Source organism: Lycium ferocissimum, chromosome 10 (genome assembly GCF_029784015.1).
Source record: "Lycium ferocissimum isolate CSIRO_LF1 chromosome 10, AGI_CSIRO_Lferr_CH_V1, whole genome shotgun sequence".
In the NCBI taxonomy this organism is placed as follows: Eukaryota; Viridiplantae; Streptophyta; class Magnoliopsida; order Solanales; family Solanaceae; genus Lycium; species Lycium ferocissimum.
In genome coordinates, this window is record NC_081351.1 from 62,200,773 (window position 1) to 62,257,609 (window position 56,837).

At 39.1% G+C, this 56,837-nt stretch overlaps 2 long non-coding RNA genes across 4 annotated transcripts; one reads left to right on the forward strand and one right to left on the reverse strand.

Annotated features, from left to right (window-relative positions):
- The first annotated feature begins 31,500 nt into the window (after nt 1–31,500).
- On the forward strand, nt 31,501–35,442 carry LOC132034472 (uncharacterized). 3 transcript variants are annotated; one of them, XR_009409108.1, is made up of 3 exons: nt 31,518–31,881; nt 31,979–34,126; nt 34,732–35,442. It is a non-coding gene; the product is annotated as an uncharacterized LOC132034472 (long non-coding RNA). The 3 variants fall into 3 exon arrangements; XR_009409109.1 differs by having other exon boundaries at nt 31,546–32,171; nt 33,977–34,126; XR_009409107.1 differs by having other exon boundaries at nt 31,501–34,126.
- A 1,965-nt stretch (nt 35,443–37,407) lies between these two features.
- LOC132032501 (uncharacterized) lies at nt 37,408–38,833 on the reverse strand. Its single transcript, XR_009408462.1, has 2 exons — nt 38,679–38,833; nt 37,408–37,896 (listed from the first exon to the last, which is right to left on the reverse strand). It is a non-coding gene; the product is annotated as an uncharacterized LOC132032501 (long non-coding RNA).
- Between the last annotated feature and the right edge of the window lie 18,004 nt (nt 38,834–56,837).

Below are 56,837 nucleotides of genomic sequence, written 5' to 3' on the forward strand. Positions count from 1 at the left end.
CGCTCCTTTCATCTAAATTTGTGAATCATATAAGCAAATACACGACAACAACATCAATTATTCATACACAAGAAAACTACCTTAATATCACAACAAGTTCTTAAAACAACCCATAAAACAAATACAACTCCAACTTTAAATATCAAACTCCTTCACTTTCATCATATAACCCATGACAACAATAGCGACTACACTAATCAAAATTAATCCACCATTATTAAGTTAGAACAGCCCCTACACGGCCCAAACAGAACCTTAGCATCAACACACACAATTTCCTTACATCCAATTCCACATCCACCAAATTATACAAAGACCAAATCACCTCTAAAACATGTAGGAGAGAATTAAACCTTACCTTAACAAGCTTGGCCTCTTAACGTTGCTGGAATTTGTGGATTAAAATTGCAAGTGTTCTTGCTGCCCCAAGGATTAAATTCACGTTGCTAATCACTTTGAATGTTTAGAACACCTTAGAATCTTAATTTTTGCTATCAAAATCATGCACTTGATCAAGAATTTCCATGGCGAGGGTGCCATGGTCGAACTCTCTCTCTAATTCACTTTGTTTGAAGATGAATTATGAATTAAGCTTGGTCATCAACTAACTAATATATGCTGCCCATATTGATGACACGTGCCCCACTATGGCATGGACCAATCAGATTTGGCCATGTTGTAGTGGGGTCCATTTAGCACCACTTAATCTTAATTAGGCTAATTAATCCTTAATTAATCACTAATCCCCACTTAATAATCTAATCATGGTTAATTAATCCCTAATCTCCACTAATATTTCTATGCCAATTAAAATTTATAAGCAAATCGTGGACTAATTAAAATCGGGGATTAAAAGTCCTTGTTTCATATCCCAAAATAATCTTATCCTTGAACTTATATCGATTAGCTTACAAATAATTCAATGTACAAAAATACGGGATATAACAAAACCATTGGCTTGCCTTCTGATGGTCTTTCTCATATTTGCTAAACTTTCTGGGGTATTCTCCCTTCTCTAAGTATGCCTTGATGTCAGCGTACCATGGTTGGCCATCTGGCTTGGCCTTGACGTGGGCGCAGTGAGCCTATTCTTCTCTTAACGTGATCTCCAGAGGGTCAATGTGAGCACTCTTGGGGTGTTGGATCATGGAGGCTATCGTAGCCAATGCGTCCGCGAACTCATTTTGGGCTCTCGGAGTATGCCTGAAATCGATGTTCTTGAATATGCCACATAGTTTTTGCACCAGATTCACATATGGAAGTATCTTATCATTTTTGGTCGCCTAACTTCCTTTTACCTGATATATAAGTAAATCGGAGTCCCCGATAAACAACTCTGGTATGTTCATGTCCAAGCCACCCTGAGGCCGAGGACGCATACTTCGTACTATACCATGTTGTTGGTGCACCTGAAGTTGAGCTTCGCGGTGATCGGATAGTGTTGTCCTGTCTCTGATATCAACACTGCCCTGATGCCTGACCCTTTGTAATTGACTGCCCCATCAACGAATAGTCTCCAACCTGAGTATGGTTCTGTCAACTCTTCTTCCATAGCCAACACCTCCTCATCTGGGAAGAAAGTCCGCAGAGGCTCAAGCTCGTTGTCAGCAGGGATTTCCGCCAGTAAGTCGGCCATGGATTGTCCCTTGACCGCCTTTTGTGCTACGTATATGATGTCTAATTCACTTAGAAACATCTGCCATTTGTCCAATTTTACCACGGGCATCGGGTGCCTAAAAATATATCTCAATAGATCCATTCGGGATATGAGGTGAGTGGTGAACACTGATAGGTAGTGCCTTAGATTTTGAGCGATTCAAGTCAGAGTGCAACAGGTCTTCTCTATGAGCATGTACCGCACCTTGAAGGATGTAAACTTATTCCTTAAATAGTAAATAGCGTGTTCCTTTTTGCCTTCTTCATCATGCTGGGCTAGAATGCAACTGAAAGCATTTTCTAATACCGACAGGTACAGTAAGAGAGGACTCTCTTGCCTGAGTGGTACCAGAATGGGGGGATTGGAGAGACATCTTTTGATTTTGTTGAATTCCCCTTGGCATTCCTCTATCCAATTCATGGGAGCGTCTTTCTTGAGCAATTTAAGGATTGGCTCCATGATCACAGTGGACTGGGCTATGAACCGCCCAATGTAGTTCAACCTTCCCAAGAAACTCATGACCTCCTTCTTGATTTTGGGTGGTAGGAATTCCTGAATCACTTTGATTTTGGTAGGATCCAGTTCAATGCCCCTTCGGCTGACTATAAATCCCAACCGCTTTTCGGCAAGCACTTCGAATGCGCACTTAGTAGGGTTCAGCTTCAGATTGAATTTACGAAGCCTGTCAAAGAGCTTGCGCAAGTGTACGGTGTGTTCCAAGCATTCTTTTTGACTTTATGATGACATCGTTCACATAGACTTCAATCTCTTGATGCATCATATCATGGAATAGGGTAGTCATGGCTCTCATGTATGTGGCACTGGCATTTTTTAGGTCGAGAACGGCATTACCCTGTAATGATAGACTCCTCAAGGGGTGATAAAGGCTGTCTTCTCGGTGTCTTCTTTACTCATGAGTATTTGGTGGTACCCGGTGAAATAGTCCACAAACGACTGCAGCTCGTGCTTGGTGCAGTTATCTATCAGGATGTGGATATTCGGGAGAGGGAAGTTATCCTTCGGACTAGCCCAGTTGAGATCTCTGTAGTCTATGCAGATTCGGATCTTTCCGTCCTTCTTGGGTACTGGCACTATATTGGCCACCTAAGTGGGGTAGGATGTTAATTTCACTATTCCTGACTCGATCTGTTTTTCTACTTTGTCCTTTATCCTGATACTCATATCTGGTTTGAATGTTCACGTCTTTTGTTTGACCAGGGAAAACCCTCTTTGATGGGTAATATGTGGGCCACTATTTCTGTGCTTAACCCTAGCATATCTGCGTATGACCAAGCGAAGAGGTCCACATATTCCTTTAACAAAGCTACGAGCTCTTCCTTTTGTGGGGCTCCTAAGTGAGCGCTGATTCGTGTCTCCTTGACATCCTCTTTGTCACCAAGGTTGATCACCTCAGTTTCATCCATATTTGGCTTCTTCTTCTCTTCCAACTCTTCTACCAACCCTTCTGGCATCATTGTCGATTCATCGTACTCTTCGTACTCCTGCTGGTTGCTTTCCTCGTTCGTTTCGTGACATGTCATGACATTTTTTATTATTTTATTATGATTATTACTGAAAATGCGAGGCAAAGTAACATTAGGCTTATTATCGGTTGTTATTACCTAGTTAGTAAGAAAAAACAGTTATTATTAGCCAGTAAAAGTAGCGATTTGCGTGGATCGATGTTTTCATTGATTCAAAAGGTAACTGATTACAACTGTGGTCCTGGTCTGGAACAACGTTGGGCCGTTTTCGTTTTAAAACACTGCAAAATACTTTTTATAAAAAGGGTGATCATTTGAGCCTCAGCCGATGTCACCGTTTCTAGCAAAAGATTTTTTCAAAAAAAGTCCATTTGTCTACCAAGGAGCCAAGAGGGGGTGGATATCCAATTATTCAGGCGCTCTCTCGGCCTCAGATTACGTAATTTGGGCGTCTTTTGACTTTCTTCAATGACCATGTAGTATCCCTTTTCTTGGAACAATGACCCGGGATTTCCATCTGCTTCCTCTTTATTCAGCATCGGCATCTTTTTAGGGACTGACTGGTACAGACCCAAGATTGGATGAGGTAGATTCCATATTCTGTGCTCTCTCCTGATTGCCTTCGTGAGCTCATCTTCGTTAGGGGTATACCCTAGGCCGAAGTGGTAGTTCTCCTTCGGGATTGGCACAGCCTCTGTTATCCCCTCGAGGGTTCTTCCTAGACCTTTTCCCATTTCAAAGACACTTGTCAGCATAGTAGAGGCGATCATTTTATAGGTTGCCTGCATAGGTCTGCCGACCTCTTCTTCAGCATGTGTGGCCCTCACGTATTCTACTATATGAAAGTTGGAGAAATAAGGACTCCCTTCAATCACGGGAACGGTGTTGTAAGGATGCTTCTGAATATCCCGCTCAGCTGCCGCTACAATTTCCTACCCTTACCAGTCGAATTTTATAGCCTGGTGTAGACTTGATGGTACCGCACCAGTGGAGTGGATCCAGGGCCTTCCCAAGAGTATGTTGTAATTGGCAGTGATTGCCATGACCCGAAACTCTGCTGTGAAGGAGGCAAGTCTAACCCGGATCTGTAGATCGACCTCTCCTAAAGAATCACATAAGGATCCATCGAACCCCCTGACGTTCGTCCCGCTCTGGCGAATCTTTCCTATGTCGTAGTCAAGCTGTGTCAAGGTGGTCATAGGGCAAATGGTGAGTCCTGATCTGTTATCCACAAGTACCTTTCCTACGGCCTTGTAGCGGCATTCCAGGGTGATATGGAGGGCTTTGTTATGGGATGTCGTTTCGACGGACAGTTCTTCCTTGGAGAAGCAGATCTTATTTCCCTAATGATATGGGCTACTAGCCCAGCCAAATCATCACTACTCGTACCCGCTAGTGTGTGTGCATTGTCTAGAACCTTCATGAGGGCATGCCTATGCGACGGGGAGCTAGCCAGCAATGATAGCACTGTGATTTGCGCCGGCATTTTCTTTAAGTGCTCAACGATAGAATAATCTTTGGGCTGCATGCGCCGTTAGAAATCTTCGGCCTCTTCTTCGGTTATTGCCCTTTTCTAAGCATTATCTTTCCTTGTGGCATTCTGGGCTAATTCTTCAGGAATATAACATTTTCCTAAACGAGTCATGCTTTGGGTCATTGATGCCTGTGCAGTGATCGGCTTTTTGAGGTCAGGCGCAATCTGTTATGCTACCTGGGCTACTACAGGTGTAGGGACCAAAATCATGAACATGGGTATAGCCTTGGGAACTCCCAGACTGGGATCAAGACCTTGAATTTAGGCTATTTTTGAAGGGTGAGGGAAGCAACCCTCTGTTCCAGAGGCTCGGTGATTTTAGGAGACAATGTTCCACAAGCTTCCCAGTCTTCATCCCTTTCTATCATGTGGACCCCGCCATTTCCATGATTCGGCAACGGGTTCGTGTTTACTTTAGGAGCGGCAGTTTCCAAGATGATTTCCCTTTTGTCGGTCAGATTTTGGATTTTTTGTTTTAGGTTTATGCAATCCTCCGTGCTGTGTCCGATCCCTTCTGAGTGGTAGGCACAAGTTTGATCAGCTCTGTAGAACCGGCTTCTAGGCTGTGCTAGCTTTGGTGGGGCTTTCTGAATTAACCCTGTAGTCAGTAGCCTCTCCAGTAGTCTAGCATTTGGTTCGAGGAGTGTCGAGAATTCCCTCACGGATCTTTTCTCAAAAGCCGTACATAGCGCATTATATGTTGGGGGTGGTGGCTGATTTTGGTAATTCTGGGGTTGATAGGCTTGTAGGGGGTTATTTTGTGGTAGGCGATAGTTTTGTTGAGGTGCTGGCTGGTACGCTTGTTGTGGTGGTGGTTGGTAAGCAGGGGCGGATACACGGACACTGGGCGGAGCCGTGTAGGCTGGCATAGTGGTGGCAAAGGCTGGTTGTGTGTAATACACGGGTGCTGAGTTGTACGGAGGGGTAGAGTAATTCAAAAGGGGTGGAGCTTGGTGGGAAGGTGACGGTCCTTTTGGATTTTGGTTTGAAATGTGGGATATACTTGCCATGTCCTCTTTCTTTTTGCGGAAGATCCCGCAGCAGCCTGTTCAGACGCTTTATTGAAGATACTGATGATTTCTCCAGATTTGAGGCCATCTTCTATGGCCTCTCCCATTTTTACTAATTCAAAGAACGGCCTCCCGGCCATGGACAACATCCTATTATAGAAATCCAGCTCCTGTGACTTGATGAATACGGAAACGAGTTCTCACTCGCTCATTGGTGGCTGCACACGGGCCATTTCGGCCCTCTATCTGCTGATGAATTCTCTATAGTTTTCCGTTTAATTTTGCTTGACCTTCTCGAGGTAGTAACGGTCTGGTACGGTCTCGATATTGAACCGAAACCTTTCCATGAAGGATTTCGCCCTGTCTTCCCAGCGGAGCCATTGGCGCATGTCCTGTGTGGCGAACCATTCTGCGACCTCATCGGTCAGGCTACGACTGAATAATCGCATGATCAAGGGTTCATTCCTTTTTACTCCAACTAACTGGTCGCAGTGCGAATGGAGGTGGGCTTTATAGTTTCCTGTCCCATTGAACATTTTTAATTTCAGGATTTTAAACCCTTCTGGTAGGTCTAGATCCGGATGAATACATAAGTCGTCGTATCTCAAGCCCGTTGCCTTCCTCGTGGACCTGTTGGATTTTTCCAATAACTCCTTCATATCTTTCTCACTTGTCTTGTTCAGCCCTCCAAATCCTCTCCATCTCCTCGTAATGAGCCAACTCCTTGTGTCCTGGGGAGGATTCATTTGGGATGTTGGGAGTAAAGAAAGATACTTGGGGGGCGGTATGGTTAAACGGGGTAGTGATGTTTTGGCCAACAGGCAGGGCTAGTGCGCGTGCTTGGCTTTTCTGATTGAAGAATACTAGCTGAGGGATTTGGTATGAGGGGTGAGTAGGTGGTCCCTGGGACTTGAGCATTTTTAACCAGTGGTGGTGTACAGTAAGAGGGGCCAGCATGGTTTGGGTTGGCGATGTTCAGTGGAGGGGGCATGGCTCCTGGCGGATAAACGGGAAAATGATCGGGCACTATAGAGCTTAACGAGGGAAAAAGAGGAGGGGGATTTCTTCCTTTGGCGGAGGCATTCTTTTCTGCGTCGGCTGCCTCCCTTTTGGCTACCTTTTCCTGGAGAGTAGCGATGGTAGTTAACAATGTTGCAATCACGTGCTCCTAAGATGCTGCCTCTTGCGAGTCCTGGGTGTCTCTGTTACGGAGAGCAAGCTCATTCCTTGTTTCTTCGGGGGTGCCAGTCATTTTTTCCTTTCCTTTATCGAAAAAGGATGATAACGCGGCCTTGGATCTTATGAAATATGCCAGCTTTCAATGCCACACTAATTGGCCCTTTTCTATAAGATAAGAATAACTCAACGGTAAAGAAAGTTAGTTTCCGAACACCAAATATAAAGCAGAATATCACATATAGGTATTTAAAGCAGAAATGGCACATAAGATCTCATATTGAAGCATGAGTACTCTCGATCCGATGTTTTAAAGTCTTGGATATCACGGGATTTTATGTTCGGGTGGATCTTGGTTTGGTGTTTCGCGGTTGACTTACCACGGCGAACCTTTCGGGCTTGTCATCTAGGTGAACGGGGAATTTATAATTCAAAGCAGGAAGGGACAGAGTCTTATGTAGACTGCCTACATATCCTGCTGTGGGAAATCAGGCCCTACATAGTTTGATTACAAAGAAGGACATACATTTCTTCTTAATTATCCTTTGACTTATCCTAGCTATAGACATCTCTAGACCAGGCCCGACTAGGGCTTCCCGCGTATCCCTCCATTGAGACATCAGGTCGGCGCAATTTCTTTACATTTTTGCGAGGATGGGGGTAACATTTGTGCAAAAGACGGGACACCTAATATCTATCCAAAAGTATAGCTTTCGCAAGCCGCTGTCCTTACAAGCTTGCTTTCTCATGTCGAATATTTCTTTGCTCAGAACCATGGTGGGATCAGGACCAAGATCTGTCCAGTCCTGATCAAATTTTTTAGCTCAAGCTTGAAAGCATGTCATCCTTCAATATCATGCCCCTGGCTCTAGTATGGTACGTTAACTTGTTTTTGTTGGGCCCTAATGGTGCGGGCTTGTAGACAGGTTCCACAAGCCTTATTTTGTTCAGTGAAGCCAAAGTCGAGAAAAGGCGAGTGTACGACTCCTCGAAAGCTATGAAATCATACCGCCACACTTGGGTCTCGAGGGTAACTCCCTCTTCTGGGGTGATGGGGGTGATGGGGTCATGGACCAGCAAAGTATGCGGCCCCCATAAAGTTCCGATGATCTTATCGTCTATGAGACTAAAAATCCTCCATGTTAACGCTAGATACTCATTCAAGGTGTGCCTTGCCTGATTGAGATGAAACGGGCATCTTTTGTAGGCATGCACTAAGTCAGGGACCGGTAATCTAGCCCTAGTGGTGCAATCCGTCCCAGTGGCCACCATTTTCTTGAATACCTCTTTACAGGTAATGGGCAACGGAGCTATTCTGAATGGGGAAGATTGAGCTTTGAAGGCTATGCTCCATAGAGCCGGCGTAGGGAGATTTACCCTCCCAAAGTTCTCCGAAGCCACAGTAGAGGCGGTAGGCATTAGCATGAGTGAAGGTGTGTAGAAATCTGTTCCTTCCTCAGTAGGGGCATAATAACCAGATTCTTCGTCCACGTTATTCCTTTGAAATTCGGGGAACATCTCGAATGGGTTCTCCCCTCCTTCGGCCTTTATGTCGACAGGCTCCGTTTCTTTCATGTCTTGAAGCTCTTCCTCTTCCTCCTTCGGTTCCTCTTCTTCTTCTGCCGGCTCTTCTTTTTCAACAGGTTCGGGGTCCCTTTCTCAGGGCTCTGTTCCCTCCTGTGGGTTCGATGCAAACACCTATGGGTCTGAACCGGCCCCTTGTTCCTCGTTGGTCCCCTATGAGGTTCCTTCTCTAGTCGTCACGGGTCTTCTTTCTAGTGGTAGGTAGTTCAGCACCAATTCCCTCACCTCTTCAGGCACATTTTTGTAATATTGTTCTTGGGGTATGCCTTCCGGCGGATTCCCAACCATGTCCAGTAATCTGTCTACCTCCTCAATCTTTTTCCCTATTTCTTAGAGGTGTTTCTCCATTTGCAGCACTTTACCTCGCAGCATCTCAGTTGTCTCTCCTGGAGTCCAGGCTTCCTGCCCTCCTTGGTTTGTCATCATAAGTTAACCTTTTTGTGGAGATAAGTTCGGGTAAGTTTCAAGCCTTACAGTTTTTCTTTTAGGTATGTAGTTTAGATTATTGGATCAATTGTACTCAAGTTCTGTTACACCCCATAGTTTTGTACGTTGAAATTCGTAGGTGTTGGCTATTTTAAGTATGGACATTGGAGTCATTTCCAAGGAGACATGAGATTAGATGTGTTTATTTTATGTTTATGAGGGTTTAAGTTCATATAATAAGTTACGGAAGGATCAGAGGGCAAGTGAATCAAGGAAATTAAGTTTGTTGGAGTTTAGAGAAAGTTTGAGGGGTAATTTTGGACCTACTTGAGGAAAGGATGTATTTTAGTATATGAGGAGTTTTGGAGTGAAACAAAAGCTTAAATTGAAGTTCGGGAAGTCTAGTTTCCAACGCAACATACCACGTGTCGATCCGACATCGGAATAGAGAATTATGAACATTTTAAAATGGATTGCCGGTACAGGGCTTAACCCTGCGCGAACACTCCAACAGGTGGCGTGAACGCGCAGAGTAGCACTGGCCAACTCTGCGCGAACTCACCCCAGGGTAGCGCGAACGCGCAGAAGGATTTTAGAGTCTGTGCCAACCGACTCTAATCCACTATATAAGGGTCAAAACCCCCATTTTCCTCCATAATAATTTCCTAAAATATTCTAGAAAGCTCAGCAAACATATAAGAGCTTATATACAACACAAAAGTGAGAATTTTGAATAATTTCAAGTGACAGAATACTAATCGAGGTACGGATAACGTATAGCCGTGATTATAGTTTTGTCTTGCGTTGGAGTTGGCTTGGTTTCAAAGTAAATATTGAAGATATTCCTATTCTAGTAAAGGTAAGGTATGAATCTCTTTATTAACATTGATTTAAGAATATTTACCAGAATAAGAGTTATAGTTTGTTGTGTTGGTATGGTTCGATTGTGGATTGAGGTTCGAAGAAAGATTTGGGTGGAATTGTACATATTTATCTTGTAGAATCTTGATGATATTGTTGTTGATGTTGTTGGTATTATTTGGGAGTTGCTTTGGTATTTGGAAGAAGTAGATAATATAGGGGAGATGCTGCCCAAATTTTTGTAACCCAAATTAGTCTTCGATAACTAGTACGAATAAGTTGATGGGAAAATATGATTAAAGATGTATTTCTCATTATATAGGGTCGGGTGAAGGGCGAGCATCGGGATAAAGGATTCCTTGAGTGGTAGCTTGGCGAATAAGGTATGTAAGGTGTTCGTTCTCTCTTTCTTTGGCACGAATCCACTAGAATATGAACATGAGCGTTCATGACAAAAAAAACACTCCACTCCTATGCTTTATATTCCCAATATTAATGTCTTAATTATTTGATTGATTCGGGAAATGTTATCATGTCTATTGTCATTTAGTTGTTTCGTTGATTTGATACGGATTCCATAAATTGTTTGGAGGTTACCGACCTTATGTCACTCCGAAAGGCCGTTGTTACTTCATTGGCTTATTATGCATTGTGTGTGTGTGTGTGTATATATATATATATATATATATATATATGTATGCACTATTTTACTACACCAAGCCGCGCTATAGTTGGTCGGGTACGGCACCTATTGTGCAACTACTAATCAGTTAGTATTACACACCCGAGTCCCGAAAGGGCCCGGCACGTTACACACCGAGTCCCGAAAGTGGTCGGGTCTACGTTACACACCGAGTCCCGAAAGGGTCGGGTACGTTACACACCGAGTCCCGAAAGGGCTGAGTACGTTACACACCGAGTCCTGAAAAAGGCCGGGTACGTTATGATGATAATACTACTTATATATATATACATATTCCCCCATATGATTTTTAAACTCATGCAATATGTATATTATACGTTCTCAGATGGCAGGTTACCTCTATTCTCATTATATATCTGTCCTACTTATGTTATTGATTCCAGCCTTACACACTTAGGAATTTACCTGTACTGACGTCCCACTGCATGGGACGTTGCATGGGACGCTGCATTTCGTGCTGTAGGCTCTGACAGAGTTATTAGAGAGCAACCGCGCACCAGGACTTCCGCCTTCAGCGTTGTATTAGCAAGTGCCACTACTCCGGACTTGCTATCTTTGGTACTTTTCTGCTAGGGTAATATATGTTCATATGTACGCTCTTAAGGGCTCATAGACATGGTGGGGTATGTAAATACTGTGTATGGTCATGTTGGCATTGTTTTGGTCTGTAATACTTTTCTGTCAGCCTTGCCGACTTCATGATACTCTGGATGTTGTAGCGACCTTGTCGATTCGCATATGTTTATATGTATTGGATTATCGAATATTTTTATGTTGGGCCTTTTCTACGTGCAGGTATTCTTTGAGTTACGATATAAAATGTTCAAAGTAGCTGTTAAGTCAAGTGGTTCCCGGTCTACGGATCAGAGCCCGTCATACTCCCTGTCGGGGTGTGACAAGTTCAATATACAATCACACATAGCAGGTAAGGATGCGAAGCACGTAATTTACAAGTATTTATACTACTCGCATCCCTAAGGCCTCTATAGTTAAGGCTTTCCTAGTCGTTTGAAACATGTAGGTGCCATTTGTGAAGGTCAACCATTTTCCCGAAAAAGCCACCATAATTAATAATAAAGAGTAATATCTTCCCCAAAGGGATTACAAAAGTGATGAAAAAAAGCCGACATGGGGCTTATATAAAAAAACAGAAAAATCAGCAATCAAGTAGGTCCTTCGGTGACCAACGTCGAGGCTTAGCTCGTTCTGGCCTTCTTGACCCTTCGAAGGGTGGTCTGGATACGGAGGTATACTTGATATAGCTCTATTTTGACAATCACGGGGTCTGTCTCTTCCAAGCCAAATGCTCGTCTGTACCTTCCAAGCATTCTTTCATACGCTCCTCTTCTTGGGCTTCCTGGGGAGGTGCGGGCTCTGGTGCAGGTGTGAGAGCCAAGAGTCCTGGTAGCCATACACGATACCCGGGGTCGCCTATCTAGAGCTAGAGTATCCGATCCCCAGCTCACACAGCCATTCCATTCTCTGAGGATCACCCCAGCGCACCCGATTTTTTGTTCGGTCTGCTCGATGATGAACTGCTTAGAGTTTCCTACCTGAGGTATCACTTGTCTCCTGCCGAATTGTCTTCAAACCCCGGATGGAGAGTAAGGAAGGATTCCTCGAACACCAACTAGTGGCACGAATGGGAATTCTTGCCTTGGACTACCACAGTCTCGGATATAAAATCAGGGAACATCCAACGGATCCGATCTTCAGTCAAGTCGGTGAAGAATTCAACCCAGGAATTTTTGGACATAAACCCAAGATTTGGACAGTAATTCACGAGGCGATCTACCCAATTCTGTCGACTCCAGCCCTGAACTTCTTTGGCTATGTTAAGGTGTTTGATGATATACCATTGCAGCAACATATTGCACCGTTGGAAGTATCAAAAATGATTCTGACACTTGTCTAGAGCTCGGAAGATGTCGGCCAATATGACAAGTGCAAGGTCGAAATACCTCATCTCTTGATCTTTGGTTATGCCGTGGAAGATCGCATGATCCAGATATATCACCTTGGTCTCTATGGCCAATGACCCGTCCTGGGAAAACCATAGTGCCTAAAAACGCTATGGCGAAGGCTAGAGGTCCAGTGGTTTCCCACTCTTCTCGGCTCCTAAATTCTCTTTGATATAGTGTACCCGGTGACATCTCCGAACCTTCGGTATAGATCCCTGAAGGCCACAATGGGCCCTTGCGCCCAGGGCGCTTCGGTCAAGGAAAGAAATCTCATGATCTGGCTGACGGTGGGCTTATGCGGAAATAACAAATTGTGGTTCGGCTTATGTTGCCTCCTCAGACAGGTTCCATTGTTGTCTATGGCGTCTCTAATCTCTTCTAGGGTAGGAGTCATTTCAATATCACCGAAATAGAACATCATCTCTTTATCATCCCAATACCACGCCAATACCTCTATCAGCTCCGGGCGACCTTTCATTGTCATAATGGAGGGCAAGTGTTCTAAAGTGCAGTTGATCGTTCTCCGGTGAGTATCCCCCAACCATTCATACCAATCCCTCAATAATTCTAGAGCTTCAGTGACGATGTCAAAATAGATTCTTCGTTCCATCTACAAAACAAAACACGGTTAAGATTCTGCCGTCCTTATAGGATCAATGGTTCATCACATAGGCACGAATATGTTTTCACATAGCACATAAATGAGATGCGGTGTTTTCGGGTCATAGAGCGCCCGAACACAGGGTAGTCACTCTTAATAGGCCTTAGGTAGGTCTGAGATACCCAAAGCCCATCTAGGTATAAATGCTCTAGTTCAGTAGGGATTTGGCGTACCTCTATCCTAGTTTTACTAGAGTGGTTTTTCACGAATGACCGGGAACCCGAGCGGACAACTAGGGTTGAACCGTTAGGGCTGTTAGACGACCACGTACCAACCCCGCCTCATAATAGTTCTAAAAGAAATTTTTGGTTTTATAGTGAAGGAACAACCGCGTGCTCCGTGAAGTCGCCTTTGGAACAAAGTGTAAAATAAATGCTCGGAGTGGCGGAGTTATGATACACATGTAATGACAGTTAATAATTGCGAGGAAGTAAACACATAGACAGTTAAGGCAAATAAAACTCATATTATTTTGGAGTCTTTATGGTTAGAACCAGTCAGTCCTCAGCGTAGTCTCCATCTATAACGGATCGCTTTTATGCGGCAGTTAAGGCATAAAAGGCTACTACAAACTCGTTGGTGCTCTTTCGGACTTTATTTTAAAAGAGTCGCCACCTAATTTTTTAGGAACTTAAGAAAATCGATTTTGAAGGGTTTATTCAAATACCGTGAAAAACTTTCGTAATCCAGAGTTCTAGGTAAGGGTTCTGATGATCCCCTGGGGAAGGTGTTAGGCACCCCAATATTGAGGATCTGTTCTATACAGTTGACCTTCGAATTCCAAAGTATGAGTATTTTCCTGAACTGTCTATTTTGTGTTTATTCTCGGTTTTAAAGAAATTGTCATTTTTGTAAATTGCATATCATTTGGAAAAGGATTTGAATATGTCCCCCTTATATACGGGGTATCGTAGTTTTCGGATTTAAAATATCCGTGTCTAAATAGTCTCCTTTTATATATATAAGAAGTATATTTTATTTCATAAATGAAGAGAAAGCGAAATTCTTGATTTTTTATAGTGTTAAATTCATCTCATACTCATACTTTGGCTCGTGTCACTCCGTTTTGGTACGTTCAGCGTTATCCGGAACTTTGTATTACAATTGGTTTTTATGTTATAAAAAGAGCATTTTTGTATGTTCGAAGGAGTATATCTCGGTTGTATATACCCGTTTTTATGGCCTTCCCCTTGGCCCAAAACTGCAATCCTAGGCAAAACTTTGGTTCTATTTAATTTTCAAAGAAAAGAGAGTTGTGTACACATTTCTTTTATCCAATTCTGGTCTTTGTTAGTTATAAAAAAGCCTAAGTATAGAATTGGTCCATTTTTTCTTAGAATTTAAAATAATACAAAGCTGGCTTTTATTAGGGATTACCTGTGGACTGAGGCCCAAATTTGTTTCAAACAGGTGTAAGAAAGATCTCCTTTTGTATAAACTTTGAGAAAAAAACAGATTTGTTTAAAAAGGGTTGTAAATTTATTAAGTCCTAAAAAATTCTTTTGTTGTCAATAATGCTTTTACCCATTTGGAGTTTAAAACCCAAGTTATATTGAAGGAGCTTGTGAAATCTCGTTTTTATACTTTGCCTTTAAAAAAAAAAACTGTGGAACATTTTCTCGGGGTTTTGGAAATTTGTTGGGGACCTAAAGTCGTCTAAACGGTAGAAGCACCATTGTCCTAAGAAGGCTAATTCTAACCATAATATTTCCACTATAATATGAGTTTGGATACAAATTACAAGTACATCAAAGCTTTAAACAAATAATGTAAGAGGATAGTGAAATAGAATTAGACTACGGGCATACCAAGCCCCTAGTTTAGCCATTTTCACCCATGGCTGGGCCTTCTGCGCGCCTTGCTATTTGCTTTGTCTTCACGGACTCGATTTTTGAATTAATTTCCTATTGGGTCTTTGGCCCAATAGGTAGGCTTTGGCTGGACCCGAGTGGCCATGCGAGTGAGGGGGGGGGGGGGAGGGAGGGGAGAAAAGGGACCCGGTTAGTTTATAAACACTGAACTTATCACTAAAATAATGAAACTATACATAGTATAAAACATGGAAGGTACTCATATTATTCTATACTTAACCCGTTTCTCATTGAATGGATTTGCCTTGGTTGGAGGTTTTGCAATGGCATGGGGACTAAGTCCTTGCCTTATATTCCTGATGTCACACAAGTTCCAAAGGGCTTCTAAGAACCCCAGGCACGGCTAACACAAAGAAGGCCTGGACGACCCCGAACTACCATAGTTTATCTTCAACTAGTGCATCCAAACAAGAGGAAAAGGGAGTATAGAACTTGGGAGTAGCAACAAATTTCAAGCAAACTCATAAACAAACAACAGCCAAGTGAGACTAGATAATCAGCAAGCATAGAAGTAATGAGGGGGCACACCCAGTTTCATGACTGGATGATGACAAAGATAATGCACACAACTGCTTTAGAGGGAACACAGATAATAATCAATCAAAACCATGGACTTGTTAAGATAGTCATAGAAACAGAAGGAGTAAACTGGAACACTCCAGGTATATCAAAACAAGTTCAGGAGGTTTTATGGTCAAATGCAAACTGGTCTCTTTTCAGTCAATCACTTAGTCCAGGATTCCTCATAAATAAGAAAGAGAGGTTCCAAATTCCCATGTTCAGACAGCCTAACCCACTCATTTGTTAAGGTTCACAGCCATTGCCCAGAGGAAACAAAACCTAGTGACACTAATTCAAATGATGGCATTCATCTTATCTCAACTATGCTCAAGATTGCACACAACCAAATCCAAGAAAAACAAGCGCAGTATTCTCAGAAAAAAGGGACATGGGAAGACCTCACAGACAGCCAAAGCTCATAGCCATGTTTGGAAATTTTTAGAGTGCACATTCAGAACTGGCATCCTTTAAAACTTACTCCTCTCTATTAATTTGGACACACCACAAGTTGGTGCACAAAGTAAAGTTGTTGGTTAATAAACAAGTGAGCTTTGAAAAAAAACTTGTGAGGGGGGGGGGGGGAGGGGGGGGGGGGGGGGGAAGAGGAGAGGAAATCTCAATGGACAAGTCAACCAAACAGCCTGTCAATAGTGTCACTCATGGACACACATTCAGGAGACAATGGCAAAAATTTCATATTGCCTAAACTTTCCAATAGTAAAAGCAATTTATTTTGATTTTTTAGATATACTCTCCTCTCCTTGTTAGACATGATTAGACTGTTCTCCTCTACCTGAGACTTTTGTAAGTCCCAGGATCATGAGGGGAAGGTCGAAGAGGTGAAAGAAAAAGTTTCAGGCCGCTGAAAGGGAAACGCGATAGGGTGGGGTCATCACCTCCCCGTGCCCTTTTCCCGAGTCTCCTTTCAGCAAAAAGGGATCCTAGGCCTCACTGGTCACTACCGCCAGTTCATGCCTAGGCTCACCTTTTCCTCTCCTAAAACCCTTTCCCCTATCCTATGGCTTCACCCTAATCATCCAGTGACAACACTAGAGGTCCTAGGTAGATTCACAACCATCCAACCCTGTTATAACTTCCTTTGACAAACTCATGAAACTATGGTCCAACCTTAAAGACTCTTTGTGACCAAAATCAGTTGTAAGTACTAGGAACAAGCCCCTCATAAACACATACTAAACGATAGTAAACTAACTGATTCATGAAGACTATGTTCAGGTTTTAGGGACCTTTTATTAGCAAATTCAAATGTGGATACTGGGAACAAACACTTTATAGACATATAACATACAACAACAAACTAGCTGATTTATGAGGACCAGGTCCAGATTAAAAAAAACGTTTCATTACCAAATTCCCTTATGAGTACTGGAGACAGGCACATCATGAATATATAGCAAATAACAGCAAGCTAGTTCTCCGCAACAACTTCAAACTAAAACCAAGATTACAGAAAGGTCTTTGTCCTTAACCACACTGTAGTTCAAAGGAAAGAGTACACATTTTTCTTTTTTATTAGGATAAAACCACACAAAGAAACAATCAACAAACTTCAAACACCATTATTTTAGCCTTATCACCAGTGTTTTTTAAAGGAACTCATCTCTCAACATCAAAGAGAAACACAAAAGTATCCAGAAAAAACCACATAAGGACAAGTTAAGCAAGATTTGTAACAAAGATCCCATCATCCTTCCTTGTTTTATCCTTTATCCTTGCCTATTATTGTAACTAGATGGCAAATTCTAAAAAAAAAAAAAAAAAAAAAAAAAAAAAAAAGGTTTTCCTGCACACAGACATGACCCATGGGCCACACACGCATGCACACACTCCTTGCCAAACTACCAACCTTTAAATCTCTTTTATGCCCCTTTTATCAGAACAGACATATTTCATTTGCTAGGTGAGAACAAACATAAAAATTACCTCTAGATGATTTGCCCACCTTTTATCAAACATAGATCATCTTATAACTGCTCTAAACCTAGTTTATTACAGCAACATTTTAAACCTTTTAGACTCAAACAAATTACAACCACACACTCCACATGTTCTACTCAGAAGTAGTTTTAACAAATTCCCACACTTACCACAAATAGGACAGTCAAGACAAAGGTAGAGCCAAGTGAAATACTTTGGCAAAGTTAAGACCCTTCCTCTCCCCAGGATCACTTTTAAGACCTTTGTTTCAATTACACATTATTGTGACCCCAAAAGGCCAAGTTTTATGAAGTAAGTAAGACTTAGGTGAGACAACAAGAATCAGGCCAAACAAGTTGCCAAGTGACACAAGTAGGATTCCAAAAAAAAAAAAAAAAAACACACACACACACAGAGTTCACTTTCACTTTTTAGAATCAAAACACCATTAGACAGGACAGATAGGATCAGGCTAGGTCTAGCACATGACAAACGTCAACTCCCAAACAAACAACATGTCTAAGAAGGACAAAGTGATGACCAGACTAGGTTCAGTTCCTATTAGACTTTCAATCTTTCCAACAAGTACATGATCAGGTGGGACAACAATGACCAGACTAAAGTTCAACATAATAAGCTTTTACTTTCCCATGACACATATTCGGACTCGTTGGGACTAGCCACCCCATTATGTGTGATTTGGACTAGCCACCCCGTTATGTGTGATTTGATTGTTCTATTTTGCCGGCTTGATGCCATGAGACGTTGGTAGATATTGGATTATGTTTTATCATCTTGATTATGATATAGTTGGCATACCCATTGTTGGTAATTGTACTTGGATATATTGTTGGTGTACCCACTGTTGGTACTTGTGATTCGGTTATATTATTGGCATACCCACTGTTGGTATTTGTGATTCGGATATGTTGTTAGTGTACCCATTGTTGGTACTTATGATATTGGGCATGATTATTGATGTGATTCATGCATTGTACGCACTCTCATTTTCATGATACAGTGTGAGATATTGATTATATTTGATTAAACACTTGATGAGCTGGGCTCAGTTTTACTTGAGTGACGTGAGATGGCCGATGTCCGATGTTCATCCCAAAATCGTTGATTGAGTGAAATTGATATTTGATAAAACTCTTTTACTTAAGTGACGCGAGATGGCCAATGTCCGATGATCAATTCTGGAATCGTTGTTGCATGGTCGATATCCAATGTTAGTTCTGGAGTCGTTGTTAGTGCATGGACTCCGCGGGCCCCCCAGGCTGGTGCCGGTGAGAAGCCCTCGTGACAAAGATCTGGGGTCCCATCTGTCTGTTGGGCAAAGATTCAGGATGGATGGCACTTAGACTTCGCGAGTCACGCTGGGTTGTGCTACCGAGACATCGATATTTCCGTTCGGAGTACATATGTACACCGCATTTGCATGGCATTGCATTGCATTCATACATCATTGTATTGTATCACATTATGGCTTGATTGAGATACTTGGTATTGTATTGTGATGTTGGACTGGATTGGATATATTCGGACTTGGCACGTTTGGGATTAGATGCTTTACATAGGCGATGATGGATACTTGGAACTGATTATATTGTTTTATACTTGTTGGTTTAATTGCTTATCTGCTTTATTAGCTGAATTGTGTTAGCTATGCTTGGTCGGCCGACGGTGCCTACCGATTTCGTTGTTTGTCTTGACTCGCACTTGCCGCATTTCTTTATATAGACAAGAGTATCGTCGTTGGATCCTCTTCTGTGACGTGTGGCTGATAGTCGCTTCAGCTCTATTCACGAGTTTCCAGGGTGAGCATGGCCATCCGCTGCCTTAAAGACTTTTCTATCTTTATGTCCTATTCTATTCCGAGACATAGAAACTTTATGTATTAGTATTCCAGATTGTATTATTTCCCTTTAGATGCTCTTGTGTTACTCCGACTGGACCGTGGGGGTGTTTATCGTCATTCTACACTTTTCTACTACTTATATATATATCGTGAGACTTACGTATTTATTTCATTCCGTTGCTTAATTTCATTCTTTCATGTATTTATTCATTGTTGGGTTGAGGGTTCGCTTACCGAGGTGGAAAGGTAAGTGCCCGCATGACTTAGGCAATATAGGTCGTGACAACCAACCATGTTATTACTGTAATGTCCTAGGACATACACAGGAGACTTGCAGGGTAAATATCTAGGTATATCAAAGAGAATAGCACCGACTCAATACGGTTTCCGGAGACTTACCACTAAACAATCCTGAAAGGCTACGGTAGGAGAAAACTCAAAACATGTGTAAAGGTCACAACACATGTTAAAGCCGAAAGGAATATACTTCTTCTACCTACAACCTACAAAAGGGAGTGTGAGATGTTTCAATACCCAAAGATACCACTCCCAGAGACGTATAAAGAAAACATGAAGACCACTCAAAAAAATTAGATTCTAAGTGGCAACAGATAAGACATCCAAATGCCTACAACAGTAATGAGACAAAATCAAAGAATTAGGTCTATCATAATAATAGCCAATGGCCCAAACAAGCAACACATGGCTAAAAAGGAAGTAATCACGATCTATCTCTCCCAAGGTACTGTCTGGGAACCTGATTCATATAAAAAGAGGCATATGAAAGTTTCTGAAGGAAAGAACAAGGCCCCCAAAAAAGAACTAATCAATGGAAGCCGTTGAATTACAAAAGGGCAAGAATAATAAGGATTTGAGCTGGTGGATGAATCAAAAAGAAGAATTGGAAACTGTGCAATTGTCCACTCCCTCATATAGACAAAAAGGGAAGAACAAATATGGAGAGACAAGAATATACAGGGGGGCACTAGGAACTGATTTCCCAATTATCATCACTAGGGAGCCTGGTACACTAAAAAGAGATACAGTAGGAGGATGAGCAATATGAAACAACCATAAAGTCATATCAAGTGTATGGAAAGGAGTAAGAAATTAGTGTCAGAGGAGAATTAGACCACACATACTTATGGCAATCAAAGACTCTCAGAGAAACCACAAGAAGGAGCTTATATATATATATATATATATATATATATATATATATATATATATATATATATATATATATATATATATATATATAAAACAAATTCAAGCGCAGGACAACTTATGAAAGCACACCCATAAGGAAACGGGTCCTATGAAGGCTGTTGAAGAAGAGGAAACATACAACACTTGCACCAATAAGAACAAACGCAGTTGAGGAGAAAAAATTAAAGAAGAATTGATTACAACAGTCCTCCCCATTGGCTATAAAAAGATGAGTGTTTGAGCACAGATAATACAAGAGCGAGGGCAAGTTAAAGAAATTGGCTCTTACGACTATCAGGTATGCACCTCCTTTCCAATTGAAAGTTTATTAAATATGTCTATACTGCCAATCCATCCTAATCAGCCATAAAAACTCCCTCTAGAAAGAAACCAACTTGAGTTGCCTTATACTAAAACCCAAATTCACAAAGCCTCTTCTTGTTTGTAAGTCCCTATCTATTGGTTAGTAGACACCTCAACCCACACCTAGTGATTTCCTGTAAGGAACTCCCAAAGTCACGTATGCTAAGAAATTGAAAATTTGTTACTATAGAATATATGCAGTGACCCAGGGGCAAAGATAGAAGTGAGAACATGAAAAATAAGAGGAAGACACCAGATATAGAGAAACATGGAAGAGTTAGTGTCTAGGGGGTACAAGGATTAACAAGAGTGAAGTTTCTTGTTACACCTCATGGTTTTGTATGTTGAGATCTGTTAGGTGTTAACCGTTTTAATTGTGGACACTAGAGTTACCTTCTAGGGTATATGAGATTATATGCGTCTATCTTATGATTACGAGGGTTTAAGTTCATGTAATAGGTTGTGGAAGGATTGGAGAACAAGCTTTTCCAAGACCGGTTATTGACAGCCCAGAGCCGTCAGAAGTCTTATGCGGACAATCGCAGTCGAGATCTGGAATTCCCAGTTAATAATTGGGTATTCTCGAAAGTGTCGCCTATAAAGGGTGTGATGCGATTTGGTAAGAAGGGAAAGGTTATTCCCCGCTATATTGGACCTTATAAGATTGTGCGCAAGGTAGGTCAAGTGGCTTATGAATTAGATTTGCCTTCGGACATGGAGTCAGTCCATCCAGTTTTTAATGTATCAATGCTTCATAAGTGCATTGGAGATCCTTCCAAAATTGTTCCTGTAGATGATGTCCAAGTTACTGAGAAATTTTCCTATGAAGAAATACCCATTTCCATTCTAGATAGGCAAGTTCGGAGACTCCGAACCAAAGATGTAGCCTAAGTTAAAGTTCTATGGAGAAACAATAATTGGGAAGAAATGACTTGGGAAGCTGAGGAAGATATGAAGTCCAGGTATCCATATTTGTTTCCACTCCCAGAAGGAGTTCAGACCGAGACATCATTGTCTTCAAGTGCGTAATGCTTTCCTTCTTATAGTTCCTTGGTCGCGTGGGGCCATTATTGTGGTTGCTGTTGTAGCCCGGGAAGGCGCTGTATATTTTGGGTTGTTGTGACAGGATGGTAGTGGTACAATTACAGAGGAAACTCTGGTAAAACTTTCGTAGAATTCGTAAAGAGTTTAACATTCGAAGACGAATGTTTCTAAGGGGGAAGGAATGTTACACCTCGTAGTTTTATACATTGAGATCCGTTAGGTGTTAACCATTTTAATTGTGGACACTAGAGTTATCTTCTAGGGTATATGAGATTATATGTGTCTATCTTATGGTTATGAGGGTTTAAGTTCATGTAACAGGTCGTGGAAGGATTGGAGAACAAGTGAATTAAGGAAATTAAGTTTGTTGGAACTTTGCAGAAAGGATGGGCAAGGCTTCTTATGATAATTTTGGTCTAACTTGAGAAAGGAATATCTCCTATTACATCAAGGGTTTTGAAGTAAAACGAAAGCCTAAATTGAAGTTCAGGAAGTGTAGTTTTCAACGTAACAAACCGCGCGTCGATCCAATATCGGAATCAAACGCTATGAGCATTTCAAAATGGACTGCCAGAGCAGGGATTATCCCTGCCTGAACGCGCCTGGGAGTGGCGCGAATGCGCAGAGGAACACTGAGCAACTCTGTGCAAACGCGCCATAAGGCGATGCGAACATGCAGAGCAAAAATTGAGTCGGTGCAAACCGACTCTCAAACAGGATAAAAAAGTGATTTACCCTTTATTTTCACTCATCCACCCCTCACACCTCTCACTAAACCTCTAGAATGTTCTCCCAACTTCCACCCATAAAATTGTAGCTCAAATCAAGCGAAATTTCAGGATTTAGGTTCGGATAGCGTATAGTTGAGATTATATTATCGTATTGCGGTGGATATTGGCTTGGATTCAAGGTGAATATTGAAGATATTGCGGTTCTAGTGAGATCAAGGTATGGATCTCTACTTATTGATATTGATTTAGGTTTACTTATAGAGCTATTAAATAGTCGTATAATGAATTAATTGATTGAGAAATCGGGTAAATATCGTGTGGGATGTTTTATGGAGTATATTGGTACTGAGGAAGATGTTGTTGATGTTAGTATTATTGTTGTTGTTGGTTGTCGGTATTGTGACTTTGGGCTAGGGATATAAACAGAGGAAATATTGCTCGAATTTCGGCAGATTCTAAGAGGATTTAATTTGAAGGCTTAAGACAAGCATATGGCGATAAGTCTAACAATAGTATGAATTCTCTTGAATGTAGATTTACGAGCTTGGGAGGATAAATGTTGAGTAGTTAAGAAGATCAAAAAGGTATGTTAAGGCTTTCCTTTCTTTCATTTTGGCATGATCCCTATGATATGAACAAACGAACGAATGAACAGACTCTCGTATTACTCTACTCTTAGAAGCATTAGGAGTACTTTAATCTTTGGTGTCCTTGTACCTCTTTTACTATTTCTATTCATGGGTCTTGAGATCACGTATACTGATGATGCTAGCTCAAAGACGTTTATCGAAGGTTGTACGACTTTATGTTACTCCTAAAGTCCTATTTCTCTTCTTCTTTGTTTGTTTGTTTTTTATTTTATTTTTTAAATTAGGAATTTTGTGGTAATGACACTTGTCATCCTAATAATATTTTGCTTCTCCTATATATTATATATATATAAAAAAATAGAAGATTTTTGGGATTTATATGTTCTAGGATTTACGTTTATGTTTGACAATTTTCATGTAGAATGTCGAAAATTGTAAATAATAGTTTTTCTTTTTGTCTTAATTATTATGTTAGTATTTTGAAAAAAGGGATACATTCCTTAAATCAAGCCTTAAATTTCTTGAAAAGTAGGATGGAAAAAATTAATTTTCATTTAAAATTGTTATGAAATATTAGAATAATATGGTGGATGTCCAACTCCTAAAGAATTTACTCCCACTACTCTCTCCATGATGTATAGTTAATCCTCCATTACTTCCTCACCATTATGTGGTCGTTACTCCCACACCTCCATGATCTCCCCCATAACTATCCCATGATGTCAATTGGTTAATGTCATTTTTAAGACATCTTTTGTAAGTCTACCTCTATGTAATATTATAAATAGAGGTATGTGATGTGATATGAAGAGACACTTGATACTTGGAAGAAATAAGAAATTCTCTCCTCTCTTTGTCACTTTGTTGTTCTTGCTTTCATCTTTTGATATATTGTACTAACTCTTTTAGATTGATTTTACAACACGTTATCAGCACGAGTCTCTAACCAATTGAGATTATCCAATTCAGGTTTAATCTTTGAAGTAGCTCTGACACGGGAAAGTTCTGATGTGAGGTAATTAGCTTCCTTCACTTAATTTTCTTAGCATAACTAGCATATGACAATGGTCAATAAATATCCAGTCTGCTGTGAAAAAATAATATTTAATTAGTATGTGATTAAGATTCGTTTATAATATTCCTAGAAATGTTGCATACTAAAGTTCTGGATCTAGTACTGTTTTGTGTTTTAGCATATATGTTTGTCCAGTCTTAAAGTTGAATTTGGCAAAACAGTAAGGTCTTTAACATATCGATTTTTCTACATAGGCAAAACTTCTTAATATTGCTGTAGTTTATAGCATGAATTAAAAATCAAAGATATCCTTTCGCATGGAATTAACTATTGCACACAATTTAATTAATTATATCCTATGTTGCATAAGTTACTTTTCTCTATGTGTCCTTACTGTCCATACCCTTCCAGTCATCTTAACTATGGATAAACATAGTTGTGTTTGTGTCAAGAATAGTACACGGCATCTCTGACAGTGATTGTGACAAGAATAGTAATAACATTAGCAATAGAGAATTTGTTGAAAACCTTTCTTCTCAAGATCATGTCCCAAAGCAGTAATGGATAATTTTGTGTGTTGCTGTCCTATTTGGTTTGTGTGTTGCTGTCCTATTTGGTTTGTATGTTCATTTTCTAATTGAGTTTAATTTGGCATATTGGTTGATAACGCCATACTTTGTAATGTTCTCGTTAGTTTTTCCTTAACAGGTTGCAAAAGTTGTGTCATTCTGTTTATTTAAAATGAGCTTATTGGTAATGAACCCTTGGAATTCCATATAAACGTCTTGGATAATAATTAATATTACTGGAGTTTAATTTTCTAGGAGGACAACTCAGTTACTGAAACTGAACCTTTCAGGCTTCAGTTCTTCTAGAGCCCAACGATATTTATTATATTGAAGTATGTGATCTGCCCATAACTGAAACTTCTATATGGGATCATTTCATTTACAACTTTTATTGAATCATGCTTGTGTCTTAATATAAAATGCATGAAATTGTGTCTGGTCGTTGTTTATTTGATGATGATATTCCCATAAATTCTTAAATGTGTTTATGCTTTTGATAAATTGATACTGTAATAAAAGTTCTGCTAAGTTAGGCCCCCATTGAACAACTTCATTTGCATTTTGGCCTATTATGCCATTGGTCGATGGTAAGACGGTGGATTCAAGTCCCATCGCACCTAGAGGGTAAGACATCGAGTTAAAGTCCCGGTGCACCATGTGATGAGATGTTGGGTTCGAGTCCCATTGAATTATGGGCTAACATGCCGTTGGGTCTAAGTCCCATTGCACCATATTTACGATATAATGATGACAAAGGCAAAATAATGTGTATTTGATGAAAAATTGTGAAGCCCGTCCCACTTGATATGCTCCATTCCGTGAGGGGAATGTAGTAGCCGTTCATAATAAGTCTAAATGAAAATAAGTGGTTAAATGAATGAACGTGGACATGGCTAAGGACAAAATAATATTAATCATCATTGTGGTAATGTAATCGGAAGAACATTGTGAGTTCTCTAAATGGTCCTTCTAAAGGTGAAGGTGATTTTTTTCATCAATATGTTATGAAAAGTTATTAGACACACGGTTGTCGTGTGACCCAATTTGATAAAATTTTATAAATCCTCTATCAAAAGAAAGGAATACAATTTTAAAGTGATGACGAGGTGGATCTATGAATATGATAAAGACAGTGGGCTTATAATGAAAATTTATGAAGCACGTATATATGATTATAATCCATTCCTTGAGGAGAATGTGACTTGTGATAAGCATCGTGAATGCTCGCCTATTTTTGAAAGTGAAATGTGTAAAATCATGGATAAGAACGTGCTCATGTATTATTAGATAAATACCGCAACTCACCTCTACGGGAGGTTTGAGAGAAATAAAAAGAAAATATTTTGGCATAAATAGTCATATAATTTGGTCACGTACTTTGAGTATGTCACAAATATTGTGGTGTGTTTTATCATGAATTACCAAAGGGTAAAAGCAAGAAATAAATCTTGCTTATAAAGGTTTTGGCCATGACTATAATGACAATTACTCCCTAAAAGGATGTGTTCACTATATGGATGGTATTATGAAATATGTGTACATAATTAATTGGGAGCTTTGGAAAAGCTAATATGTTACTACCCGAAGGAATGAAATTGTCCATAATATTGGTGTTGTAGTAAGTCTCAAAAGAAACTTTTTAAGTTTCAAAGACATTGGCCAGAAATGAATTATATTGAAACTATAAATTATGGGAAGTTTTAATATCTATATATTACTACAACTATAGCGGGGAAACAAAATGTATGTGAAATGTTGCCCGTTTTTTCTCTGAATTTGTACCACATAAATATAAGCATGATGGAATCACATGCTATGAAGGTTGGCATGATCGGTTGACCATCCCGGTTCAAATGTGATGCGAAAATAATTGAGAATTTATGTGGTTATATTTTGAAGAAATAAAGAGATTCTTCAAGAATTCTCTTGTCTTTGCTTGTTCTCATGATGACAAATTGATTAATTTACCAGCTAAGGTTGGGATTGTATCCCATGATTTTGGAACATATAAAAGGTGATATATATATATATATGGGCCCCAGTCACCTGCCATGTGGATCGGTTTATAATTATATGGTTTTAATAGATGCATCTATGTTATGGTCTCATGTGCATTGACATCAACTTGCAATTTGATTTTTGCAAGGTTGTTTGCTCAAATTATTAAATAAAAACCTGAGTTCCAAACTATGAAAAATATATTGATATTTTGGTTTATATCCAAGTTGATTTAGCAGAAATTGTATGCCTCCAATTATAGCTAAACAATTGGTTAAGAGAACAAAACTCCCAAAAAGAAATTTGGGATGAGATATGTTATATAATATGAAGCAGCTCTTGTATGCATCAAGCCAACAAGTTATGATAACTTCCCCTATCACAATTGGTTCAGGGTCAGGAACTAAGTAATTCCCATTTAGAAATTTGAATGTGCGGTATATGATTTAATTGCTCCACCACAACGCACATAGATGGGTCCCAAATAAGGTTGGGAGGTAAATGTTAGATTACCTAGCATTAGGGGGAGGGATGATAAGCGGCTGGGAAATAAGGTATATGTAATAAATTATCACTGGTATGATACTCGTTCAAAATATAATTCAAGTCGATTGCCAGACACATTTGCTGACCCAAAAGTGAATATTATATTCCATATTCCAGCTGCAAATGCTCCAGTTAGAATTAAAATCCTTGAAGGACATAGTCTATGGCGATAGACCAATCTGTTCCAAAAGTAAAATTCCTTGAAGAAGGAGAGGAGCAAACAATTAAGATGGTCATATAATGAGGCAAGTGCTCTAAAGAGCACCACGACATAACCTTCATAAAACCTTGGGAAAGGTTCAGGTACCTGAAATTGATAAAAAAAATGAAGAGAGCTCGATAAGTTATGTCCCATTGAAACCGATATCAAATGACCGTCGATGGTATCTTTGAAATAATGTAGCGCTCAACATTATAATGGTGATGAGGATCTTGAATTCAAATCTGTCAAAGAATGTGGACAGATATAATGATTGGCCAAATAAAATACGCAGTCAAAGTATATTTTGTTTCACTTGGAATAGTGATGTTTTGGACGTATAGTCCAAGGACCTCAAGGTATAATGTCAGTGGGGTACAAATGGATTCTTGTGCAAAAAGTAAAATGAGAAATAAAACCGTAAATATAAAGTACGTCTTGTGCCTTGTGGCATAAAGATTTTTCGCAAAAAAAAAAAAATCCTGACATTATTGTATGGAGATGTATGTATTCTCCTGTGGTGGAAGCAATGGATTTTCTTATCAGTCTGGCAATATATGAAAATTTTGAATGCATATAATTAATTGTTGTCAATATGGTTATATAGACAACGAAAGAAAATGCGTAGGGATTTAAATTGATTTGAAGCATTTAAGGTTTACGAAAATAAAGCTTCAACAAATCTTTATATAGGCTAAAGCGATTCCATTGAGTACCCCAATGGTTGTGATGTCGCTAAATGTAAATAAACATCATTTTGACCTCATTATAATGATGAGTATATTGTATTGCATACTGCAAAAGAAATTATTAATATAGATTTGTTTATCCTAACAAATATTATCAAGGTTTTGTTGGTAATGTAAAATGCAGGACATTATTTTTATTATTATATGAAGTTTGTTCTTCAAAGCGAGTTACCGATTTGCATGTAAGGGTACTGCACATTATGACGTTCTATATGGCAGTCAATTAGTGACACTTATTCAAGTCCTGCCAAGGTGATAGCTACTTACAAAGGAAGTCAGGAATACGTGTCTAGCTGAGACCAATAATTCAGCACATTTTGCAACAGTATGATGTTTATTTGGAAATGAAGATTTCAACAATATTATTGTACGAAGCTTGCATAGCTCAATTGAAAGAAGGATATAGCAAAGGAGACATAATACAACACATTTCGTCAAAGTTCTTTTCCAGACACGATCTTCAACAGAAAGAAGCCGGTATACAAGATTTGGCTGCGTCGTCTCCCGAAATGAAGAGATGTTTTAATCAGGGGGAGTATAATACGCGCTGTACTCTTTTTCTCTTAGCCGAGGTTTTGTCCCACTGGGTTTTCCTTGCAAGGTTTTTAACGAGGCAGCAAGCAATGTTTATTATAAGATATGTGTACTCTTTTTTCCTTCACTAGGATTTTTCCCACTTTGGATTTTTCCTAGTAAGGTTTTAACGAGACATTAGCTATATGGACATCCAAGGGGAGTGTTATGAAATATTAGAATAATATGGTGGATGTCCAACTCTAAAGAATTAACTCCCACTACTCTCTCACGATGTATAGTTAATCCTCCATTACTTCCTCACCATTATGTGGTCATTACTCCCACACCTCCATGATCTCCCCATAACTATCCCATGATGTCAATTGGTTAATGTCATTTTTAAGACATCTTTTGTAAGTCTACCTCTATGTAATATTATAAATAGAGGTATGTGATGTGATATGAAGAGACACTTGATACTTGGAAGAAATAAGAAATTCTCTCCTCTCTTTGTCATTTTGTTGTTCTTGCTTTCATCTTTTGATATATTGTACTAACTCTTTTAGATTGATTTTACAACAAAAACGTGTTTTTATTGAATTTTTCAATTTATTTTTTTAGAATTTTTAATCGTGCACGTGTTTCTGAGTTAGTGGCCGGGGCATGGAGGTAAGGGACACGCTTAGTTAGTTTTTCTTAAATTTTATTTTTATCTTTTTGTCTTTTCTTTTCATTGTTTTTTTTTTTTTGGTCTTTCTATTTTAGTTTATTTATTAAATACGAATTTTCTGATGATAACATTTGTCATCACATCATGCTTTTGCCTCTCCTATTCTATATAGATAGATTTATGCTATTTTTATGTTATAAAATGATATTATGAAAACATTTAATTGAATTAATTTTAAAATAATTTGTAAATATCTTATTGACACACAAACAAAAGTCATTTCAAAAAGAAAAAAGTCATTTTCAAAACGGAAGTCCAAAAAAACAAAAATGAAAACATGAAAATACCGGGGTAAAATAAAAGGGTCGTTCATTCCCCGGCCTTTCCCATTTTCAGTTAACATCATGCATAATTGTTTGCTTGATTTGGCAATGAGGATCAATGATTGAAGTCCAAAAGTGTTCATAATGGTACGTCAACTTATCTATCTAGAAATAGAAGTTCATTTTACCCAGACATTTTCTTGAATTATCCAAGTTAGGCAGAGGGCAAGGTCTTATAAAAAGAAAAAGATACACCTCCTAATTTTAGTGCCGAAGTGACATTACATTGCGGAATAGGAAGAAAAATATGCACCACTAACTTGATGAATACAACTAATGCCAAACACTAGTTTTAGTTTGTGAATCGTTGTATCAATTAGATAAGTGGTTTTTTTTTTTTTTTTTGGGGGGGGGGGGGGGGGAGGAAAGTAGAAAGATTTACAATCCCCATTCCACATAAAATTCTCGGAATTCGTTAATAATTAGAATAGATTCGTAGACCAGGTCGACTGATTCGTTTTAAATTTAAAATATTTCTATAGGGTCTTTTCTTATTCCATCTATGTCGCAGGGTTAAAACCAAAAAATCGTTGTTGTTTTCTCGCGTTTTCGATAAAACCCTCTCGTAAAAGTATTTGAACAATATTTTCGGTAATATTAGTAGATGCTATTCGAACCACCCTTTTTCGATCCATATCAGCATTTCGTATAGAAGTTATTATCTCAGCAATAGTGTCCCTACCCATGATGAACTAACAGTATCTGTTTTGACACCCAATTAATTTGAATTTCCAGTAGAAAATAAACACTTTGGGGATAAATCATTCTTTATTAAAATCATTTTCATCCTAATGCTAGAATTTTTTGTTAAAGATAAAAGACTACTTGCCATCATCACGACCTTTTGTGTAGATAATTGGTCTTATTATTCATTTTCCAAATCGATTGGCTTAATTAATTTTTGATACTCCAAGTGACCAGTGTTTTGAATGCTTAATTTAAGTTTTAGAAAGGACGTATTCAGTAGTTCTTCTAAAATACGTATTCAGTAGTTCTTCTAAAATAATTTAGTACTCATCGACTTATTTCTACAAAGCTGAACATCCTTTTATTAGTTAATATATTGCACTTCTATCTTAAAATTGATCAACTTGACTTTTACAATAATATTGAGGTGGAAGATTTCAAACGAAAAACTCCGGAAAAAAGTTGACGTGGCTCCACTCATGATTTGCCGGAACCTAAGATTCAATACTGCGAAAGACGAATTTTAATCTTTATCGTTAATTAATGTTTCATATGTGAGAGACAAACATAGACGATACCAAAAATAGCTGGGGGTGTAAACTAGCATGTTTCATAAATTTATGTTCATACTATGATGTTATGTTAAGCATTTCTTATTGCTATACCGTTAGATAATATAAGTATTCCTTCTGTTTTCGTTTAGTTGTCATATTTACTAAAAATATTATTTTCAAATAATTGTTATTTTAAAAAATAAAAAAAGAAGTGACTATTTTTTTTTTCAATTTAACCATTAGCATGAGTTGTTCGAGAATTAAGAGATATGTAAACAGAGTCATTTATTTATTGAAAATAGATCAATGTAGTCAAAGATTAAAAAATCTATCTATATATAATATATATATAAAAGCATTTGAGAAGATGAAAGTGTCATCTTAAAATTTTATTTTTAAAAAGAAAATAAAAAGATAAAAAAGAAGAAGAGAAAAGAATACATAATTTATTTATTTTTAAAGAAAACTGCCAATTCAAAAAGAAATTACAACTTCCTTCACATATTTGTTTCAACTCAGTGTTATATACTTATATCCATTCAATTCAAAGGGAACCGCTCTTCCGCTGATTTTAGACCGCACGCAAAACTCTCCGATCAAATTCCCGAAAGATCATTTTTGTTTCTACAATTTCTTTTCCCACAGCCGGAAAAACTGAATCAGAGTTTTGTGGTCTTTTAGTTTTTTTTTTTTTTTAATTCTCAAGATGGATCTTTCGCAAGAGACCGAAAATTTCATCGGGTGATTGGCGCTGGAAGAAGACTAGATTAGTCGGTGTTCTCCTCTAGATTTCCCCGTCGTAATCTTTTTATTTGGTTATTCAACTTCATTTGCGGTTGAAAATTTCTGAGAATTCTCTTTTTTCAGTTGAAATATGTTAACGTATTTTGGTGATTCCTATAACTGTGAAGCTTTGAATCGGGAAAAGGTCCTCTACTCCATCTCCTAATGGGCTGGTGGCAATCCTCAATAACCCGGTACAGCTTGTGTGAAGGGAAGTCCATATCAGGTTCAGTTTATCCTTTTTCTTGGCCAAAATTCAAACTTTTTTACTGATATGGTTGGTCACTACATAATTTTTTAAGCTGCTTCTATTCTGAATGATATATTTTTTCTTTTTTATTTCTTCATCCTTTGTGAGATAAAATGAAGATTTAGGTGTTTTTGAAGTTGTGTGCCAGCTTTCCTCTTGGTCTCTGCACTTCATTTTTCTTTGTCTTGCCTTAATTAACTTCACATGTGATATGCGTTGTTTCCGGTCAGTGTATAGTATTCAGTTTTTCATATGTGATTCTATCAATGATTCCTTTCCTTAGTACCGTGAATTAAATTTTTGTTGGGAAATGACTTTAAACAAAAAGGGAGGAGGAAATAAATCTAAGGTTATAGCTTGAACAGAACATTAATCAAACATGTTATGTGCAAGGGAAAAATAGCAGACCATAATATAAGAAAACAACAACAGACGAAAATGCTATTGCATCAATAAACACGCTCTAATAAATGGGTAAGAGAAGACTTCGATAGCGATTAGACAAAACAAATAGGAGAGGAGGATTCCAGCCAAAGATTCGTGATACTCACCGGACTTTTCCAATTTCTATCATTAAAAAAAATACCTAAATTGAGGCTGAATTAGGAGTAATTTTCTCCGGCGAAATTGACAAATATGAAGCAAGAATCAGTGAGATAATAGAAACTAGAGAACTATCCAAAAGCTGAGAGTAATAGAGACGACACACATAGAAGATAAGACATGAAAGGGAAAGTATTGAGTATAAGCGATTACACCTTATGTACTTTTCAGACTTGGAAGATGCCTCCTCCTTTAATTATTTTCATGTTCTAATCCTGTCTCAAAATACAAGTTTGGGATTTGAATTTCTCAGATTTTCATCAAGTTCTATATGTTGCATGTGTTAGCTAGGGCTCGAGAGTAAACACTGGAATGAGTAGATTTTTGCTCTAATTCTGTATAGTATTTCATATCACTGATTTTTGCTAATCTTTGGCTAGAAAATGAGACCATTAGATTGGCAGTAAACTCTTTCAACTCCAATCCTGTTTTAGAAAATGATGCAGTTAGATACTTAGATCCCTACCTGAAAAATAGTTTTCATCAGTTGGAGTGGCCTTATGGAGCAATTCTAACATTTGAGTAAACGTTGGAATGAGTAGATTTTTGCTCTAATTATGTATAGTATTTCATACTGCTCGAGAATGTTTGTTATTTGTTCAATCTGCTTTTTGGTTTCTGCTTGATTTTAAAAGGCCTCTCTAAGTTTTTCTCTGTTGGCAGGAAATCAACTAAAACTTCGTTTTAGTCATTTGATTTTTATTTTGTTTTTAAATTTTGCAACGTTTTAGTCATTTGATTTTTATTTTGTTTTTAAATTTTGTATTCATCTAAATCAATAGCCTAACCGGTTATGGTGCTCAAATCTGAAACTGCTTACAATTTAGAGTGGTAGCTTTTTGATGGTTTGACAATGTTCAGGTGTTGCCAGTTAAATAATTTTCCTTATCATGTTGCACTGAAATCACGAATATCTCTGAGTTTAGCCTTTAATATCATGAAGCTATTGATATCTGACATGCATGCACATCATAGTGGCATGTTGACAAGATTTCCAATTTTACTTTTCTATTAATAGCTGACATGCATGCATATCGTTAATTTCCTTAACTTATATGTTTTCTTTTACATATTCAGAAAGCCACGAACACCCTTGAAAGGGCGGCACCTCTTACACATGCAGTTGAAAATTTATGTGTTGAGATATGTACTTATAATGGATTATTAATTATTATCTTCAACAAATATACATCTTTGTTAAGTTATATCAGCATAATGTAATATTACAGACTTTCAAGTACCTTGATGAGGAAATTTAAACAATAAATATGTTGCAGGCAATAAAATTTCAACACAAATCAGTTTGGAACTTTGCATTGCAAATTCTGGACTTGCAGCCCTACTCTTTCATTAAGACCAAGATGGAGGGAGAGAAAGTGGTGAGTCGAAGTCCATAAAAAATGAAATTTGTTTCATTTAAAGATGGATATTGATTCTAAATTTATCATAACAGAATATATATTATTGGTTTGTTAACTATACTAATATTGAAGTTTGTGCTAAAGAAAAATAATATTTGTGCTATAGATGATTAAGCAGAGTAGATATATGTTGTTAGATACGGTTTATATGTTGGTATGATGTAAATGAGGTTATTGAAATTGCATAAATGACCTATACCTTGATTCAAAAGAGAATTATTCTACTTGATCCAATGATGAGATTAATTAATTTGTTAAGACCTTTGATCATAAAAAGATTTCTTTTCATACTTGTAAGATTTGTGAGAACTTATATATCCGGGGAAAAAAAAAAGGAAATGAAAGTGTTGCAATTTTGTTAATAAGATAGTTTTCTCGCTTTGATCGATCGCCATGATTATGGATTCATGAATAACACTGACATTATTTCACTTATGATGTGCAACATTCTTTTGATTATCCTCCTATCAAATTTAACAAAGAAGCCAATATATTGGTTATTTGGACAGAGGCTTCTTTATCATTGTGATTATTGTTCATCTTATTATTTTGGTCTTTTGCAGCAACAGAAAGCCGCATGAAAATTGAAGAAGGCCTTATCTGGAAGAAGGCTGTCATAGACTATGTCTTGAATTCAATTTCTCTCCAGTCCAAATAAGAACAAATAGTCAAGACAGTGCCTGCTTGCTATGTGGTACTACTACCTAAATAAGAGAAGCACATGTTCTTTGAATGTGTATTCTCACAAGCCTGTTTCATTATTGATCTAGCCAGATGACAGATCAATATAAAGAGGCAGGATCTATTGGGAATGTGGACCAGAGTGGCAAGGAGGGAAACAGGAAGATAAGCAAGGCATTCATCTGGGTTGTGGTTGCTGCAATTATATATCATATTTGGATGACAAGGAATGACTCCGGGTGCCTCATCCACTTTCAATTAGTAAGGAAGTGCTACAGGAGTGCAAATACAGATTTTTTGACATGATGAAGTGGCAACAGACATACAAAGATAGAAGATGGATATAATAGATACTATTGGGGAAAGGACTAGGTTGTTAATTGTAATAGCAACAGATAGCGAGTTTGTTAGTTGGTCGCTATTTTTTTTAATAGCTGTAGTTTCAAGTTGTAAAGGGGACCTTTTTAATTGGTGTTTCAATAATATGTGGTTCGTTCGCTAAATGGAATGGATCCATTTCAACTTCTGACTGTTTGTATCATGTACTATATATGGTTATTATATTTGAATTTGGTTCAAAATTTATTCCACGAGACCATGACTATAGGATAACTTCATAGTGTTGTTCTTAGATACATTGTGAAAAGAAGCAAGATGACATTTGAGAATTTACAAAAAGAAATTATATTTTATGTGATCAACAAGCAAGATTAAAATTTGCTATGATTATTTTTCTTTTAATAATGCCACGCATCGCGCGGGTAATATACTAGTTAATAATAATAGACTAGTCAAGTTCTTATTCTCCTAGAGAGAGAATATATCTAAAAGAGCTTTACTGGTATATATAAAGTTAAATGTAGAGTTGTCAAACCAGCACGAGTCTCGCAGGCTAAGGAATGGGCTAGGGCTTGGGCGGGTAAAGGGCCGTAAAATGGCCAGCTCAGTCCTAAAGGGCCACAGGCTGGGGCAGGCTAACCCTTCATTTTTTACCCTTTTTTTTTATAAGAAAATTTTCAAACCTATAAGAATGCCAATTTGTTAACAATTCAAACATATGATTATATTGAAGTACATAATTCTACGACAACTTATAGCATATTCAAAACCAACACCTCGTTAAGCACATTTGGATCCGTTTGTGATAAAGTTGTCTTAATTAATATTTCAGCTTGTCAACATTCATATGCAAATTTAATTAGTTAAATATTATCAAATAATTATATATAAAAAACTAATAATATTTGAATTTACTTACAAATATTATCACCTTGAATTTTGGTAAAATCGTGCAACCAAATTCTAGTACCAACAAGTATTCGAACATTTTCATGATGGATGCAATTTTTATACTTGGTGATTAGGAATTTTAGTTTTTGGGATTTCATGCTAAATGAGTAGAGCATCGTGTAAGATACTAACACTTATTCTAATCACTATTTCTAGTTTTTACTTCTTTTGTCACAATTTTATTATAAATTTTAAATTTATATTAAATTGCAATCATGAACACAGCTTCTATACTTGGTAATTAGGGTTTAACGCTAAATGAGTGAAGTATTGTCACGGCCCAAATTCCAAAGCCGTGAAGGCGCCTACCCTTACCCGGTAGGTGAGCCATCCACAACCGATTAAACCAATTTTACAAGTATAACATGCAGATTAGCTAAACAAACACTACAACACAGGGCATAAATTGCTAAAAAATACGTTGAAGCTAAATATGAACGTAGCATTCGTAGCAAAATATAGCGTGGCTAAAAGTTAGCTACAAACTTTACATGGTCCGTGGCTAAAGACTTATTGCTACAAAAAAATTTGGTGTTGTAGCTGCGATGATAGAACATTCCTGCCACGAAAAATATACTTATACTAATGATTTTATTCTTTTGCCACTGCTAACAAAATTTGTAGCTATCATCATATTGCAGCCACAAGGTTTTGTATTGTGGCAAAAGATATAATTTGTTTGCCACACAACCTCATTTTTTATGGCAATTTCTATAGCTTAGTTTCATAGCAATAGTACTCTTATTTAGTTACGAATTAAAAAATTTGTAGCTATGGATTAAAGTATTGGTCACAAATATTTTCAAATTGTAGCTAAGAATTCATACATTTAGCTATGAAATAAAAACATTATAGCTAAAAATAATCTTCATTTGCTACGGAAGTTGAAAATTTATATCCATGTTCTTTATAGGTGGCAATTATAGAAATATATGTCTAGTTACGAATTCAAAAGCGCATAGCTAAAAGTCCATACTTTGTTGTCAGGAGGGACTAAATTGTAGCAAAAGATTTTCTTCATTTGCTATGAAAATAAAAATACGTGTCCATGTTTTCGTTTTGGGTGGCAATTATATGTGTATTTAGTTACGAATTCAAAAAATTCATAGGTACTAATTGAAAATTTTGCCACCAATATTATTAGCCATATAGTGTAGTTGAGTTTCATTTTCGGCATGAAATTTATAGACAATATCATAGCGCAATATCTTCAATTGTGTAATTGATGCAATATATTTAAAAAAAGACTTAATAAAGGTTCAACAATATCATTCAAAATAGTGGAACATCACTTTATTCAAACATATCAATATACATTTAAAAGAGAAAATAATTACTCATGCCCCCATCGATTTTTATGCTTCCGTCACTCCTACACGAGCTACAGTAACATTTAAAAAACTCACAGATTTACTGGATTAGTAATTTAAAAATATATAAATAGGCTACTTACGATTAGATTTGCACCATTTGATTGTCGACCTTGAGTTGCAACCATGTTTGAAATTCTTCAATCGTTTACTCAACTTTGCTATCTTATGATCCGTTTCTTTCTTCATTTCTTCAATTTACTCCTTAGTTTCCCTTTTAACTTCTTCCCCACAATCATTTGCATCTTTTCTGATCAATTCTAATTGCTTTCTGTTTTCTTACATCCGTTACTTTACCACCAAAATATTCACAAGTATTTTTTTCTGAGCCATATGCACGAAGAAGTTTCTCCATTTTTGTTGCTTTTTTAATTGGTTAGATTGATCCTACAATAGAAAGACGAATCAAACATATATGCAAATATATATTTTAAGGACATCTAGATGAGTTTACATCAACGTTCACAATCGAGTACAACTTGAACTTGTGAAGTATCTATCAGACTATAATTTCTTATTAAAAAATAAAGATGAGCAAAACAGCACAATTAGCAGAATGATGCATAATTCTTTTTAAAAAAAAGATAAACCACGGCAATAAAAGTCAGTATATTCAATGAAAAGACATGGTGCATAACAACAGACTTTATAGGATCATACGTATCTCTTACCCATTACATAGACCACATCTCCTTCAATGGATTTGAATGAGTTATTTTATTATGAGTATGAGACAAATCATGAGAAAAACTTAAAGAACAAAGCACAAAATTCAAGATAAAAAAAGATATATATATTGTTTTTAGATAAAAAAAGATATACTTTCTGTGTTGTACAAAAAAATTGTTAATTGATTAAAGAAATCTTTTAAAATGATGAATGAAACAAGGAGCAAAAAATACCAATAACGTGCAGGAGATGGAAACTTTTTCAACGCAAAATTGTATATCTTTAAGACCCATTAAAAAAAAAAAATTGGTGAAAGTTCACTTTTTAACCAATATTGAATAAAAAAAACGACACTCCAAAGTGCAAAGTAGCAAAGGGGGATATACGTTGATAGTCTAAGAACAAGAGAAGTTAGAGGAATTGGTGATTGAAATCTAAAAATAAATAAATAGAAAATTGAAGGTTGAGAGTGACGATTGAGAGAGAGGAAGAAGACGAACCTTTCTACCAGGAACGGCTTTGGCTTTGTTTTGAGAGTTTAGGGTTTTAGTCATCAGTTTTACTTTTGCTATCTACTCTCTCTAATAGGAAAAGAAGGCTTTAATTTAGGCACAAAAAAATTAGAGGGAAATAATTGAGAGCGAACTTTTTTTGATTAATTTGTGCTCTCTTTTCAATTTGTAAATTCATGTTTCCTTCCTAATAAACATAACAACAAAAAAGAAGCTTTGATCAGAATTTTCATTATATGGAATAATACATTGCTATTCGATGTACAGTATTAGAATTATTTATTTATTTATTTTGTAACTTATTAATCATTGAACACTATTTAAATTAATTTAATACGTATTTGTCACGACCCAAACAGCCGTGAGTGGCACCCACACAAATCCCCTAGTGGGCGAAGCATTTACTTAACCAACCATCCAAATGATTACCACATAACTTAGCCAATTTTAAAACATTTAAGGATACAACAGATATAAAAATCTCCAAATGTCTAGTCATGCCACAAATAAATAAAATCTGTTGAAGTCTAACTATTACAACCCCAAAATCCGAAAGTCATCGTACAAGGACTCTAAAACATAACTGACTAAAGAATGAATAACTGTCTGAAAATAACATAAATGTTTGAAATGAAATAGACATCTAAAATAGGAAAGATCTTTAGGCGACCTGGCATGGATAAGAGCTCACCCTTGAATCTGGCGGAAACTGGCCTCACCCTAAATATGAGGTCTCGCAGATGTCTCTGGGTCACAATCTGCACTCAAAAGAATGCAGCAAGATAGTATCAGTACAAACACTATGTACTGGTAGATATCATAGGCCGACTAAGATTAGTATCATACATACAATCACAAAATCAATAAAATAGACAGATAGGCACAACAACACATAACCTCAGAAACTATCAACAGAAATCATCTGACACCAACATATTAGCCAACACAGGGATAAGGTAAAATCCACACAAGAAGAAATCAATTAAAGTAACTCAACCCATATAATCACCAAACACAATTGTAAATCACAAATTATCTCGACTCTGTCACATATCTGTACACACATGCTAAATGGTAGTGTTTGACCGATTAGCCATGACCTGCAGGGGACCCATGGTGTCCATATACCACTCACTCTGGAACTGACCTCGGATCACGAGCTCATAATTAGGCCACATCCTCACCCCCTGTCAGATGTGCCTTTGTATATTTATAATACCTTTCTCATTACAATGTATTTCCGTTCCACAATCAATAAGGAATGTGAACAATCAATAAATCAATATCAGGGAACACAAGTACCATGTCACAAGTCATATCAAGACTCAAGAATCAATTCATCAATAACATGAATAAGGGATTTCTCCAGCTCAACAATAAGAGTATTTATGAGATCCTTCTTTATCAGGTCATCACATAATTAATCAATCAATATCAAGCTGTAAGAATTACTAACCACATTTTATGTCTGAAGCCCTAATCATGCTTCTCCTATCAATTTTGTAACACATACAATCAACTAATCAAAGTCTAACTCAAGTAGACCATAATATACCTTAAAGTAGAACTGGGACAATGAAATTACTCCGCGATAGCTTTCCCCTTTCGCAAAGCTTCCGAACGATCAAAGTCTAAATATAGCGCTACATGAGTATTCAAATCATCTACTCAAACAACACAACAAATTGGGGAAAAGAACCTAACTACTTCTACGCTTTTCAAATGGGTGAACTACCACTAAGCGTGAATTCATCATAATATCAACCCCAAACCATCATACTATTCTCATTCATGGATTTTCTAATCATTCCAACCTTTTTACATGTTAAGTTTCTATGCCAAAGTTATCATCTTTATGAAACCCTAGGTCTCATTCAACAAGTTCCACCATTAATAGACAAGTTCTCATCCTACGAAGTGATAATCTATACTCCTAGATGATTAAATAACAATAAAATCAACAACCCATTCATTAATCAAGGGTTTCTTAAGATCTAGGGTTTTAGCCTTTTCATTCACCATTAACGGACCTTTAGCTAATCCTGGAATCTAACATGATGATGGAATTTACAAAGTTAAGGGTTTAGACTTACCTTTCAAGAGTGCTCTAGCCCTACCCTTAGAATTTTGCCACATCAGTTCTTGGAAACTATTTTGGGTGTTATGTGGGGAATGAGTTCGGAATAAAGAATAATAAACGCTGATTCTATCTCGCGTCGACCACTGCAGCAGTCAAATCCTTGCTGCAGCGGTCTCGCTATAGCGGGAAAGCTCCCGCTATGGCAGATCTCATTAATGACCCGCTCCCTGCGATGGCGACCTTCGTTTTGCTACGACTAACCTGCTACAGCGGCCCATCACTCGCTGCAGCAGTCTATTTTGACCAGTAGCTCGGGTTTTTCCACTAATTTTCACCCAAAAATCCCAACACCAATCCAAGGTCCTACAGACGCAAAAAAAAATATGCACAGATACATAAAAACACACTACGGGCTCACCCGCGGCCTCGGAATTCCCAACGGAGGTCTAGTTTTCTAAGTCATCCCCCATAACGACCTAGTGGGTCGTTAAATCAAATACCAATTAAACAACCGTTCGACCCCGAACGGACAAAGAGATGGAACAAGGGGAAGGTACCTGACTTAGTGAAAAGCTAGGGATAATTCTTTCATGTATCGGATTCTGTCTCCCAAGTAGCTTCCTCAATCGGACGGTTCTTCCACTAAACCTTTACTGATGCTATTTCTTTTGACCTCAACTTACGAACCTCTCTATCTAGGATCGCAATAGGCTTTTCCTCATAGGATAAATTCTCATCCAACAAGACAAAATCCCCGCGCATGATAAATGAACTATTGCCATGGTATCTTCAACATAGAGACATGGAACACTGGATGAACGACCGACAAACCTGGGGGAAAAGCCAACTCATAGGCTACATCCCCCACACGATTGAGAATCTCAAATGGACCAATGAATCTGGGACTAAGCTTACCCTTCTTCCCAAATCTCATCACACCCTTCATGGGTGAGACCTTCAATAAGACCTGTTCTCCAACCATGAACTCAAGATCTCGGACCTTTCGATCCACATACTCCTTCTGCCTACTCTGAGCTGCCAAGAGCTTTTCCTGAATCACCTTGACTTTATCTAGTGACTCCCTCAAAAGCTCTGTACCCTATGGCCTTACCTCAAAAGCATCAAACCATCCAATAGGAGACCTACATCTCCTCCCATAAAGAGCCTAAAATGAGGCCATATCAATGCTCGAGTGATAACTATTGTTATATGCAAACTCAGCCAATGGTAAGAACTGATCCCAATAACCACCGAAGTCAATCAGACAAGCTCGGAGCATATCCTCTAGGACCTGGATAGTCCGCTCAGACGGACCATCTGTCTGAGGGTGGAAAGCTGTACTAAGGTCCAATCTAGTACCTAATTCCAAATGCAAATTCTTCCAAAATCGAGATGTAAACGTCGTGCCCCTATCAGATATGATGGAAATAGGAACCCCATGTAGGCGAACAATCTCTCGGATATAAATCTGGGCCAACTTCTGAGCAGTATGGTAATCTGAACTTGTATGAAATGGGCAGACTTGGTCAATCTATCAACAATGACCCAAATTAAATCAAACTTACCCAAGTTCTTTGGAAGACTAACCACAAAGTCCATCGCTATCCTCTCCCATTTCTACTCTGCAATAGATATTCTTTGAAGTGTACCCCCCGGTCTCTGGTGCTCGTACTTCACCTGTGGGCAATTCAAACATTGTGCAACAAACTCAACAATAACCCGCTTTATCCTAGCCCGCCAGTAGTGCTGCCTCAAGTCACGGTATATCTAAGTAGAACCAGGGTGAATGGAATATCTAGAACTGTGAGCCTCTGCTAAAATGGTCATAATCAAATCATCAACACGGGGAACACAAACACGCCCTTTGATTCTCAAGACACTCTCATCATCAATCACAGCCTTCTTGGCCTCACCACGCAAGACTTTATCACGAATCTTACTCAAACTCGCATCATCAAACTGTTTGGCCTTAATCTGCTCCAAAAACAATGATCTCGCCTCCATAAAAGCCAATACTCTGCCCGAACTAGACATATCAAGCCTCATGAAACTATTAGCCAGAGTCTGAACCTCCCTGGCCAACGGACTCTCTGACGCGATCAAACGAGCGAAACTCCCCATACAAGCTGATTTCCTGCTCAAAGCATCTGCTACCACATTTGCCTTGCCAGGATGATACAAAATAGTAATATCATAATCCTTAAGAAACTCCATCCATCTCCGCTGCCTAGAATTAAAATCCCTCAGAGTAAACATTTGCTGGAGACTGTGATGATCAGTAAATACCTCACAATGGGCACTATAGAGGTAGTGCCTCCAAATATTCAGCGCAAATACCACAGTTGCCAACTCCAAATCATGAGTAGGATAGTTCTTCTTATGAACCTTCAGCTGTCTGGAAGCATAGGCAATCACCTTCTTTTCTTGCATCAAAATAACACTTAAACCAGAATGAGAAGAGTCACAATAAACCACAAAGTCCTTGCCCTCCACGGGCAAAGATAGAATATGAGCTATAGTCAATAAGGTCTTGAGCTTTTGGAAGCTCTCCTCGCAGTCGTCGGACCACGGAAAAGGTACTTCTTTCTGAGTCAAACGGGTCAAATGCGAAGCAATAGAGGCAAAACCCTTCACAAACCTATGGTAGTAACTAGCCAACCCCATGAACTTGCGGATCTCTGTCATGGAAGTGGGCCTGGCACAATCCCTTACTGCCTCAATTGTCTTCGGATCCACCATAATCCCTTCTTTCGAACCATATGTCCCAAGAAGGACACAGATGTAAGCCAAAACTCACACTTAGAGAACTTGGCATACAACTCCTTGTCTCTCAGCAACCCAAGAATAGCCCTCAAGTGTTTTTCATGATCTTCCCTACTCTTTGAATAAACCAAGATGTCATCAATGAACACTATCACAAAAGAGTCCAAGTATGGCTTAAAGTTGTCATTCATTAAATCCATAAAAGCAGTTGGGGCATTAGTAAGCCTAAAAGACATAACCAGAAACTCATAATGCCCATACCTGGTCCGAAAAACAGTCTTAGGAATATCTTCTGCCTAAATTTTTAATTGATGATAGCCCAATGTCAAATTAATTTTCGAAAACACGGAAGCCCCCTGAAGCTGATCAAACAAGCCATCAATACGGGGGATAGGGTATTTATTTTGGATGGTGACTTTATTTAACTGGCGGTAATCAATTGATATCTACACCGTCCTATCTTTCTTTTTCACAAACAGAATAAGAGCGCCCCACAAGGAGACACTCGGACTAATGAAACCCTTACTAAGAAGATTCTGAAGTTGCTCTTTTAATTCCCTCAACTCTGCTGGTGCCATCCGATATGGCAAAATAGAAATAGGGGCGGGTCCATGGCTCTAAGTAAATGCAAAAATCAATGTCACAGTCTGGTGGCATGCCTGGCAAGTCTGCGGGAAATACCTCCGCAAATTCATGTACCACAAGAACTGACTCAAGGGATAGATCGTCAACACTCGTATCACGAATATATGCCAAATAAGCTAAACAACCCCTGTCTACTAGCTTCTTTGTGCGAATAAAGGAAATTATTTTCTTTTGGGAGGGACTAAGGTTATCTTTTCACTCAAGTCTAGGCACCCCGGACATAGCTAAGGTGACTGTCTTGGCATGACAGTCCAGAATTGCATGATAAGGAGCTAGCTAACTCATACCCAAGATGACATCAAAATCTATCATGTCTAAAATCACTAGGTCAACCCAGGTGCCATACCCCATAACTGAGACAGTACAATATCGAAAAACTCTATCTACAACCACAGAATCTCCAACTAGGGTAGATACATGTATCGAGGCATCAAGTAAATCACAGACCATATCAAGACCTATAGAGAAATATGTAGACACGTAAGAAATGTAGAATCCGGGTCAAACAATACAGAAGTCATCTGGTGACAGACTGAGATGTTACCTGTAATAACGATATCTGAGTCCTCAACCTCTGTCTTGTCAGAAAAGGCATAACAATGAACCCGTCCGCCAGTAGCCTGCAAACCATTGCGATAAATCTGCCCTGTCTGAGCTTCGCCCCTGCCGAGCTGATGACCACCTCTGCCAGACTGAAACCCACCTTTGTTAGGTTGGTTACCACCTCTACCTGTCATGTGACCTCCACGCCTAACTGAGCGCGATTACCCCCATAGGATCCTCTCCCTTTACTTGATGTTGGGGCTCGGGAAGCCTGAAACTGAGTACCACCATACCTGAGTCTGGGATAATTTCTCTTGAAATTCCTATATCACCACACTCTAAACACCCACGGTCTAGCGTCAGACATTGAATAGAAACAGACGAAGCCGATTAACCACCATAATCTGGAGCTCTGGTCTGCAATCCCTTTGGCTGGCTGCAATAGTACTGACTGGCCTCTGATGGGCCTCCAGCTAAACCTACATGGCTGATTGAACTGGGCGTCCCGAATAAAACTGGGAACTTTGGCCCTTAGGAGCCACTGTAACCACCAACTTTTTGGGCATTCTTCTCCGCATGCTTATGTTAGCCATCCTGCCGAACTCCCTCGACAATCCTAACATGATCCACCACTTCCTAAAAGGAAGCACCTGTTACTGCAAGCTGAAGAGCTGACAACTGAAGGGTAGTGTTCAACCCCTTCACAAATCTCCTAAGCAGTGTTCAACCCCTTTACAAATCTCCTAACCCTCTCTTCCTCAGTAGGTACAAGCTGGAGGGCATAGCGAGACAACGAATGGAAACGAGCCTCATAAGTAGCCACAGACAAATTACCCTGCTCAATATTGCTGAACTCATTGTGCCTGCGGTCCCTCAAAGTACGACGAACATACTTGTCTGGAAACACCTGGTAAAACTGAGACCATGTAAACTGAGGTGATCTCGCTGGCCTGCACTCTTCAAAAGCTCTCCACCATAACTTGGCATCACCCAAGAGCTGGAAGGTCACGACCTCAACACCATATTTCTGCACTGCCCCCATCTTATGGAGCCTCTCATGACAGTCCATAATGAACTCGTAAGCATTCTCCGCCTCAGTGCTGAAGAACTCTGGAGGCTTCATCTTAGTGAACCTCCAAAACAAATCATGCTCATCCCCTATTAACAGCGGACCTCCCACTGGTCTAGGAAATACATCCAATCTTGGAGCCTTATCCAAACGAGGAGCCACAGCTGCAGTATGCTGTAACCCCGGAGTCCGAACTCCTTCCGGAGCTGGATCACCTACTCTGGCACCCTGTGCACCTGGAATAGTTAGTAACATACCTGCCTCTGTCAAATCATTCAGCAGGTTCAACACTCGGACTATCACATCTGACAACACTGGAGGAGCTATAATATCTGGCTGTGCCGGTGCTGCTTCAAACCCTGCCACCTCATTTGGAACTACCTAAGGCTTGGGGGGACTAGCACGTTCGTCGACTACCCGAAGAGCCCCGCCCCTAGCCGGTGCCGTCGCTCCCTCGCCTTACTACGACCACGACCTCTAGCCTGGCCTCTTCCATGAACTGCAGCCCAGCGGCCTATCCTCCACCGCGAGCTGCGACCCCAGCGGCTGGTGCAGGTACCTCATTAGTTGCTACTGCCGCACAAGTGCTCACCATCTATGGGAAAATAGAAGGAAAACTCATATACCAATTTAAATCATCCAGATACCAACTGGACTCAAGTATCACGAAAGAAAGAAAGAAATTGAATTTTCCTAGTGTCCCATAGCCTCTCAAAGTTAAGTACAGACGTCTCCGTATCGTTTCGTAAGACTACTAGAAATATCCTTGTACAACGATATCGACGAACCTAAAGAACTACTACCAACTTTGTCACGACCCAAACAGCCGTGAGCGGCACCCACACAAATCCCCGAGTGGGCTAACCATCTACTTAACGAACCATCCAAATGATTACCACATTACTTTACCAATTTTAAAACATTCAAGGATACAATAGATATAAAAATCTCCAAATGTGTCACGACCTAACCGGAGGGCCGCGACGGGCACCCAGTGCTAGCCCACCCGGGCACCTCTAATCATACTTTCACATTTACATCTAGGTGAGCCATATAGCACATCTAGGTGAGCCATATAGCTAAATCATACTTTTATTCCTCATTCATACTATTTCCATTGGGCAACAATACATTTATATCATCATCAAAAACTATGCCCACAACAATGTACATAAGCTGACGAGGCTAACAAAATGATATCCAAAATATAGGCCGACAAGGCCAAATACATCTAACCATATACACATGTCTCCGAGCCTCTAAGGAGAGTATGTCATATCATATAGGCGGGACAGGATCCCGCCATGCCCATAAATATGTACACAAAAGAATAAATACCAAAAGCTGAAGCTTCGAATGAAATGGAGCTCCGCTAAGTAGTCCCTGAGTAATAAAGCTATGGATCAAGCCTATCTCCCAGGCCACCTGCGGTCATGACGCCACATCCACAAACAAAAGGACGTCAGTACGAAGAATGTACTGAGTATGTAAAGCATGATCAACATCATTATGAAAGCATAATAGACAACATCAGAAATAGCATGGGATGGGAGATAGTAGTATCATCGTCATAAACACTTACTTGCTTTTCATAGGGACTTCCCATTTCTAATGCGTGATTGTGTACATACATCCGTATCCATACTCATTTCCGTACTCGTTTACATTTCGTATCCATTTTCGTATTCATAGCATATTTGTATTTATATTCATATTTATATCGTATACATATCCATATCATGTACATAGCATACCCAACCATGAAGGTTCGGTGTTTTGCATACCCAGCCATGGCAAGGCTCGGTGAGTATACATACTAGCCCCTACCAAGGCTCAGGGTTATCCGTACCCAACTGCAGTGGTGCGCGCAATATATGTATATATATATTCTACCCGGCCATATAAGCTTGGGGTTTCATAATAGTCATACATAGACACATATACATAAAAGCTCATAAGCATCTTTAGCATCATTACTATCGTCGTTCATTACATCTATCTGTTATATCCCGTATTTTTGTACTTTGGGATATTTTAAGTTAATCGCGATAAGTTAAGGACAAGACTATTTTGGGATACAAGGTAGAGACTTTTAACCTCCGATTTTATTTTAATGCACAAGTTGCTTATAAATTTTAATTGGTATGGAAATATTAATGGAGATTAGGGGTTAATTAACCATGATTAGATTATTAAGTGGGGATTAGGGATTATTTTAATGTTAAACTAATGCTAATTAGCCATTAGTGGCCGTGTGGGCCCACTCCGTGACATGGCCAAGTGTAATTGGCTCAAGTGTTGGGTGGGCCATGTGTCCAAATTTCATGGACATCCCATATATAGAAGGTTGATGACTAAGGACTTTAATTATCATCTTCACAAACATAGAAACCTAGAGAGGGAAAGAGAAAGCTCGCCATGGCGTAGAGATTGAGCTGTGAAGTGTTGATCAAAAAATATTTTCTTCAAGTATTTCAACCCTTTGGAAGGTGTATAACAACATGGAATTGATCCTAGGTAGCAAGAACAAGTATTAATTCAAGGCACAAATTCTAGCCAAGTTGAGAAGTCAAGTGTTAAAGGTAAGTTTAATCTTCTTTTCATATGTATTTGGATGGTGAGAGTGTGTTGTGAATATGTATAAATGTGAATTGAATGTATAAAATTATGTGTGTTGATGTTGAGAGTTGTCTAGGCCGTGTAGGGGGGCCGTTTTTAGGAGAAAAATGATGAGTTGATTTTACTTGGTATTTTGGTTGTTGTTGTTATGGACATTATGATGAGAATGAAGGGTTTAATGGTTCAAGTTGGAGTTGTAATTGTTTGTGGGCTGTTGTAAAAGTTAATATGATGTTAATATAGTTTCTTGCATTTATGTGAATGATGTTATAACGTGTGGTTGTTGGTATAGTTCATGAATTTGGAAGAAAGAATGTGTTATTGTTGTTCTTGTTGAACTTGGAAGATTATATGTTGTATTGTGTGTTGGTTGGGCTGTTTTGGAGTGTTGTACGGGCGTCCGGAGTGTCCTCGAGTTTTGTTTGAATAGTCTCAGATTGATACTTGAATGTATAATCATTGATGTTGGCTTGGTTGTATGTGATTGGTTTGAATGTAAAGGAAACGTCGTCTAAATATCTATTATCTAGAAAGGAGTCACTAGCGTTAGAATACGTTTTGAATCTCCCCGTAGCTTAACCGTAGTTCTTGACGTCTTAATATAGGTTAAGGTACTATTGGGCAGCGATATACGTGTTGTGTTGCGAGTAAACGCTAAAGGTATGTAAAGCCATCCTTTCTTTCTTTTGGCATGTCCTAGACTTAAGTGATAAATGATATGAACTTTGGGGTAATTCTATTCATAGACTTTGGATGTGATCTATAATTCTTATTTACTTCTTGATGTTAGAACTCTCGAGTGATTGAGCCTGCCCTTTTCGAGCTTTCGTACGTTGGACACTAGTTGATATGCAAAGTTCCTATTCTTAGGAACTCTATATTGACTAATGACCATAACTTTTATAAGATGTTTCATACTTTATTGACATATGAATATGATTTCTAAGATCCTTTGATATACTTTATGATAGCATTCGAGAGTTAGTTAAGATGATGTAACGTTAGAATAGTATTTGATATAACTATTGTCCCGATTTTTAAATGATTAGTCTGTTGATTATTCTATTGAGTCTCAAAAATGATTTATATGCATATGGTTGCTCACTACTCCGCTCGTGCAAGTCTCGGCATACATCTTTCACCGAGTCCCGGCCGGGTATGTTATCGTGCACAATTCCACCGCATTGTTCACCGAGTCCCTCACTAGAGGGCCGGGACATATATATATATATATATATATATATATATATATATGATGATATGATGATATATATATATATATGCGGCCGTGATGGCATATGATGATTATTTACCGAGTCCCTCCAGATGGGCCGGGACACGTTATATATGCATATGTATAGGATGATTATCTAATTATGTCACTAAGCCCCACAACGGGTTGAGTATGATATTGACATGCATGATTTATGTTTCAAAGAGTAAGCCTTGTGGTTTTGACTATTATTGTACTAGTTTTCTATCCCTTATTTAAGTATGATCCTTTTATTGTATTTCATGCTTTATATACTCAGTACATATCTCGTACTGACCCCCTTTCTTCGGGGGCCTGCGTTTCATGCCCGCAGGTACAGACGCTCACATTGGTGATCCGCCAGCTTAGGATATCTATTCTGCTATCTTGGAGTGCTCCCTTGTCCCGGAGCCTAGCTTTTGGTACAGATCCTCTTGTTGTATATATGTTTATCCAGGGGTACGGCGGGGCCCTGTCCCGTCATATGATACTGTCGTTACTCTTAGAGGTCTGTAGACATATGTGTGGGTTGTATATAGTTGCTGTTTAGTTGTGTATATATGACTTATGTTTTGGGACGTTCCTATTCGTAGTGGCAGCCTTATCGGCTTGCGTATGTATATATGTTTTGGGATGTTGTATGTAGTGGCAGCCTTGTCGGCTTGCATATATATAGTTGGGACGTTCCCATACGTTATGACAGCCTTGTCGGTTTGTGTACGATGTTATACGTTGATGATTGTGACCCTTCGAGATATAGTTGTGATATGATATATATATGTGACGAGTTTTGAGACGATGTTTTGTTTTTATATAAGTTCCATTTATGCTAGTTATGGATCGATTATAGTTAATGTGTGTGTATACGAGTGTCCAGCTCGGGCACTAGTCGCGGCCTACGGGGTTGGGTCGTGACAAAAGTGGTATCAGAGCGGTTCATCCTCGGAGTGTCTACAGACCGTGTCTAGTAGAGTCTTGTTTATCGGTGTGTTGTGCACCACATCTATAAACAGGAAGCTACAGGACATTTAGGATGTTATCTTTCCTTCTTACTCTAGATCGTGCGATAGAGCCAGAGTCTAGGAAATATCGCTTCTGACCTCTTTTCCTGTTGGTAGGTGCAGACTAGCGAGAGATAAAGAGATCAGCTTCAGACAGTGGGGGTGCTAAGAAGGCCCCTAGAGTAGACTCAGGACCCCAGGCTCCAGGACCGAGCAGGAGGAGCCTCAGTTATTCCATGGAGACTGATCCCTCAGAGGACCCAGCGACGATTCCTCTAGAGTTTTTGACATCCAGGGAGGAGGACCCCCCAAGGGACAGTTATGACACAGATCCGTCTGAGTATTCGTCTGGGACACCAGAGGAGGAGATCCCCGAGACCGTGCCGGTTGCCCCTATGGCAGAGCACTACGTTAGACCAGCTACCCCGGTAAGTGTTACGGATTACTCCAGCCGCCTATCCTGGCCGTCGGTAAACCAAGAGTTTCCCGGTTATCTACATTCCCCGAACTCAGATGAGCGAGATGATGGTGGGTAGACGATGACGAGGAGCACACTTCATCTTATAGATCACCAGATCAGAGTAGAGACCGATCGACTACAGGTATATGAGACTTTATTGCAATTTCCTAGGTATGTGCATTTGCTATAGATTATTACCTAATAGCGGCGAACGGAAATCAAAGGGACCGACAACCAAGTATTTATAAGTAACGGCGACCAAGGTGTTTTCGTCACCATGGGAAATTTTGAAATCTAGGATGGAAAGTAGTCATACATACAGGTGAAAGTTGGATATTGAGGATTGAAAAAAGGCTAAGGTAGTAGTTGTGTAGTTGGAAGAACAAAAGACCCTTTCTAATTCTGAGGGAGATGCGTTACGAGAATGTTTTGGGATCTGTTAGGATGTCAACTTGCCCGAGATTAGGTGATGAAGTTCATGCAGTAAGGTGGGTATAATTATATCAGCACTAACACATCGGATTTTTAGTTTAAGGTTAAGCTTTGGGGTGAGAGAAATACTAGGATGGGTGACCTTCCTGCGAAGTCAGACATAAGAGGCAGGTGGGCAATTAGAGTAGCCTAAAGGGGAATTGGAGTATGCGGAGTGCTTGGGAGCTCTAAAAGATCGTGAAGAATTAGGCGGACTAGATCGACAAAGAGAAGGAAGAGGCATCACAGCTTTAGGATTAGGATAGGTTTGAAAAGTATTCGGATGTACTTGTGAGCAAGGCGTTAGAAAATATATGCGTATGCGTATGATATCTTATATGTGGTTGTACTAACGGTTATGTGTATCCCCGCAACCGACGTTGCAGCATATGGAAGCCATTAATCGAATAAGGTAACGAGGTTCAAGTGGCGAAAATGGTACGAATGTTACAAGGTAAGTTAATGTTATTCTTACTGCAGGTTAAAGCTAAAAAGTCCTAATGCAATAACATCGGGGAAAGGAAAAAGGTGAGTATATATATAGGAAGAGAAGAGATTAGAATGTCTTGAACAAAGAGAGGGGAGAAGCGAGAAATAAGGGCGAGTGAAGCTTCCAAGAGAAATGACGGGCAAAGCAAGGGACTATTTGGATAAAATTTGGGAGTAGGTGTGTGAAAGAAATAAGGTATGATAGCACGGACAGGAAATGTACGTACAGAATTAGGAGAACAATACTAGTAAGTAAGATTGAAGGGAAGTAACCACGAAGAGGAAGGGGAAGTGAGGAAGAAAAATGGGTCGCTGCGGGTGTGTATTGATTATAGGCAGCTGAATAAAGTAACAATAAAGAATAGGTATCCCCTCCCACAGGATTGATGATCTATTCGACCAGTTGCAGGGTGCTAAGTGTTTTTCGAAGATAGACTTACGCTCAGGCTATCATCAGGTGCGGGTAAAGGAGACAGATATTCTGAAGACTGCATTCAGGACCCGATACGGGCATTATGAGTTTAGAGTGATGTCTTTTGGGCTGACCAATGCTCCAGCAGTATTTATGGATTTGATGAACCGAGTGTTTAAACCATTTCTAGATATGTTCGTTATTGTATTTATTGATGATATTCTAGTCTATTCACGTTCAGAAGAGGAGCATGCAGACCATTTGAAGACGGTACTTAGGGTGCTCCAACACCAGAAATTGTATGCTAAGTTCTCTAAATGTGAATTCTGGTTGACTTCAGTAGCATTCTTGGGGCATATTATTGGAGCTGATGGCATTCGGGTGGATACACAGAAGATTGAGGCCGTAAAGACTTGGCCTAGACTTGCGACACCCACTGAGGTACGTAGTTTTCTGGGGTTAGCAGGATGTTACAGGAGATTTGTGGAGAAGTTTGCTTCGATTTCAGCGCCTTTAACGAGGCTAACTCAGAAGGGCTAAGTTCCGGTGGATCGATGCTTGTGAACGAAGCTTCCGATTCTCTGAAAGAGAAGTTGACTACAGCTCCAGTTCTAACTCTTCCTGAGGGACCAGATGGTTATGTCATTTATTGTGATGCTTCCGGTGTTGGGCTAGGTTGTGTATTAATGCAGCATGGCAGAGTTATAGCCTATGCCTCCCGGCAGCTCAGAAAACATGAAAGAAATTATCCTACTCATGATCTGGAATTAGCAGCGGTGATTCACGCTTTGAAGATATGGAGGCATTATTTATATGGCGTGCATGTTGATATTTATACAGATCACAAAAGCCTCCAGTACATCTTTAAGCAGAAGGAGCTGAATTTGCGGCAGAGAAGGTGGCTAGAGTTGCTGAAGGATTATGATGTCGATATTCTATACCATCCAGGGAAAGCAAATGTTGTAGCAGATGCACTTAGCCGTAAGTCTATGGGAAGCTTGACGGATGTGCAACCGAAAAGGAAGGAAATAGTCCGTGAGATTTATCAGCCCAGCTAGTCTTGGAGTCCGTTTGGGCGATTCCCCGGAGATAGTGGGGTTTATTCGAGGAGTTGCTGAATTCTCTATCATGGAAGAGGTAAAGCGACGTCGATGCGAGGACCCCGTTTGCAGTACAAGTATAGAGATGCGCCCTTGAAAAAGAGAAGGCCCCATTCGAGGTCACACCCGATGGAGTGCTATGATATGCGGTAGATTATGTGTACCGAGGTTGCGGGGCCGGCAACGGTGAGAGGTTATGGGAGAGGAACATTATGCCCGTTATTCTATTCATCCGAGGTCAACAAAAATGTATCATGACCTCAGATGTTTGTACTGGTGGGATGGCATGAAGAAGGACATAGCAGAGTTTGTTGCTCAGTGCCCGAATTGCCAACAGGTTAAGATCGAGCATCAGAAGCCTGCTGGATTATTACAGGAGATGGAGATTCCGACTTGGAAGTGGGAAGCGATTAATATGGACTTCATTACAGGTTTACCTCGCACTCCACGGAAGTATGATTCCATATGGGTTATTGTAGATAGGCTGACAAAATCAGCCCATTTTCTTCCAGTCAGGACTACTTATTCAGCTGAGGATTATGCAAAATTATATATTAAGGAGATAGTGAGACTTCACGGAGTTCCCATATCTATTATATCTGACAGAGGTGCCCAGTTTACAGCTAACTTCTGGAGATCATTCCAGGAAGGATTGGGGACACAGGTGAGTCTTAGCACAGCATTCCACCCTCAGACTGACGGGCAGGCCGAGCGTACTATTCAAACGCTAGGAGATATGTTGCGGGCCTGTGTTATTGACTTCAGAGGCAGCTGGGATGATCATCTGCCACTTATTGAGTTTGCCTATAATAATAGCTACCATTCTAGCATCCAGATGGCACCGTATGAGGCTGTATGGCAGAAAGTGCAGGTCACCTATTGGCTGGTTTGATGTTGGGGAGACTAAGCTAATCGGCCCAGATATGATTCAGCAAGCCATTGATAAGGTAAAACTTATTCGAGAAAGGTTATTAGTAGCTCAGAGTCGACAGAAGTCGTATGCAGATAATCGACGTCGACACTTAGAGTTTCAGGTTAGCGATTGGGTATTCTTAAAAGTGTCACCCATGAAGGGTGTAATGAGATTCGGCAAGAAGGGGAAGCTCAGCCCGAGATATATTGGGCCTTATCAGATTGTTCGTAAGGTAGGCAAGGTTGCCTACGAATTAGATCTACCATCTGATTTGGAAGCAGTACACCCAGTGTTTCATGTGTCTATGCTTCGCAAATGTATTGGTGATCCTTCTAGGATATTCCCCGTGGATGATGTTCAGGTAACGGAGGAGTTATCGTACGAGGAGAACCCTGTGGCTATCTTTTAGATCGTCAGGTGAGAAAGTTGCGTACTAAAGACGTGGCTTCCGTTAAAGTATTGTGGCGAAACAATAACAGGGAGGAGATGACTTGGGAAGCTGAAGAGGAGATGAAGAAGAAATATCCTCACTTGTTTCCTATGCCGACAAGTAATCTAAACTCCTCGTTGATTATATTGATTGGTAAATAAAGCTATATGTTATAACAATAAAAGAGACTCCTCCTAAAGTCCCTATAAGACACAGAGACTAGTATAACATTCGAGGACGAATGTTCTAAAGGGGGAAGGATGTTATATCCCGTATTTTTGTACTTTGGATATTTTTAAGCTAATCGCGATAAGTTAAGGACAAGACTATTTTGGGATACGAGGTAGAGACTTTTAACCTCCGATTTTGTTTTAATGCACAAGTTGCTTATAAATTTTAATTGGTATGGAAATATTAATGGAGATTAGGGGTTAATTAACCATGATTAGATTATTAAGTGGGGATTAGGGATTATTTTAATGTTAAACTAATGCTAATTAGCCATTAGTGGTCGTGTAGGCCCCACCCGTGACATGTCCAAGTGTAATTGGCTCAAGTGTTGGGTGGGCCACGTGTCCAGCTCATGGACATCCCATATATAGAAGGTTGATGACTAAGGACTTTAATTATCATCTTCAACAAACATAGAAACCTAGAGAGGGAAAGAGAAAGCTCTCGGCCATGGCTGGCCGAGATTGAGCTTTGGTGTTAAGTGTTGATCAAAAAATATTTTCTTCAAGGATTTCAACCCTTTGGAAGGTGTATAACAACGTGGAATTGATCCTAAGGTAGCAAGAACAAGTATTAATTCAAGGCACAAATTCTAGCCAAGTTGAGAAGCCAAGTGTTAAGGTAAGAATTAATCACTTCATATGGTTTATGGTGAGAGTGGATGCGTTGTGACTATGTATAAATGTGAATTGAATGTATAAAATTGTGTATGTTGATGTTGGAGAGTTGTCTAGGCCGTAGGGGGGCTGTTTTAGGAGAAAATGATGAGTTGATTTTACTTGGTATTTGGTTGTTGTTGTTATAGATTTTGTGATGAAAATGAAGGGTTTAATGGTTCAAGTTGGAGTTGTAATTGTTTGTGGGCTGTTGTAAAAGTTAAAATGATGTTAGTAAAGTTTCTTGCATTTATGTGAATAATGTTATAACGTGTGGTTGTTGGTATAGTTCATGAATTTGAAAGAAAAGAATGTGTTGTTGTTGTTCTTGTTGAACTTGGAAGATTATATGTTGTATGTGTGTTGGTTGGGCTTTTGGAGTGTTTTACGGGCTGCCCCAAGTGTCGTCGAGTTTTGTTTGAATAGTCTCGGATTGATACTTGAACGTATAATCATTGATGTTGGCTTGGTTGTATGTGGTTAGTTTGAATGTAAAGGAAACATCGTATAAATATCTATTATCTAGAAAGGAGTTACTAGCGTTAGAATACGTTTTGAATCTCCCCGTAGCTTAGTAGTTCTTGACGTCTTAATATAGGTTAAGGTACTATTGGCGGCAATATACGTGTTGTGTTGCGAGTAAACGCTAAAGGTATGTAAAGCCATCCTTTCTTTCTTTTGGCATGTCCTAGACTTAAGTGATAAATGATAGGAACTTTGGGGTAATTCTATTCATAGACTTTGGATGTGATCTATAATTCTTATTTACTTCTTGATGTTAGAACTCTCGAGTGGATTGAGCCTCCTTTTCGGCTTTCGTACGTTGGACACTAGTTGATATGCATCCGTTCCTATTCTTAGGAACTCTATGATAACTTTTGGACTGACCCTATAAGATGTTTCATACTTTATTGACATATGAATATGATTTCTAAGTCCTTTTTTGATATACTTTATGATAGCATTCGAGAGTTAGTTAAGATGTCCCGATAACGTTCGAATAGTAATTGATA